At 38.8% G+C, this 72,089-nt stretch overlaps 3 protein-coding genes across 6 annotated transcripts; 1 reads left to right on the forward strand and 2 right to left on the reverse strand.

Moving 5' to 3' along the window:
• Positions 1–5,122: 5,122 nt before the first annotated feature.
• GPR180 (G protein-coupled receptor 180) lies at positions 5,123–35,020 on the reverse strand. The gene is made up of 9 exons (XM_033177426.1): positions 34,554–35,020; positions 30,445–30,603; positions 23,246–23,446; positions 16,018–16,198; positions 15,831–15,880; positions 14,130–14,287; positions 10,879–11,070; positions 8,376–8,453; positions 5,123–7,406 (listed from the first exon to the last, which is right to left on the reverse strand). The coding sequence occupies exons 1-9, from the start codon at positions 34,696–34,698 to the stop codon at positions 7,248–7,250; spliced, it is 1,323 nt and encodes a 440-aa protein (XP_033033317.1). The 5' UTR covers positions 34,699–35,020; the 3' UTR covers positions 5,123–7,247.
• On the reverse strand, positions 23,518–24,242 carry LOC117063629 (NADH dehydrogenase [ubiquinone] 1 alpha subcomplex subunit 3-like). Its single transcript, XM_033177436.1, has 2 exons — positions 23,722–24,242; positions 23,518–23,637 (listed from the first exon to the last, which is right to left on the reverse strand). The coding sequence occupies exons 1-2, from the start codon at positions 24,055–24,057 to the stop codon at positions 23,518–23,520; spliced, it is 456 nt and encodes a 151-aa protein (XP_033033327.1). The 5' UTR covers positions 24,058–24,242.
• A 4,075-nt stretch (positions 35,021–39,095) lies between the features above and the next one.
• On the forward strand, positions 39,096–60,995 carry TGDS (TDP-glucose 4,6-dehydratase). Of its 4 annotated transcripts, none has more exons than XM_033177429.1 (12): positions 39,096–39,315; positions 41,428–41,494; positions 43,035–43,103; positions 44,399–44,489; positions 51,553–51,695; positions 53,573–53,671; positions 54,797–54,856; positions 56,246–56,289; positions 56,872–57,037; positions 57,608–57,666; positions 58,628–58,725; positions 60,169–60,995. In XM_033177429.1, the coding sequence occupies exons 1-12, from the start codon at positions 39,230–39,232 to the stop codon at positions 60,237–60,239; spliced, it is 1,053 nt and encodes a 350-aa protein (XP_033033320.1). In that variant the 5' UTR covers positions 39,096–39,229; the 3' UTR covers positions 60,240–60,995. The 4 variants fall into 4 exon arrangements, with proteins under 4 accessions (XP_033033320.1, XP_033033321.1, XP_033033319.1 ...); XM_033177430.1 differs by having other exon boundaries at positions 60,133–60,247; XM_033177428.1 differs by lacking the exon at positions 60,169–60,995 and having other exon boundaries at positions 58,628–59,350.
• The last annotated feature ends 11,094 nt before the right edge of the window (positions 60,996–72,089 follow it).

The raw sequence follows: 72,089 nt of genomic DNA on the forward strand, positions 1-72,089 counted from the left end.
CACAAGAGAACCAACCAGAAATTTATTATAACTGTTAGAAGAATTCAGTTAGGTGACTGGGAACAAAATTAGAATACAGAAATCAACAGTTTTCATGCATAAAACAAAAGCCATATGCAACATATAATGAAAGAAAACACTAACATATTCATGAGTATCAAGAAATGTACAAGAGCTATATAAAGAAGTCTTTAAAAGGTGATTGAGAAACACATACTTCTGATTACTTAATAAATAAGTATATATAATATGTATTATACATGTATCTAATTATAAGTATTAAAAAATTAAAAAAGGCATTTCATACTAGTTTATTGGATCACTATGGGAAAACCCAGTTTCAGACAGTTGATATTGATAATATGCTTGGCATGCTACCACCTGTGGGTTCCACACTCAACATGTTAAGAAAGTCAAATTTCCCTAAATTGCTATGGAAATTTAATTCATTCCACTAAGAATACTAAACCGGACATTTTTCTTTTAAAAATCAGAAAAATTGATTTCAAAGTTTATATAAAAAATGAGCAAGACTAATTGGAAAATTATAAAAAACAAAAACATTTAACAGAAAATTATCCCTACCAGAGAGTACAGCAATTTTAAGACTACAATAATTGAAACAGTGGGGTACCAGATCAACAGTTCATCAGATAGCCTTAAAAGTCCAGAAATCAATTAGCAACAAATCAGTAAATAAAAGATGGATTATATAACATAAGATATCGCAGTAAGTGAGCAACTATCTGAAAAAACTTAAGTTGGATCTCTAGTTCATATTTTAACAGCAAAATAAATTCCAGGTGGATGAAAAAAACTTAAACATAAAAAATAAATCCATAAAACCACTAGATGAAAATACAAGGCATTTACACATAATCTCAAAGAGCTAAGGCTTTTCTACCTGTGAAACAGGTAGAACACAGAAGAAAAAAAATAAAAGACTGATAATTCCACCTGCATTAAAAAAATCTACAAGAAAAAGATACCATTAAAAAAGGAAAAAGAAAAATGACAAATTGAGAAACAGTTTAAACTCATATCACAAATGACCAATTTCTGTTATAAAGAGTTTTAATAAATCAGTAAGAAAAAGACAACCAAACCAATAGAAAAGTGGGAAAAATATGTTAACAGATCATAGAACTGGAAAGAAAATGGTTTTAAAACATATAAATTAATAACAGAAATGCAAATTAAAACTATAATGAATAAAAGTTATTTATCAGATTGGTATCTAGTACAATCCATGGAAAACAAAAACATTTAACAGAAAATTACGTTGTACTCTCTGGTTAAGGGATAATTTTCTGTTAAGTGTTTTTGTTTTGCATGGATAATCAGGATATTTGCAATGGCTTGTGACACGAACTGCCTAAAGTTAAGCCAAACTTCACAGGTTAAGGGCCCAGTCCTCCATATGACTGCCCTCACTTCAGAAACTAGCAACTTTGGGCATTCTCAGGGCCATCATTACTTCTGACCAACTGGCTGCAGGTTCAGGGGTTCCCACAATACCTTCAGGTTAGATAATTAAATAGAACAACTCACAGAACTCAGCAAAGTGCTATGCATACAATTATAGTTTATTATAGCAAAAGGATACAGATCAGAACAGCCAAAAGAAGACATATATAGAGCAAGGAGTAGGGAATCCCAAATACAGTTTCTGTGTTCTTGGGGACATGTCACCCTCCTAGAACACACCAGAGTATTGCCGACTGGGAAAGTTCACTTGAGTGTCACTGACCAGAGCTTCTCTCGGGGTTTCATTACAGGCATGATTGATTGACTCAATCTCTATACAAAGCTGAACCCAATCTCTGACCCCTCTCTCCACCTCAGATGTTGGGCTAATATCATACAACTCTAAACTCCAACCCTCTAATCCGATGGTTGGTCTTCTGGTGTGGCCAGCCCCTATCTGAGTCATCTTGTTAGAATAACTATCAGAGAGCTTACTATGAATAACAAAGATACTTCTATCACCTAGAAAATCCCAAGGGTCTAGACCTAGAACCTGGAGTGGAGGCATTTTGGGAGCAGGGGAGGAAGCCTTGGCAAATACTTGATTACAGTCTTAATTTCAGCCTTGTCTGTATTAGCAAAAGACTGGAAACCAGCAATGTGCGGTAACAGAACTGGTTCTCTGCAAAAATCAAAGTACATCCATATAATGGAGTTCTATGCAATCGGCGAAAAAAATGGGACAACTGTAGGTAGGACTATAGAATAAATTGCTGAACGTGCAAAATTCTGAATGGTATGCTATAATTTGTGTCTCATATATGTTTATATGTGCATGGGGCCATTTCTAGAAAGATAACTGGTAACAGAGATTGGATCCAGGGAAGGGAAATGAACGAGAGAACTTCTTTTTCCCACCTTTTTCAACTTTCTGATGTTTGTACAATGTGTATATTACCTGTTTAACAAGAAGAAAACATTACAAGGTTTTCGCATACTTTTTAGAGGCTACTGAACATAATTTATAACTTAATATCTTCTTGATTACGATCAGTCACTGTCATGAATATATTGAACAACAAATCTCTTAAGAGTCGACTGAGATACACAACACAGGGCTTGATTTCACCTACACTAAATGACCCCAGGCTGCTGCAGTTTGAGTGTTATTGTCATTTCTAGTTTTCCCATCTTTTCCTAGCTGCTTCTGACTACTGTCAACATTCCCTCCTCTAGCTGACTAGAAATTTCTCTTTTAAATTAGTGCTTCTAGTTGTGGTAGGCCAAGAAACCAGACACATGGTCCTATTACAGGACTACATAAAATAAAGAGAAACTGCCTCTGTGAGAACTTGAGAAATACTCTCATAATTGATGTTTTATAACAACTACTTGACTAGTCAAGATTTTTACACACTACCAAGTTCCATACAATTGAATAAAGAATAGGCAAGGCATTATTGAAGTCACTATGGGCGCTTCTATTATATAATTAATACTACAGTAGTAAGCACAGATTTGGAACTTTTCAGCATTGCCTTCATTCATTCACTCAAAAATATTTTTGAGCATCTAGTATGTACCAGGGAGTGTCCTAGTATTAGGCATACAGCAATGAACAATAGAGACAAACTCACTTAAAATTTATATTCTAATTTGAGAGATGACAAAGATAAACCAGCTAAGTACAAGAAACAAAAAAAGGGATAATATGATAGAAAGAGGATGGGGGAATAGCATTAGATAGGACTGCATGTTAATCAGGGTCTGATCAGAAAAGAATCACTAGGATCTAATACACATACCTATCTTAATATTCAAAATAAGGGACTTATTATAAGGATTATAGGAGGCGGTTTCTTTTGTGTCTGGCAGTTGAAAAGGGAAGACAAGGGAAATGGGGTAAGCAAGGAACTTGCTAGGATGAGTAGAACCTGTGGGAATTGAGTGGAACTTGTGAGGATGGACGGGAAGCCATACAGGTCTCTCACTGCCTCCAATCCTCCAGTGTGAATGATGGAGTTGTCCAGCAGAAGCTGGCACCCTTTGTCAGAGTAAAGGGCACACCTGGCCCAGGAGCCAGAGAAGCTGAAGAAGGCGTTCCAGCAGGAACTGGTGTTCCTGTGGGCCTGGCTGTTGTCCCACAGGCCAAGATGAGCCAACAGATAAGCAAAAATGTGGATAAGCTGCAACAGTGCCTTGTGCCTTGTCTGGTCCTTCCACTTATAAAAAGAATCCAGATCTGGCTGCTACTTTATTTCTGCCTTCTATATCTTCTATCAAACATTTCTCATGGCCTACATTGTCCTGAAATTATGCACGGAAGAGAATTCTGCGGAACCTATCTCTGGGTTGACTAAACTGTACCATATAAATCCACCACAGATGATGTGAGTTCTCTCAAAGACATCTGAGCTGAGAACCTGAAGGATGAGGATTCAGCCATCCAACCATGCCAAGATTTGGAAGAGAATGTCCCCGGCAGAGAAGATGGCTAGTGCCAAGTATCTGAGGCTGTGATATAAGCTAGATCTTTTTTTGATGAAGGACAATGAGGTTGGGATATGTGTGTAAGAGTGGTACAAATTAAGAGATAACCAGATCATATGGGCCTTGCAGAACATAGTAATGAGCGAGGACTTCTTTTCCTAAGTGCAATGAGAGGCACGTGGAGGGTTTTTGTCAGGGAAGTAGTAGTTTGATCTGATTTATACGATTTTTAAACTTTTTGAAATAATTTCAAACTTACAAAACAGTTATAAGATTAGCACAAAGAATTTCTGTATGCTCATCATCCAGATTATTTCCATTTTTAAGAGATTGTTTTGGCTACATTGTGGAGAATGGCCCTAGTGGGCAGGACCACTTCTTTCCTCCCCCTCCAGGCTTCATGGCACTCCTACAGCACAACACATATGATGCCCCTGGAGCTGTGCAGAAGGCTGCCCAAGTGTGGAGGTCATAGTATTACTTAGAGAGCTATTGCAAGAGATCAAGCTACGGTGCTTCTACCACACTACTTTCAGATCACAGAGGAAAACCAATCTCATTAGTTTAGTCTCAATTCACAAATACACATTGGAATAAAAAACGGTATTACCTCTTCAGATCTGGCTACTTCTAACAATCATATCAATTCTCAAAACAAACAAAAAACAACTTCAATGATTTGATACCACAGAAGCTATTTAAGAAAATGTTTCACAGATAATTCCAGATTTCCAAATTCCAAAGAACGTGCAGTCTCCTAGAAGAAACATGCTGAAGGAGCCCATGTTCATGTTGATAGATAGGTTCTAGTCTCATTATTTTAGAGATGATCTCAGATTTGTGTATCTCCTGTGTTCATCAGATGCGACTGACTTTACTGGAGATCATAAATAATTACCCTAAAGCAAGCTCTTCTGCCTAGATTAACTCTCCTGCTAGTAATACTGTCTAGCTAAAAGCCAGGTTCAAATACTGAAGTGTGCTGAGGTCTTACAGATATTCAAGCTCATGTTCTGATTTTAGCACAATTCTAGTTTTAACATTCAAATCAACAGTGAAAATTATGATGGATAGCAATTCATTCTCACTAAAACACAGCTAATACGTGTTCCTTAAATCATGAAACATAAAAACACATAAAAAAGCATTATCTGACAAAGAAAAGTAGAAAAGATTTTTATCTTTAATTAGAGGTTGCAGTATACACTTAACTTCTGTAATCTGCAGTGATGAATCTCTGTGTAAACATTCAGAAAAAGAGGGGACACTGTGTCATGACTTATGAACTATAAATTCTGTCCCTGATTACTAGTCAAGAACAGTTTTATACATTTATTAACAACTACTTTCCTCCGCTTAACAACAGCTCTTGAATAACAAAATAAATTATCAGCAATTCCAACCACAAATTTAAGAATTAAAGTTTAAAAAACTGGTTAGTTTCATAAATGCAAGCAGACTAATAAATTTCATATATGTTAATTGCAGTTACTTATGTTCTTTGAGTGAAATAACACAAAAATTTTTCCCTTCCCCTTTTGGCAAGTTCACAAAATTTATGAAAAAGCTTCACCTTTTTCTTTTTTGCTTACTTTCTTTTTTGCATCTCAGCTGAACACAACAGACAATAGCTGGGGTTATTAGGGAGACATGATAAAAGAAAAGGTTATGACCACTCAGACGATCATGTATACCTAAAACGTAACTCAGACTTTCTAGTCTTAACCTGTAGCTCTAATTTACTAAATGATTTACAAAGAACTAAAAGAGATATGATTTAGTGAGCGGGTTGAATTTTTTAACTTTGTCACTTTGGATCACAAACACATATTCTGCCCTGAAAATGAGGCAGAATACTAGTCATTTCCAATGAGACTAGGTACAAGGGAAAAAACAAAAACAAAGCCATAGATATTTTTCAGTTGCACTACATTATTTTAACTATTTAATTGAAAAATTTAACTACCAGATCAGTGAACTGTTTCTTGCTTAAACATAGAGTAAGTAGATAAAAAGTGTTTTTAAAATAAGCCAGAAGTAAAAAGGAAAAGGCCTGAACAGCTTGACAAACAGCAACAGAATAATTTCCAATCAGTGACCATTCATGGTAATACTCATTTTATACAGCAATTATCGCCAACCATTTAGCAATTCTTTAATCAGGCACTTGGTATTTTTTTAGCTAGCATACTCAATACTGGGGCATCGCACACACACACACACACACACACAAATACGGCTTTATTACAAAGGATTCAAGATGGCAACTACTTACAATCCAGTGCCAACACGGATTATAACAAATCCAGTGAGTGTTTTGTTTTTCAATTATTCATAGAAAATTTAATCCTGATTAAGTATCCTTGGGCAGGAATTCATGGGTAGTTGATGACTGAAACCAACATTTATATGAAATGCTTCTGTTAATTTAATCTGTGTATACGGCTTAATTATGATTGGGGATTCAATGTAAGAGAAATGAATTCTATTGGGATCAAAATTTCAGTACCGTATCACATAGTACCTTTTCCCTTCTTTCTTTTTAACCACATAAACCTGCTTGTCCCTTCACCTAAGTGCTCAGATTTTAAAATCCTTTGTCTTTACAACTCGTGTAATGTATTTAAGTTTTATTTTTTCATAAACTGTTTGTCAAAAACCTTTGCTAATCAAGCTAAAACCTGAACTAGAGCCAAAAATAGCAGAAAAAAATTGGAGAATAACTCCACCCACAAATAAACAAAAGCTTAGATATTTAACTGTGAACATATTTTATATTCATTTCCTGAAGTAATTTCAATTCCTTTAAACTCAAATATGAAATGCATTTCCTTAAAGCATAAACAGCAGCAGTTTTTAAAATCAATGTATTACACTGATTTCATAACTGGACTAGTTTAGATATTTATAAGCAAGTAATCATTTAACTGATTACTTTTTATAAGACTATTAAACCTGAGTTAGCTATTAAGATGAGGCATTATAAGTGGTGAATATTTTACCAAAATAGCATATAGTTATTTTTCACATTTATTTCCATATAGAAATTGCTTCAATCATTTTATAACAACACTTTCTTCAAAGTTTGTTGTTTAAGTATATTTCAAAACATTTCATTTATTACCTTTTTTTCAGTCTTGGTACTGCTTAAATGCAGTTATATAAATAACGTGCTCTGCTTTCACTGTTCAAGTTTTCATACTAAATGTATGAAAAAAAAGTAACTGTATTTGGATCCTTATTGCACTCTTTTAAACCAATTCACTTTTCCTCTCAACAAATATCAAGTATCAGAAATGAGGGCGACTTTTGTGTCCAGATGATATGGTCAGTGGTAGTGTTACTGAAGAAAGTGAAGAAACTTCCCAATATAGACTGTGAGATAGAAAGAGTCTGTAGAGAATAACCATGGAAACAGACTGGCAAAGGATAACACCTATTGTAACAACCTGAAAAGAAAAAGAAAGGAATGCTTTTACTGCATGCAGAAACAGAGAAATAATATTCAATTTCTCATGAATCTATATATGCTTTTTATATAAATATTCTATCTTTCATCTTTACCATAGGTACATTTTATCAAAAAAAATTTCTGACTAATGCTCTAATTGTTTAAGGATAAAAAATCCCTTTAACAGTTATTTTGTAGATGAAAAAGTAAGGCACAAAAGAATAAGTTGCTAAACCATTCTCTCCCAAGGGTATGCACTACAGACAAGAGTTTCAGTAAATAAGAAAAATCAGGTTCCTAGCTAATTTAGTAATAGAAATAAAGCATGCTCCTACCTGAACTTTAAAGAGTCCTCTAAAAGCCCTTTCAAAAATTCTCAAGTTGCTTCTCTATTTTTGTAGACTACTGTCCTATCTATTCACTCTTTGTAAATACCCCAGGCTCAATAAACATTTGTGCATTCAGGCACATACTGCATTGCTTGTAAAGGGCTCTTGGCCTCTATTTTGAAATGATGGAGCCATTCACCTAAGAAGGTAGTTATCAACACAATCAAAATGCATCATACTTCAGCATGGCACTCTGGTTTGTAGTCTGTTAAAGCAACTAGACTGATTTTTACAAATCTTGATTTTTACTATTATGTAACAAAAAATTTTTAAAAAGATGTATTATAAATTATCTAATTTATAAAACAAAATTTCTATTTTAAAATTCTCTATTGTCGTTTCTAAAATAAGCTAAAATAGAATCAAGAAAAGCTATTTCCACCATTTTGCTTATAAATATTTTAAAAATATTTTAAACTTTAAATTTATCTACTTACTGGTTTACTACTTTGTTTCAAAGTTTTAAATAACCCAGAAAATGTCTTAAAAAATAAACAGGCCCCTCCTATTTAAATATTCTCCCAATTAAGACAATATTTTCATTAAAAAAAACTAGTTTCATCATGTATATTTCTTACCTTGTCTCTTTGGTAGTCGCTAAAAATGACAGAAATGCATGCAAGAACCGGATGGCATAAAAACCACAAGATACAGCCCTGAAACAAATGAAAAAGTGAAGTAAGTACAGCTGTGTATTTTTTTTTTTTCAGAATGTACCATATAAAAAATGTTACTAGCATATTTAGGTCCTGATTAACCTCAACAGGCCTTTAGAGTAGAGCTTGCAATAAAATGTAGAAATAAATTTACCGTTGCTGTGACATTCATATTTTGTTTCTAACCAAATGAGTATTTTTGGAGTACTTATAATCTTATGTTTATAAATCTGTTGCATACACATTTTGATATACTACAAATTATTAATATAACAAATTAAGTGACAAAATCAAGGCACAAATGTGTAATATTCCTGTAAAAAGAAAAAAGAATGTACATTCATATTTGCATGCTGATACACAAAGAAATTCTGTAAAAATACACAAAAAACATTAATAGTTGCTACCTGTTTGAGGGGTAGAACAGAGGAGGGGGAGCTGGGCAGGTAAGAATGGGTAACTGTTTATACTTTTCAAATATTTTTCTATTTTTCCTTGAACCATGGCAATGTATTCTCTTTTCCAAAATTAAATTTGAAATAAAAAAAATAAGTTAATAAATAGTAGCTGTTGAAATGTTTGGTACATTGAAGATACAGGGAGAAAAAAACAAGATATAGAAAAACGTTTCCTATGTTACTATTTGTATAAAAATGAAGGGAAATATATATAGGCATATATACTTAAAACTCTCTAGAAGGATAAATTAAGAACTAATAGCAGCAATTGTGTGAGGAGGTGAGAATAACTTTTTGCTACTCCTTACTTTTGGATGTTTGACCCTATTCAGAAAGTTAAATTAAAATATAAAATACTTTAAAATTTGCACTGCTTTAAGCATAAAGCAAAATAAGAGGCCGGGTATGGTGGCTCACGCCTGTAATCCCAGCACTTTGGGAGGCCAAGGAAGAAGGTTCACAACGTCAGGACATCGAGACCATCCTGGCTAACACAGTGAAACCCCGTCTCTACCAAAAACACAAAAACTTAGCCGGGCATGGCGGCACGCACCTATAGTCCCAGCTACTTGGGAGGCTGAGGCAGGAGAACGGCATGAACCTGGGAGGCAGAGCTTGCAGTGAGCCGAGATGGCGCCACTGCACTCCAGCCTGGACGATAGAGCGAGACTCTGTCTCAAAAACAACAGCAACAATGACAAAAAGCAAAATAAAAAAAGTAATGCCTGAACACCTCAAATATATATTAACTTATCAAACAATAAGGACTACTGTCCCTGTGAAAAACTGAAAAGCAGGATGACATCTTCTTGTCTTGTGCTCAGAAGCCTGAAGTTGGTTCCTAGGGCTGCAGCAGCAGCTTTGCAATGCTCAACACTAGCAATAAAGCAGGAATCTGGCTCTCCTTCCATAGCTGCCTTAGAATAACGGTCAGTAACTCTGGACAAGGTGGGCTGACTGAACAGAATCAGTCTGATCAGAATGCTGGTTTGAGGTGCTAAAATGAAGGGGTACGGATTCTCTCAATCTGACAGAAAAATGAAACCTTCTAGGGAGGGAGGGTTCTATAATGTTACTGCTCTAACCTTTCTCCTGTATAGAAAAAAACCGAATTTGCTTTTAGATCTCACTAGCAGAAGAAGGACAAGAAAGGAGGAATAAAGTGACAGGATCTCATGTGGATGGAGTGAGGTTGGCTGAAATATGAACTCAGCCTCCTGGCTCCAGCTGCTTATGCTGAAGGATAGCTCCTAACAGTCTGTTATAAAACATTGTATAACTCTGAGAATAACAGTTTATAGTCAATTAATAACTTGAGAAATCCAAAGCATATTTTATTTTAAAAATTTAAAATTACGATATTACAGAAAAAAATGCAAAATCCCTATTGATGAAAATATGAACCAGGCAAAACTGACCTGCAAAGAGTACAGGGAAAGTACTGTCTCACAGGTCTTGTAAAATGGGGATAATACCTACATCACATAAGTTGCTAAGGTTAAATGAGTTGAACCACATAGAGAACTTATGGTAGTGCTGTCACATAACAGGTTTTTTTTTTTTACAAAAAACAAAAAACAAAAAACAAAAAACAATGTCTTGCCCTGTCACCCAGGCTGGAGTGCAGTGGCCCAATCTTGGCTCACTGAAGCCTTCAACCCACAGGCTCAAGCAATTCTCCCATCTCAGCCTCTCGAGTAGCTGAGACAACAGGTGCTCGCCACAAAGCCTGGCTAATATTAATTTTTTGTAGAGATGGGATCTATGTTGCCCAGGCTGGTTTCCAACTTGGGGGCTCAAGCGATCCGTCTGTCTCAGCCTCCCAAAGCACTGGGATTACAGGAGTGAGCCACCGTGCTCGGCCCAGAAGTTTAATAAAAGTTAGCATGTAGTTGTTTATTAACTTCCCAAAGAAACCAGAATGAAATAGATAATCAGAATAAACCATTTTCTTTCCAAACCCATACTTTGGCAAATGTGAAGTAGAACTCCCTTTTGAGGGTACTTCTCTCCACTGTGATGATCTGATAGAGTCCACAGCCTAATGACAATGCTAGGCAAATTCTTAGAACGATTAGCAGGATCCCTGCTAAGTTGTGGTGTGAATGGTAGCTATGATGACTGGTATCTTCAAACTGTTCCCAAAGTAGCAAAACACTCTGCAAAAGAAAAACGATATTACGTTTAGGAAAAAAAAGATTATACCTAATTAAATATTTTTTTCAACTCTTTAATAAACATCCCTTTAAATCTTATATAAACATTCCTATCAGACCATAGAGGTTGTTAATGAATAAAGTACACTCTTTTCATCACTCTAATACCCTAAGCTAGAAAAAACGAATTTTTATGAAGTGAGACCACAGTTAAGAGATTTTTTAAAAATTCTATTGCTGCTGGGAGCGGTGGCTCACGCCTGTAATCCCAGCACTTTGGGAGGCCAAGGCGGATAGATCACCTGAGGTCAGGAATTTGAGACCAGCCTGGACATTATGAAACCCCATCTCTACTAAAAATACAAAAAATTAGCTGGGCGTGGTGGCGGGCGCCTGTAATCCCAGCTACTCAGGAGGCTGAGGCAGGAGAATCACTTGAACCCAGGAGGTGGAGGTTGCAGTGAGCTGAGATTGTGCCATTGCACTCCAGCCTGGGCAATAAGAGTGAAACTCCATCTCGAAAAAACAGGAAAAAAAAAAATTCTATTGCTGTCATGATTCAAATAAGATCATCTCTAAGGATGAAAACAAACTGAAAAGGTTAAAAGAACAAACTTTCTTCTACATCCATTTCCTTTTTACTTCAACAACATCATTGAATGTAAACCGTTCTGCATTCAAACTGGCTATCTCAGGGTAACTTTCAAACATTTCAGTGTTTTTTGTGCAACTCAGAAATTAAAAAGTCAGAATTGTTGATTTCAGACTTTATTCATTTTCACGGTAACATCCCTTAGTAAAGGACAGCATATTTTTATTATTCACTATAAATCCTCAGGGCACTGTTATTCATCACTGTTTACTGACCCTTTCTCCCATGTTGCTAACAGTAAAAAGCTCAGCTAGTTCCTCATTAAGCTATTCTGTTTATTACTATTCAAAATAAATTAGTGTCCATGTTGCCTCCATCTTTACTAAACATCAATCACTTAACTTACTCTAATATTTTAACCATTGCAACACATGTCTGCAGCTCTCTGCACTTCTTTCCTTTGTCAAGTCAGCCAGCCCTCACTCAGAATTGAGTCTTTGGTGACTTTCAAGAACTTTTAGAATACATCAAAACTCAATATAAAATCCATTTATTAGGTTTTATGGGGTTTATCAGCAACCTCTTGCTTTCCTCCTTCTCACATCCTCTACACTAATTTTACTCCTGCTACCATTCTTGTTAGGTAAACTCCTTTGTCACTATAATATGTGAAATTCCTTCTGGGCTCAATATTTGCTCTGTTACTGAAAGTGTTATTCTTCCAAACCACCAAATTATACCCATCTGATTTCTCTTTTTTTTTTTTTAGACAAAGTCTCACTCTATTGCCCAGGCTGGAGTGCAGTGGCACGATCTCAGCTCACTGCAACCTCCACCTCCCAAGTTCAAGTGATTCTCCTGCCTCAGCCTCTGGAGTAGCTGGGATCACAGGCATACACCGGCTAGTTTTTGTATTTTTAGTAGAGATGGGGTTTCACCATGTTGGCCAGGCTGGTCTCAAATTCCTGACCTCTGGTGCTCTGCCCACCTTGGCCTCCCAAAGTGTTGGGATTACAGGCGTGAAGCCACCGCGCCCAGTCTCCCATCTGATTTCTTAACCTACATTTCTAAACTTCACTTTTGCAACACAGAAGTGCTACCACAGAGCTACCACAGCCCATAGTTCATATTTTTACATATTCAAACTTCCCTGTTTTCATATACATATGCTAATATGTGATCTGTATAAAATATGTACGTATTTGTATAGTCTCTGACTGCCTGTCTGATCTGCCTTGTCTGGGTTGTTGCTGAAGATCAGAGCTATGTTTAATGTATTCTTCATAAATTCTCATATAAACTCTAGTGTAATATCATCTTAGTTCTCAACTTATATTTGTCTATGACAGTAAATTAAAATTACAATGAAATAATAAAAATGTAATTTTTAAAAAGAAATAAAAAGTGAGAATTTAACCTGACATTGACACTACTCTCCATAAGTCCTGGCTCAAAAACATTAAGTTGGTAGAATCTTAACTTTATTTTAATCAATTCTTCTAATTCAATTCTTTCTCATCATCCCCTTTCCTGGCACTATCTCCTTTCTAAATATCACCACCTGTGATATGGTCTCTTTCCCAAATCATTCATGTAAATTCAATACTCCTATTCCACTCAAAACCTACTATATTAAATAAATACTAGGGATAGAAAGATGAATAAAGCACTGGCCCCATCCTTCATTAATACATTTTTCAATTTATTTAATGCATTAAACTTACATTATAATGTCCTTTACAGAGCCTAAGTATATAGTTCATTTTCATCTATAGCTAATGCTCATCAAAAACTTAGTACAAATTTTATTTTTATACCTTTCTTCTTAATTTTTACAAATCCATTGAACACAGGCATATGGATATCTTAGAATGTCAATACTATTAATACAGACGAAAAGAAAAAAAAAAAGGCATGCAGGACCTTTATTTTAAGACCGGTTTTGTTTTTACATTTGCTTTCAAAAACAAGATCCCATTCTTTTTTAGTCTATATTTTGCTTTTTAATTAATCTTAGATAATCACCTGAATTCTTTTATGTACAAAGTAGCCAATCCTAGAGATTCTTGACCATGGATAAATCTCAAATTCACTGAATCACTCATTCAATGTTAAGTACTTACCATGTGCTAGAGAAATATGAAAGAAAGCTATTATTAAGTAGGAAATAAGACTCTAACCTAGTATTAAACATATGGTGCTTAAATAAGCTGATAGGAAGCTCAAATCCAGGTAAGTTATAATTAAATTCTGCAGTCTACATATAGTAGCATCCAGATAATTAAGATTATTTGATCTAACGCTCTTCAAATTCATACTTTAAATGACACAAATTGTAGAAGCTCAGACATTTCAAGAAAAAAAAATGGCACAAATTCCTCATGGGTCCCAGGTTTCAATTCTGAAATGAGGTAGGCTCCAGTTTGCATTTCTGAGGATTACTGAGCAGAAACAGAGTGTCAACACTCACCTGTGTCATGACAATGACCACCGCAATGCCAGTGGATGCAGGCGTAGAATCCCACTGCAGAGGTCTGCTTTGGGACTTCTTCACTCTGACTATCGTCCAACCCATGCATAGACTCAAAAGCAAGTATAACATCTGAATTTGGGAAGCGATGTCAAAAACTAATGAGACATGAAAACCAATGTCAACCAAGTTTTCACAATATAAAAAAATTTAGTGCTTTTTGCGTTATGATGAGAACATCTTTTTTTTTTTTTAACCACAAAAAGACAGCCATTTTCAAAGAGAAGCTAAGGAAATTCATTAAGAGATATTCGTGTGTAATAATTCTAAAGATGTAAACATTGTCATAAATTTTGTATATATTTATAAAAATAGTTAAAACAGCAGCAATACTATTTAAAAATACATATATATGCCCATACCATATGTCCAGTAAGTCCAACCTTAACTCTCTTCATTTCCCATTTTTCTTAGCTTTTCTAACTACATAATCTTGTTCTCTATAACTCACTGCTTGTTAAATTCTAAATATGATTTCTGCAATGTGGAGAATGTACCTTCATTTCTGAGTTATTTTTTTTTTGGATGACTGAACTATAAAGTAAAGAGTATTTTCTAAAACTATTAACAAGAAACAATACAATGAAATGCATAGCTCCCATAGCATCCAAACATTGGCTTTACTTTCAGAATCCTGAAGACAAATGAGAAGCTTCATATATTAGTGTGATGTGCCACCAGGTGGCCATCACCTACACTGCAGGGGAAGCCTGCTACTTCAAATAGAAAAACCACCTGTATCCACGTCAACACTACAAGAAAACAACAAAAATCTATAAATGCTTCAAGTTCCATATATATTTATTTTATGAGGTAGTATTTAATGATATTTTAAGAAAGCTTATTACTTTTCTTCATAGTGTATTTTGATGTGAGTTTTAGGCTTTGGGTCAGAAATAGAAAAGAGTCAGTATAACAGAGAATGGAATTAAAACAGGAAGAAAACCTTCAGCTTTGAGGTAAGAAAATTTAGGTCTGAGTCTAGTCTCTACCACTCAATAGCTGACTGACATTTGGAAATATGTTTCACATCACTAAGCCCAGATCCTTTATCTGCAAAATAAGGATATGCAGACCTACTCTTCTATTGAGGATAAGATGAGAGAATGTATATAAATATGCCTAAAAACAATGAAGAGGCAGAGTGTGGTGACTCATGCCTGTAATTCCAGGACTTTGGGAGGCCAAGGCAGATGGATCCCTTAAGCCCAAGAGTATAAGGCCAGCCTGGGCAACACAGTGAGACCCCATCTACAGAAAAGGAAATTTAAAAATTAGCCAGGCATGATGGTATGTGCCTGTACTCCCAGCTACTGGGGAGGCTGAGGCAGGAGGATCACCTGAGCCTAGGAGTTTGAGGCTGCAGTGAGCCATGACTGCACCACTGCACTCCAGCCTGGGCTACAGAGTAAAACTCTGCCTCAAACAAACAAAAAAAAAATGAGGATCTGTACACATTACCTATTATTAAGAAGAAACTAAGTAGGACATATGGGAACTTAAACCGTAATCCTGTTCTCAGTCAAGCTGATTTCTAAACAATTTTTGACAGAAAATTTATACTATGACAAGAAATAGTTTTTTTAAAAAAGCAGATAGCAAGTCTAAAAGCTTTTTAAAAATGCTCAGAAAGATACTCACATTCTGCCAAACTTCCCATAAATGGTACCCCTATTCCATCTTTGGAGTAACTGAGGAATTGAAGAAGATTAGTGTAAATGACAAATGTGAAAAAAACTGTTCATAATCAAAGCAAGCATAATTTTGGTGGACTAATTAGGATTAATTAGATGTAATGATGAACACAGTTTTAGTGGTTTTGAGTTACCTGGAGAAATGAATGTAATTAGCTAAAGCTGAACCAGCTTGTAACAGCAAGGCAGTTGTCAGAACCTTTAAAATCATGTGCATGGGTCCTCCTTTCTTAATAGCCTGCCACAATGATTGAGCATAAATGCAAGCAATCACAAAGTACACTAGGACTAGGAGGAAAAAGAACTCATGTAACCCTGTGAAGAGAAGAAAGGGAGTTTGCTTCAGTAAAACAAAGCCAGTTATCGTATTGGGTTGCTTTCAAATCTCCCTGTCAGTATATTTCTAGAACTTGTTTTTTAACTGGAGTCATAGCATTCACCTTTGTAAGAGAAAAAAAAACTATTAAAACTTGAACGTTTTTGTGCCTTGGGGCAAAATTTTAACTACAAGAAAGCAGATTAAACCAAACTAGTTAAGGTCAATCTGTAAGAAAGCATAATGGTCAAGGAAACCCAAAGACTCATCATAAAATCACAGTTTTGTTTGAAAACAGTAAATGAAAATAGTGATTTTAGCATTCAGTTAAATATACGTTTTACCCCCAAAGTGAATTTCTTTTGTAAAAAGTTTAGAAATAGATTAGCTCAGTCAAGAATAGTTTAAAATACCCTGACAATGTATCTCAAAGTGTGTTCTCTTGCCCAGCAGCAACACCAGGGAACTTGTTATAAATGCAAATTCTTGAGTTCCATCCAGTTTTTGATCTACTGAATCAGAAACTCTTGACTAGAGCCCAGTAATCTGTGCTTTAGTAAGCCCTAAGCATGATTCTGACATAGCTAACACATGAGAACCACAGCTCGGGAATGTCCCAATACCTTGAATTTCTATTTGGACAAACCTTCAAAATATCTGTCATGTCCAGAGATCTCTTCTGAGATGAACTGTCTGCAGCTCTTGCCAAAAAAAAAAAAAAAAAATCCTGTGGAGATCATACAACTCCATGCCAGGATTGGCTGAAAATTGTAACAGCTAACCAAATGGCTACCAATGCAAGAGGCCAACAACATAACAATTTTAAGTTAGGCTAATCATCTTCTCTTAGTAGATCAAACTATAAAGCAGAAAGAAAAGAGGCCACAGAAATTGAAGTTGAAAGGAGCTGATGTTGGAACAGGCCAGAGGAATCAAACCGGGCCATGATAAAAACCAAAGTTTTGAGGGAGTAGAAATAAGTGAGGAAAGAGAGATGGCTGGCAAAGAACAAAGAATGTGCAGACTTTATAAAAAATGAAACCAGTCATTACAGCAGCCTCTAGTGCCTACTAGCAGCTTTTTAGTACAGTTTTCATGTAACCTTATTATAAATGTCACTTTTTCTGTGTTAACTTGAGATCTTTTGACTGAGTCTCCATTTTTCAGAAATTTCAGAAAATTTTTATAATAAAGCACCAGGCTAGCTTTCAGTTTAACGGCTAACATTTACTTGGTTATGTGTCAAGACAGTCCCTAATACTAAGACTTTTACATTCTATCTAACACCAGACTGCTCTAACCGTGGTGTGAATAGAGCTGTCTTAATTAAGTCTATGGATGAACTTTCATTCGAATGGTGAACTAGTTTCCCATTTGGGTAAACTCCAATTAACAGTCAGAAAAGAAAATATTTCTAATATGTGAAAAATAATTTTGTCAAAGCAATCAGAAGACACAAATCATAAGAATCAATAAGTAGCTCATCATGCTTTTGGCCTGGTTGGGGGGAAAAAGCAGCAAAAAGTATTTCTGCCACTGGGTGTCTCTCCTGCTCTATGAATATAAATGTGGACAGTTAACTTTTCTAGTGCAGGTGAAAAAGCATGTTTAGACTTCAGGAAGGGAAGATCAAGTAAAATAGCATATTTTCTTTTTAAACTCCTTACATAGAAAAGCACTCCAGCCTTAGAAATAATGGCAACATAATCCTGGGGTTATAGTACTGGAACAAGACAGAAAATACAAATGCTAAATATATTATAACAACTGTGGGACAGTAAAGTTCCTTATGCTATCCTGTGTTTTGAATCTTAGTTTTTATCTTTCCTTCTTTGTATTAAAGAAATAAACATGGCATTCAATTTAAAGTTTTATTTATTTATAATATTTTACAGAATATCTTTAAAGTTTCTGACTTACAGGATAACGTTTCCAACTCCACTAAGTTACAACTCTACCATGAAAAGAAAATCCTCAGACTATTTACTGAGGAATCGGAATAATGTAGAAGGAAGGGACTCTGGAAAATAAGATATACGTTACAGTAAAAAATGTTTTAGGATTATTCAGTTAATAATCTTCCAGCAAAAGCTAACATTATAATGAACACAAAAATTATTTCATTGACATAACATATTAAATAAATTGAACTGGGTCATGCCCACACTTTATTCACTGAATTTTAGATGATTCTTACCATGAACCTTTCCATAAAATACTTAAAAGATAAAATGCTAGCTCTGCACTCGATGTTCTTTTAAACAAATCATCTCTTTAAAAAAGTCTGTTTTTTTTGGTCAGGCGCAATGGCTCAGACCTGTAATCCCAGCACTTTGGGAGGCTGAGGTGGGTGGATCACAAGATCAGAAGACTGAGGCCATCCTGGCTAACGCGGTGAAACCCCGTCTCTACTAAAAAAAAAAAAAATACAAAAAATCAGCCAGGCATGGTGGCACATGCCTGTAATCCCAGCTAGGAGAATCGCTTGAACCTGGGAGGCAGAGGTTGCAAGTGAGCCGAGATGGCGCCAATGTACTGGGGGGACAATGTCCAGCCTAGGGGACAGAGCGAGACTCCCTCTTAAAAAGAAAAAAAAAAGTCTGTTTTTTTCCTCTTTTCAGCTACCAATTTTTTGTTTTGCCACAAGCAAAAATTGTTTGTTCACTTTGAAATTAAACTCAATTTGTGTTCACTTTGCTTGTTCAGTTTGAAATTAAAACCTAATTTTAAAACAGGTGGGTACTAATTGTTAAATCTCATTATACTTAAGAGTTAATATACACTAAAAGAGTATACACTAAAGAAGAAAAATACTCTTAATGAGCGTACAACAGGTGGTGAACACTTGTAAGGGAATGTGTAAGGTTTAAGGCAAGCTTAAAGGAAGCAGCACTGGCAAAATAAAGTAGCAAGAAAACTTAGAGGACAGCTTCAATAAATTCGGCCCCAGCTAAATGATGGTAAATCAGAAAGGAGGAGAGCCTAGGGGGAAAGGGTCCTTGGGTTCTGGGGCAGCACCTGGAACAGACATTCCCGCCTACCCATGATCCTTGTCTCAGAGCCCCAGTGGTCTCCCACACTCAAGTGTGTCAAGATATATCCTGGTTAGTCTAAATCAATCAGAAATTCCAATACCATTACCAGTAGGAGGTAAACCTAACCCTTTTGACATATTTGTCTACTTTTATTTTCTTTCTTTCATGTCAACTTACATTTCTCTTATGATGCTATGACCCAGTTCTGAAAAAGGAAATGTGATAGGAAGCTTCTGGGAAAAATTGCCTTCCTCCTAAAAAGCGATACTGAATATTGCAATCATCTAGACATGATGCTCAGAACTGCCACAGCTAACTCTGAACTTGAGGCAGCTAGCTTAAGAACACTGATAGTCTGAGGACAGCAGGGTAGACAGATGCTAAATAAACCACCCTGGAGAAGCCTCAAAACTTCTTGTTGCATAAGATAATTCATTTCATTACTGTCTACACCACTTGCATGAGGGTTTTCTGTTACTTTAAGCCAAAAACATTCCAACATGTTACCAGTAACACATTACTGAAGCTAAATGGAAGATCCAACCCATTGTCTTTTGGGACATGGAGGAAAAAAGGGATAACACTAAAGAATGAACATAGCTGCTAGAATTTTAAAAACAGTGAGATGGCAGATGTAGCAGAGCCTCTAGTATTATTCCAGTGAAAACCAGTCTACATGCCTTTAGGTAATAAGGCTCTCAGGATTCTGGGTACTTCTTGGTCTCTAATTAGATACAAACATAGTTAACAAGGATTCTAATATTTTAAAGAAGCAGTTTTATTTTATTTTACCTTAAAGTATTATAATCCTATTTAGTACTTTGTCAGGTGGCATCACACTTGCCTTACTTTCTTTGTTTAATCTAGACCAACTCTGCAAAATGAGGATTAACCAAAGTCTGGTAGATAGAAAATACATAATTGGTTTGAAAGAGAACAAATTACAAAATTTAACCAGAATAACATGTAACATTAATTGCAACTATTAGCACCAGGTTATTCTAATTCAAACCTCTGAGACATGTGGTAATAATCAATTTTCTGTAAAAAGCATAGCAAATCAATTTTTCCTACTTGGAGCAGATAATTAGACAAACTAGCAGAAGTTTCTAAAATGAATTGAAGATTTTCCCTGTAAACAAATTCCATACCTGAGGCTACAAAGTAGGAAGAATCCCTCTTAAGGCTCTATTTTAAAACACATGACTAAAACAATGTGAAATACGGACTTTTAGATCAGTGGTTCTGTACATCAGGATCAACTTTACAGCTTTAACTGGCTTCCACTCCAAACCAAATCTATCTGAGTCTCTGGGTGTGAATATCTGAATTTTTGTTTTAAACCTCATAACCTTAAACTAGATGCATACAGTGATGGGTTAAAAACCACTCACTGATACTTCAATGTAGAGTTATTCACAAAAGTTTTTAGGTATTTTAATCAATAAAATGATGTGAAGCCACAAAACAAGGCTGGATGCTTTTGGGTACTTCTAGCACTTTTTAATGATTAATTTCCGCAGGTTAGCCTCGCATAGAATGTCATGCTTAATGAAAATACATACAATTATAGTGAGGTTTTGCCCCTTGTTTAAATATTGTTGTTGACATACTCAATGTAACTTACCCATTGTAGTATAAGACAGCTTTTAGACACAAGAGTAAGCATAAAATCAAAATCAGTCACAAAATCAGGAAAAGGTAGGTCAGAAGGAGTCAGAACTAAGAACTGAATCACAATGGTTAGTATGGATCATAAAGAAAAGGTTGCCACAACTCAAGATGTTGAGGAAAACACTGGAAGATATAGGCAAGGTTCAGGACAAGGCAAGGTATGACTGGCATTCAGTGGTCCAAGCATGGCACAGGACACAAATGTGATCACTTTATAGCCTGGGATCAAAGTTTACATGCCCAAATTGGTGATAAAGAAAAAGACCAAAAATGGAGGCCTGGATAAGGAGGCAAGTACAAGCATATTAGGATCCAGAAAAGTCTCATGGATCCACTCAATACATAAAACCACCTTTTGAGCCAAAGGGCTACAGCCTGGAAGGCAGGAGAGGAAGTGCTAATTCATCTGGACTCCACTAGAGGCAGCAGGGTTTGCACATGCAGCAACTGCAGCAGAACATTACTTCCTAGTGAGCCTTGACCAGTCCTAAAAACAAGTGTCACGTGAAATAACGAAGTCTTACAGTTAAAAAGGACCGGAAGGCTGCGTGCGGTGGCTCATGCCTGTAATTCCAGCACTTTGGGAGGCCAAGGCAAGCCTGCCTTGGCCTGAGGTCAGGAGTTCTGGTCAACATGGCGAAACCTCGTCTCTACTAAAAATACAAAAATTAGACAGGTGTAGTGGTGGGCGCCTGTAATCCCAGCTACTCAGGAGGCTGAGGCAGGAGAATCGCTTGAACCCGGGAGGCAGAGGTTGCAGTAGGCCGAGACTGCACCATTGCGCTCCAGCCTGGGTGACAGAGCAAGGCTCCGTTTCAAAAAATTAAATTAAAAAAAAAAAAAAAAAAAAAAGGACCTGAAGAGCAATTCAGTCCAACCATCCATTCAATGCTCTTAGTAGACCTGGGTTCCATCAATGCCCTTCCAAAATACAGAAAAATGTTGGCATCTTTTACAAAGATTAAGGAAATGGAAGGACTAAATTAACTTCCAATAATGATCTATACTAGTCAAAGGTATCATTACTGAAATTTAACTTTTACATTCATTTGCATTCAGAAACAACTTGAGTAGTTTACACTATATCATTTCTTTCACAGAAAGAACTTTAAAATTAACCACTTTAAAACATTTAGGGCCAGGTGCAGCGGCTCACACCTGCAATCCCAACACCTTGGGAGGCCAAGGTGGGAGGATCACTTGAACCCAGTAGTTTGAGACAATCTGGGCAACATGGTGAGACCCCATCTCTAAAAAATAGAAATAAAAAAAAATTAGCACGCTATTCTGTCACTAGATATACATTTTTCCCAAACAAAGGATATTTTTAAAAAGTTTATCCCTTAAAACATTATTTGTGATCTACTGTCACAAATCTCAAGTTGCTTTTTTAGCTGTGACGAATTTTCACTTTGAACTAAACAATCGGTTTAAGCTAATGTGGCCTCACTCCTGCCTCACCTCCACCCACCCCACTCTATGGTCAACAGGATACAATGGAATTAAATTTTTCTCTTAAGCAGATTGACTTTTTCAAACAGCCAACAAACTCATGAAGAGGTAAACCATTAACGCTTTTCTTTGACAGATGGCGTACAAATCCTTACTCCTACATGTTAATTTACAAATCAGTTATACTTCATAGTATGTTTATCATGATCATAAGAAGTCATTCACTTCTGCTGGGGCTAGGAATCTTACCTCAGTAGGCCAGGACATAGTTACCTAACATTTTGATGAAATATTTTATATGAGTAAATCTGATTCTGGTAAGTATTATAGACTCTGATCATCCCTAAATTGTTGTAAGCTTCAAATGAAGGCAATCCCTAAATCTGTTCAAACAACCTAGTAAAGCGTTAACCATACAAAGCAGTTCAGTTTCTAATCTCATTTAATCATTGAGTTAACAACTGAAATTGTTCAATTTATTACCATTTTTCTGTTTATAAAAATAATGCAAAGTTATCATAAAAACAAAAATATTTAGAATTATAGAGGAAACTAAAAACTGCACAAATAATTTCCTGTCAGGAGCCCAAACAAGCAAACAAACAAAACTACACAACTCTACCAACTCAGAGTATCAAAATAATCTGTTAATAGTTTTGTACTTCTGCTTTATTCTCTGCAGGTTTTAATACACTCAAATAATACTCTGCTTTTAAAAATTAGTATTATGGCTATCAAAATGCTATAAGAAGATTCATTTAACCATTTCTCTACTTTTGGACATATAGGTTGCTTTCATTTTTTTTATTTTAAAAATACAACATGAATATATTTGTGCATAAATCTTTTCCAGAATTTAGGATATATTCAAATACATATTCTTACCAGATTCTCCAGCACTAAAATGATCAAATGGATTCCCTTCGGCATCTGGGTTTAGTAACACCATTTCAAATGGGATATCTTCCACCTGAGAATTCTCCTTGTCATCTTGGCACGTATACTTGTCTGCATAAAACACATGCCACGTTTGTGGAGATGGAATCTGGGACACTGTCAGATTATGTTCGGTCTGGTTCATGGTCACTTTAAAGAGAAAGAAAACAACACCTTTCGTAACAAAACTCTCAAATGTGTTCCATTATTTTATCATATAATCAATTTGAGGTTAGGACACTCTTTTGTTTAATTTTTATTGCCTCAGAAATCCAAGACCTTGTGAAGTATTTGGAATAAGTCTTGTAAACCAGATATTTACAGAATAAATCAGAATTTATCTGCAAAGGAGATAAAAATGTTTTTAACCAAGGAATCACTATAAAAAGTATGACTATAAAACACCACGAGTAGAATGGCTTCACTGAAACTCTGAATTTTTTTTTTTTCTGGTTCTCACATTCGTATTGGGAGCCATGGGAGGGGCCTCCTCTGTGAGTGGAGGTGCTCAGTTTCTTCAGCCACTCCAAGCTGGGGCTCTGGGGATCCTGGGGGTGGCTGGGCACATCAGGCATGTTCCCATCATTGCGGATGGGCATTGGGTAGTGGTAGGGCGTGACCTCGTTGATCATGATGAAGTACTTGGTGTAGGGGCTGAGTGGGGGCAGAATTACAGCTAGGCTCCTGATGATGAAGGACACGACCAGCACCAGCTTCTTGGCCCAGGCATTCCTGAGGAAGGCGCTGAGTCTCGCCACCATCTTGGTCTCGACAGCTGAAACTTTGAATTTTAATTTTCGATATTTTCACAGTTTCCAGGTGGGTTAATGACATTCAAAAAAATTATTGTGGTAAAATATACACAATGCTAAATGTATCATTTTAATCATTTTTAAGTGTATAGTCTATGGCATTAAGCACATCCACAACGCTGTGCAACCATCACAGTGACATTTTTGAAGACGACTCGAGTTAAATTTAAAATGGAGCATTCAACTTACGAAATCATTATATCTAAAAACTCTGTATTTTCAAAAGATTTTCCAAAATCTTTTTCTGATTGGTTGTTCTTTAAAAGGGTACAAAAAGCAGAAAAAACAGAAATTAGAGAAATGTAGAAGTTATTATACTGGATCAGGTCGCTATGAAGTAGTATGATATAGTCAGGGGTGGGGGTGTGTGGCATCATTCAGATGTATGTTTCAATCCTGGCTTCGATACTTACCTGTTGTGTGACCTTGGGTACGTTACATAAGCAATGACACTCCTTTTCTTCATCTGTAAAATGAAGATACTACCTACAGCGAGGAGCTGATGTGAGCACTAAATTACATGAGTCACCTAGCATGGTATGTCACAGAGCAGCTGCTAAATGTCCATTCTGCTTTTCCTTTCTTTAAAACAAGGTGGTTATATTAGTAAGTGGTTCTCTTTTTTTTTTTTTTTTTTTTTGAGGCAGAGTCTCGCTCTGTCGCCCAGACTGGAGTGCAGTGGCGGATCTCAGCTCACTGCAAGCTCCGTCTCCCAGGTTTACGCCATTCTCCTGCCTCAGCCTCCCGAGTAGCTGGGACTACAGGCGCCTGCCACCTCGCCCGGCTAGTTTTTGTATTTTTAGTAGAGACGGGGTTTCACCGTGTTTGCCAGGATGGTCTCGATCTCCTGACCTCGTGATCCGCCCGTCTCGGCCTCCCAAAGTGCTGGGATTACAGGCTTGAGCCACCGCGCCCGGCCAGTAAGTGGTTCTCAATCCAGGGTAATCTCCTTTCATCCAGGGCCTCTGAAAATATGAGGGGATCGTTTTTTGTCACAATAGCTGGTTAGATACTTGGAGGGGGGCTGTGTTGAACCTCCTGCGAAGAATTTTTCCCCTAAAATGCCAATGGCACTCCCTTCTGAGAAACACAAAATGATGTCTAAGATTCTTTCTGGATCTAAAACTATTAGGTTGGTGCCAAAGTAACTGCAGTTTCTGAATATGACCTGACCTAAGAGGCACTGACTAACACTAACAGGAAGCTGCCTAGGAGCAGAGTGTCTCAAGTTCTGAGTGTAACGAAAAGAGTAGAGTTAGAAGAGTGAGTCTTGGCCTTGTGACTCAGCAAATAAATTTACAACCTCTCTAAATTTGTTTCTTCAATAGTAAAATAAAGATACCTTCCCTGTTAGCTCAGAGTTCTTGTGAGGGGCAAAGGAAAAGCATATGGAATGTCATGTAAAGAGCATGATTCTACACAAAGTATTTTTAAAACAGTATTAACGATGGGCCCAATTCCCAACCTAGTTTGCCTCCATAACATGTCAATATTTAAGGACAAATTAGTCTTAATCTCTTTCTGAATTGTAGATTTTTTTTAAATAAATAAAAGACATTTCTTGAGGTAACTCGAAATTTGTGTATGGAATAGATTTCAGAGGACATTATAAAATTATTAATTTTCTTTGGTGTATGACAGTTAAACAGATGAATTTCTTTACTCTTAGAAGCTGTATGCTTAGGTATGGAGGGGCAAACTGTGATACCTGCTGCTTATTTTCACAAGGTTCAATTAAAACAAAATATCACATACATATAGACATAAAGCAAATTTAATAAAATATTAACAATTATTGAGTCTAAGCAGAGGATATACAGATGCTGGTTGTATTATAATTTCATCTTTTCTGTATGTTGGGAAATTTTTCTAGTGGAAAGTTGGAAAAATGTTATTTATAGGTTGTCTTTATGAATGAGATACAGATGTAGTCAGGATTTGAATTTTGAGGACTTGGACTGTACAACTGGGAATTTCATTCATTGGTAGTTAAATTGAACAAGAGGATTTGATTAACACCATTATGACATTGCTTTTTTGGCTACTATAAGTTAGCTGACATTTAAACTACCTTTTTTAAAAACAAACAAACAAACAAAAACCATAGAGCTTCCGGAAAAATGTAGCAAAGACTCTAGTTTCTGTTAAATATTGGAAGACTTTTAGTAAGAATTTAATAAATGCTCAATAAATGATTCAGAAATAAGACTGTTTAAATGTGCAATTTGCAATTATATAATCCGGACCTCATTATATAAAGGCTCTGCTGTGTTGCTGTTTTTATCCTTTGCACTTTTTCTCTTAGATAAAATATTTAAAAACCACACTTTTACCAATATACTTTTGATGTTTCATTTTAAATTATGTGGATTTACTTCAAGCAGAAATAAAAGTGTGCTTCATAAAGTGATACTGGACTTTAGTTTTTGTCTTGCTGTCTTTTCAGCAAGCCTGGGAAACAAGCCTCTTGACAAAACCGTGTGTTCATTGTTTCCGAGACAAAAGACTACAGCACAGCATGCATATTCTATGCTGGTGTAATTAGTACCTCAAATATTAACAAAACTTGAACTGCTGAGAATGGTGCTGAATGGCTAATTGCCCAATCACATTATAAAAGGAAATGAATACTGTTAGCCAAAACACACAATAAAATACTAACACCTTTAAATGATTTACAAAATATACCAAACTACAAAAGGAATCATACGCATAACATGTAAAAAGACAACACTGAAATGTTTTCTATACAATATTGTATTCAGCTCCTATAATTTGATAGAAAATTCCTCCGAATCTCCTTGTTTAGATAGAAATATATAAACTCATCATTTTCAGTGCTTTTAAATGTCTTGTTTGATTGCTTTAAAAATCTACAAAGTAGTTTTTAGTATTTTTTAAATCAGATTTTTATGACAGAACAAAGAGATGATTGAAAAATAATTTTTCAAACATTAATTTGGGAGAGTCAAGCAACATTCAACGTTGAGATTTTTCAAATCTGCTAGTCCTTTCATAGCACACAGCAGTGGCAGGGTTTTACGTAGGAGCTGGGCAGAGTTACTGAGTTCATTACCAAATAGGTGAAAGGCTGTTAACTCTTAAGTCTCATTAATAGCTAAGAAAAGCACTTGCTATAAGGAATTATTCTTAAATATGTGTTACTATTACATCATGAATTTAAGGATATGCTTTTTTGTTTAAATGTATCTAAGCTCCTAAATAACATACCATAAATATGACAACTAACATATAAAAGAGACTTCAGATTTGGATTTTGTTATTGGAAAAAAAACTGGTGAAGTATATATACGTAGAAATCAGTATTAAATTTATTTTAGGCCCCAAAATTTGACAAAACAACCTTCACTCCTCTAAAATTCCTGTTTCCTGATATCTTCCATTCCACAATTCCAAAGAATACCTCTGCACTCAACAGAACAGGGAAAAGAAAGAGAAAATATAAAAAGAAACAACAGCAGAAGGTTTTATTAAGTTGTAGTCCTATACATAAGTAACTCCATCCTTAACAGTTACAATGAGAATGGCAGCATTTTGGAACTATCATGAACCTTAGGGAAACCTAGTCCAACTTGCTTATTGTACAGATAAGTAAAATGAGGTTCAAAGATAATGAGTTCTTGTTCTAAATCACTAGCAGTGATTCTCAGTTTTGTGGTCTTCCCATTGCACCACACTGTCTCCCTGCATACAGAAGTTCTGGGAATACAGGAATATGACTCATACAGAAATGATGTTTTTAAGTGTATAAAGTATATAGTATAATACTGACTATGTGACACAAGAGAACAAATCAATATTTCTATAGCTGAAAGCTTTAAACTGCCTAATAAGTTTTTGTTGGAGACAGAAAAAGTCTTTGAGATGTCAAACGCAAAAAGCAAAAAACCTATCTAACAAAAAGCCCTTAAGCACTAAGGTCTACGACTATTCATTCTACAAATACTTAGTAAAAACTTAAGGAAGCACCAGGGTATGATAAATTCTCATTCTCATAGTGCCATATAATTGGTATTCATAGTACTTATCAAAATAGCAATTTTACATTTATTCACATTGATCTGATTCATTCTGGTAACCTCCACCAGCCTTAAAAACATTTTGGTCACTAATCTATCACCAGTACCTAGCATAGTACATGAAACAATGGAAGCACTCAGTGAATGAACACACCAAAAGAGCCCTACTGCTCTCATTGACTGATTTTATAACAAATAAATATAATGGAAAGTGGTAACTATAGTAAGTGCTACGTAGGAAAACAAGAGGCTATAAAAACTTAGGTGTTAACTTAATCGAGGGAGGAGCCAGCCAGCGGGGAGGCTGAAGAGGAAAAAGCTTATGCAAAGGCTCAGGGTAGCACTGAAATAAAATGCAGTGAGTGGGGCAATGCCCTGAGATAAAATGGAGAGGTAAGCAGCAGCCCGTCTACAAAGGCTTTGCTGGTCAGGTTAAGGAGACCTGGTCAGGTTCAGGGAAACGGCTTTGCTGGTCAGGTTAAGGGAAACCATTTATTTTAAGTGTGTGCTGAGGAAGTGACTGGAACATAACCATATCTGCTATTTAGAAAGATCTAGTTACAGAAGGGGGACCAGCATGGCTATAGAATAGCCAGGTAGGAGACTGCTGAAATAGCAAAGGCAAGATGAATTCAAGAGATATTTAAAAGTAAAACCTCAAGACTTAACTGATGGATGGGGAGGTAGAAAGGTCAAAGAGGGGAGTATTAGAAGACACCTTGGTTTCTCAAATGTTTACTGGATGGCGGGTGGTGCCAGTTCTTAAAATAGGGAACACCAGAAGAGGACCAGGTCTGGATGGGGAAGATGGTGAGTTCAGTTTAGACACCAGAGGAATTGGGAACTGAAGGACATGACCTTTCATACATACGTGGAACACTTAGATGAGCAAATTGGCAGAGAAAGGAAGAGATAACTAATCATGAGAATCTGCATATATTTCCCAGGTAAGTTTTGAATTCAGGGTCAAAGTAAATAATTGTATGTAATTGTCTCTTTTATAGTTGAATCCAATCATTCATCTCCAGGATACTATCTTCTCACAATGTCGTCTCACAAATCTACATTAAAGATCCCCACAATGGGTGGCAAGGATTGGGGACCTCTGCTTTGTTCACTGTTCTAACTAGTTGCCTTATGAGGGAATCAGACAGCTGATAAGATAAAGACTGGATGTTTAGAAATGAATCTTCCGCTAGACTAGGCTAAGAGGAGACTACCATGTTCCATATATGGATGAGTCCCTGAATAATAATGGGAAAGAGGGAAGAATAATTCCCATTTTTCCTCATGGATGCTTCAAATGTCTCCTACACCTAATTAACTTGCAAGGTGCAAAATGGAAACAATGGCACATGTTCTTCATTTCCATATTAAAAAAACTTTCACTCACTCTGGATGGCTAGCACCCTAATGCACAGGACAATGCTGATGAGAATGAATGGGATCACGGATTTAAGTCACTAGATTAGGATTTAAAAAGTACAGCCTCTCTAGAGGCAAACCCAGAAGTATACAAATGATGTGGTGCTGGTACATCTCAAAGAGACTTTTTTTTTTTTTTGAGGCAAAGTCTCACTCTGTCACCCAGGCTGGAGTGCAGTGGTGCGATCTCGGCTCACTGCAACCTCTACCTCCCAGGTTCAAGCAATTCTCATGCCTCAGCCTGCCAAGTAGCTGGGATTACAGGCGTGTGCCATCACACTTGTCTAATTTTGTTTTGTATTTTCAGTAGAGACGGGGTTTCACCATGTTGGCCAGGCTGGTCTCAAGCTCCCAACCTCAGGTGACCCGCCCACCTTGGCCTCCCCAAGTGCTGAGATTACAGGCGTGAGCCACCGTGCTTAGCTGTCAAAGTGACATATTTTATCACCATGTAACTAAGTCTCATGTTCAAATGACATGTCGGGAAACAGCATCACTCGAGCTAAATTATCCAATTAACTAAGATAATACATGTTTGGTATTTAGCTCAGTGCTGGCAGATAATGAGCATTCAACAAATGTTATCATTCATTCCATGCTGCCACTGGGTCAAAATATATTTTCCATATTGGCATAAATTATGCAAACTGTAAAGAGTCTGAATGAAAGAAAGGACTCCTATATAAATTATCTGGATTTTCATTTTTCAAAAATGATAAAGAAGGGAAAGGCATTGTTAAAACTCAGCTTAAAATGTACTAGACAAAGTGTCATCACCGTGGGATGTAACATATGTACATATGGTACTGTATTTCAACATTAGGAGGAAAAAAACTATATCTAATGATCAAAGAAAAAAGGATATACTCACTTGTCAACTGAGCTTTGGATAATTTTTCACTGCAGCTATAACCATGACTGCTTTGCTGTAGCTTTAGCCATTCCTGGGCTTGGAACAGGTAGAGTTTAGCTTCTTTTCCAACAGCTACTGCTATGTTGTTGATTCTGACACACAGAAGAGCATGGTCACCTTGACATTAAAACAAAAATTATCAACTAGTTTGGTCTTATATGAAACTGAGACATGAGGACAACTCAACACTTCTACTTACCAAAATGGAAATTTAAAAAGCACAATTCTTCTTAAATCTCACTTAACTAGGTAAATCACATCAGAATGAACACCACATTTAGAAGCAAGAGATTATTCAAATGAACGTGTGGTATTTCCTTGAAATTCAGCTGATAACTGATAATATTTCACTCAATAAACAGCAAATATCTAGGGTATTTGGACAATTCACTGTATTACAATTTTTGCCTCACTTTACAACCACTTGTTTTACATTTTATTCATTATCTATAGAAATGTCCCACCAGGACTATAAACTAGTTCAACCATTGTGGAAGACAGTGTGGCAATTCCTCAAGGATCTAGAACTAGAAATACCATTTGACCCAGCCATCCCATTACTGAGTATATACCCAAAGGATTATAAATCATGCTGCTATAAAGACACAAGCACACATATTTATTGCAGCACTGTTCACAATAGCAACGACTTGGAACCAACCCATATGTCTATCAATGATAGACTGGATTAAGAAAATGTGGCACATATACACCATGGAATTCTATGCAGCCATAAAAAAAGGATAAGTTCATGTCCTTTGTAGGGACATAGATGAAGCTGGAAACCATCATTCTGAGCAAACTATCGCAAGGACAGAAAACCAAACACCACATGTTCTCACTCATAGGTGGGAATTGAACAACGAGAACACTTGGACACAGGGTGGGGAACATCACACACCGGGGCCTGTCGTGGGGTGAGGGGAGAGGGGAGGCATAGCATTAGGAGATATACTCAATGTAAATGACAAGTTAATGGGTGCAGCACACCAACATGGCACATGTATACATATGTAACAAATCTGCAGGTTGTGCACATGTACCCTAGAACTTAAAGTATAATAATAAAAGAAGAAAAAAAATTAAAAAAAATTTTAAAAAGTACCACCAAAGTTTCTGTTTTTCAATATGACATAGGTGTTAATGTTTAATTATACTCTTAATATAAAAAATAAACATAGCTAATAGCAGGAAAGTTTAAATGTATGTGTTCTGGAGTAGACACATTATATCTAAAACAAAATTTGGTATCTATGACTTTTACAAAAGAACTTTCAAGGGCTGGGCACAGTGGCCACACCCATAATCCCAGCACTTTAGGAGGCCAAGGTGGGAGGATCACCAGTCCAAGAGTTTGAGACCAGCCTGGAAAACAAAGTGAGATCCTGTTGCTATTAAAAAAAAAAAAATTATCTGGGCTTGGTGGCTGAGCCTGTAGTCTCAGCTACTCGGAAGGCTGAGATGGGAGGATCGTTTTAGCCTGGGAATCTGAGACTGCAGTAAGCTTTGATTACACCACTACGCTCCAGTCTGGGTGACAGAATAACACTCTTTTTTGAGCCAGTGTTGCTCTGTCACTCAGGCTGGAGTGCAGTGGTGCAATCTCCGCTCACTGCAATCTCTACCTCCCAGGTTCAAGCGATTCTCCTGCCTCAGCTTCCTGAGTAGGAGTAGCTGGGATTACAGGCATGTGCCACCACACCCGGCATCACCACATCCAGCTAATTTTTGTATTTTTAGTAGAGACAGGGTTTCACCATGTTGGCCAGGTTGGTCTTTTTTTTTAAAATTTTTTGAGACAAAGTCTCGCTCTATTGCCCAGGATGGAGTGCAATGGCACGATCTCAGCTCACTGCAACCTCCATCTCCTCGGTTCAAGCGATTCTCCTACCTCAGCCTCCCAAGTAGCTGGGATTACAGACACCTGCCATCATGCCGGACTAATTTTTCTATTTTTGTAGAGAGGGGGTTTCACCACGATGACCAGGCTGGTCTTTAACTCCTGACCTCAGGTGATGCGCCCGCCTCAGCCTCCCAAAGTGCTGGGATTACAGGCATGAGCCACCGTGCCTGGCTGCCAAGTTGGAAGTGAACTCCTGATCTCAAGTGATCTGCCCGCCTCTGCCTCCCAAAGTGCTGGGATTACAGGCATGAGCTACCCACCGAGTCTGGATTCTTTTTTAAAAAAAAGAACTTTCAGAATAATATATGTTGTAAGATGAATACAGAATGAAACTGGTTGCACACACCAATTACATTTAAGGCCCAGAATAGAAATGGCAGTAAGTTAGTGCCTCTAGGGAAAGGGATTCTGGGTGAAAAGAGCTAAGACAGGAGACCATTTTTCATTTTAAGATCTTCTGTTCTCCTGGAAATTTTTTTTTCTATGCTTTTGTTACTCTAATTACCACTTTTATCAAACATTTTAAATATATTTAAATATACAGTGTATATATCAAATAATGTGCAAATCTCTTACATAAATTGATTACATATTTTGAACAGTTTTAAAAGTGACTCTGAGGCCCAATTAACACTGTAAATTGCATTCTGAGTTACAGTTCATTATTTCAGTATAGTTTTTGCATTATTATTTGACTGAATTGGGATTCATGAAAATTGGTAGTAACTATATATGATTTTATACATATGAAAGAGAATGAATGTACTTGAAACACCTTATCCCCAATCTGTCTTGAGAAATCCGAATTTAGTACATTTTTCTCCTCCACTTTTACCAGATGATCATCATGAACTATGAGGTCGTCCAAGTCTCTCTGCTGGTCCTAAGTAATAACCCATGTCTTCTATACATCCCAGATTTTCCAACACTGTCCACATTGTGCCATTTAAGACAGTGGCTGTCAATACTCAAAAGTATGGTTACAGTCCATTGATTGAGAAACTCAAAATGTGACCAAAAAATAATAAAATTGTTTCTAGTGTTTCTTCTTCATTCACCCAAAATATATTCCACATTGGATTATGTAAAACCGGGTTGCTGAAACTCCTTTTCTTAGGTATCTTAAAAACTTCAACAACAACAACAAAAAAATCAGGATCCCTTCCCTTTATTCCGTCAATTCTGTAATTTCCCAATACTTTGAATTCCTTTTCTCACCAAAGTAGTTCCTAGTTTCTATTATCTTCTCTTAAGAACATTTTCTAGGTCAATATTCTGATGTTCAACGTTGCATCTTTTAATGCTTAAGACTGTACATATCAAAGTTCCTAATGTCGTCCAGGCAAATAATTATTTGAAATACAGCACTAGTCAAATTAACAGTACCAAGAAAAACACTTAAATTGTGAGGGTGCAAATGAGACCAAAATTAGAATTGCAAATTCATTTATTGAAGGAATAATTACTGACAACTGAGGAAGATCAAAAGGTAATAATCAAATGCAGCTCTGATTTCAGAAGAGCCACACAGAACACAAAGTAGGGAGCTTCCAGGGCGCTACTTACATGCATTTTCATCAGCTTAGTTCTAGGCCTTACTGCCCACAGTAAATCTATTGCACTAGTAGCCAATTAACCAAACTGTTCAATATGACAACTACATTATCAAGTGTTTTACTTGGTTTCCAAAACCACTCTGCTGCAAGCAGGTCTCAGCAAATTGGTCTTAAAAAAAAAAAAAAAAAAAAAGGAAATTTAAGTTCCTAGGCTTAAATTCTCCCATACGTCAGTGTATAGAGTGCGGCCGAGACAGGAAGGAGCAAACGTTGGGGGAAGGATCTGGAAAGATGCGGCCGACCAGTCATTTGCACATTCGCTTGCAAGGGGAGGGTGGGGGAAATGGAAACCGGCTTTCAGGTGCGGAACACGATCACTAGTGGCGAGAGGCCGCTGCCTTGGGCTGGGAAGCCGCACCAGCGGGGTTGGCAAGGAATGCATCCCACTATTACCTGCAGCTGCGGCGACGCAGGAGGTCCAGGTGAGGCTGGGGAAGTCGCCAGCCTCGCCCAACGTGGCGGGGAGGGGCCGGGGAGGAGCGGCCCGCGGACCCCGCCGGCGGGATGGGCCAGGGCGCCTTCATCCCTCTCCCCGCCCCCAGACCTACCATGGAACTCGAAGTGGCCGATGCGCTGGCCCTGGGCGTCCTGGGCCGCGGTACTGCTGAAGCTGCCCCGCAGGGTCTTACCCTGGCTACCCTGCGGCCACCAGCAGCACGTGAGGGCCACCGCCAGCAGCCGCAGCCCCCCCATGCCAGTCTCCCGCTCCGCACCGACGCCTCGGCACCCAAATACCCGCGGCTGCCCGCCCCACGTAGGCAGCTGGGGGAGGCGGGGTCGGCGCCGGAGACCTGCGGCTCTGGAGCCTGAGAACCAATGAGGCGGGCTCCTCTGCCACGAGCCAAAGACATTCACCAATCAGAGGCCGAAATGGGCGGGACGCGCAGATTCGAGCGTCCCATCACTCCCCGGCTTTTGACTAGTTCCCGCCTTTTTCTTTAATGAGGAATCAGGAGGATGTTGCTTCAGGTTACGGAAAACTCATCTCCCTCATCGCCTAGCACGTCTTGCTACTGAGCATGCGCGGGCGCGCTGGCACGAGTCCGCGTGGCCTTCGAGGGGCGTGTGAGATTCGGAAAAAACTTAAGATAACATACAGGACAGGACTGTCTCTGATCGATAGAGGAAAACTCTCCCGCAAAGAAAAAATCGTGTTTTTTTTTTTTTTGAGACGGAGTCTCGCTCTGTCGCCCAGGCTGGAGTGCAGTGGCCGGATCTCGGCTCACTGCAAGCTCCGCCTCCCGGGTTCACGCCATTCTCCTGCCTCAGCCTCCCGAGCAGCTGGGACTACAGGCGCCCACCACCTCGCCCGGCTAGTTTTTTGTATTTTTTAGTAGAGACGGGGTTTCACCGTGTTAGCCAGGATGGTCTCGATCTCCTGACCTCGTGATCCACCCGACTCGGCCTCCCAAAGTGCTGGGATTACAGGCTTGAGCCACCGCGCCCGGCCAAAAAATCGTGTTCTTACGCAGCTTTTCTTCCTCGGCGCCTGTATAACCGACAGGACGTGTCCGATTTAATGCCTCAAAGACACTGAGGTCCGCAAGACCACAGTTTAACGCATGACTTCTCTTGGCATCTCCAGTCGATTTTTCCCTCCTAGGTTCTCTGGCTTCTTGGCTTTCATTATTCCCCCCCATCCCCCCCACCGCAAGGAATCAGACCTATTGGGGGCCACCACTTCATTTACATGAGGTGAGCTCCAAGCGGCCAGTGGGAAACCTCTAGAGGGTATTTGGATCCAAGATAATTATGTATTCAGGTCCTTCTGCGCTGCTCAGGAGGCTCCCATACTGTGGAGTGTACTTTCATTTTCTTTTTTTGAGACAGAGTCTCGTTCTGTCGCCCAGGCTGGAGTGCAGTGGCACAATCTCGGCTCACTGCAACCTCCGCCTCCCAGGTTCAAGTGATTCTCCTGCCTCAGCCTCCAGCTGGGATTACAGGTGCTCACCACCACACCCGGCTAATTTTGGATTTTTAGTAGAGACCGGGTTTCACTATGTCGACCAGGCTGATCTCCAACTCCTGACCTCAAGAGATCCTCCCGTCTCGGCCTCCCAAAGTGCTGGGATTACACGTGTGAGCCACGGCGCTCGGCCATGTACTTTCATTTTCAATAAATTTCTGCTTTCGTTCTTTTGTTGCGTCATTCTTTCCTTGCTTTGCTGTGCCTTTTGTCCAATTCTTTGTTCAAAATGCCAAGAACCTGGACAACTTGCAGTCAAGACCCTCCACAGGTAACAAAAGCAGGAACTCAAAATTATTTCATGAATAAATGTATATAAATGATTTTCATTTAACAACAAGCTTCTATAACATATAAACAAGTTCTCATAACAGACTTCACCATTTAGAAAAAAAAAAATATTGAGGGACCACCTCCTACCATATACCCAGCATTTTCAGTATTTCTGGCTGAATATGCTGGAACTATTAATATTTTGGGATTAAAAAAACTGCAAGGGTTCTTTATTATAAAAGTAATCCATGTGTCTCAGAAAAAAATTCACAGTCAAAAATATATAAAGTGGGCTGGATGCGGTGGCTCACGCCTGTAATCCCAACACTTTGGGAAGTGAGGTGGGTGGATCACCTGAGGTCAGGAGTTCAAGACCAGCCTGGCCAACATGGTGAAAACTCATCTCTACTAAAAATACAAAAACTAGCCAGGTGTGGTAGCATGCGCCTGTAATCCCAGCTACTTGGAGGCTGAGATGGGAGAATCGCTTGAACCTGGGAGGCAGAGGGTGCAGTGAGCCAAGATCGTGGCACTGCACTCCAGGCTGGGCAACAGAGCGAGACTCTGTCTCAAGAAAACAAAAGTATATAAAGTAAAAATTAAACTCCCCATTTCCTCCTTTCCCTGCCCATATCTCATCCCCAAAGTTAACTTATTTTAAGAGTTTAGGGTGAATCTTTTCAAGTAAGTCACAAATACCACAAAAATATGTGGTATTTGTAAACCAAGGAAAGGAATAAAATTGGTCCTGAAGAAAAATCATAACATAGGCCTTGAATGCTGTTAGGCCTCAAACCAAGGAAAGGAATAAAATTGGTCCTGAAGAAAAATCATAACATAGGCCTTGAATGCTGTTAGGCCTCTCCTATCTTTTCTTTCTTCTCAATCAACTTGGTTTTTCTCACTGTGAAGACAGGCTTATTTGGCTCCTCAGTTACTTTGAAAGAACATGGCCACCAAAAAGTTCCAGCTTTGTAGGACCTCAGAGTTCAAGTAGAGTAACCAGACTATACTAGCACCTTAGTCGAATTCTAAATCCCAAGAAGAGGCTTCAGTTGGCCTAGAGTCAGCCAGATTCCATTCTGTGGCCTGCCTGGGTCAACTTGGGGAGATCATAAAGGATGGTGGCGGGGAGGAGTCTGGTCAGAAAAAAACTGTACCTATCGACTGCAGTATATTTTGGTCTTCATTCCACGTTGGTGCCTTCTTTTTAAAGACTATAAAACAGTCTACTGCGTTTTAAAAGTTAGAAGACATTATACACATTTAGATTATTTCCAGTGTTTCATTATTGCAAGCAATACAACAATGAACAATTATCTACATTATACATCATGGAATTCGGGGAGGGTCATAGAATATGAACATTTGACATTTTCGTATATATTACCACTTTGCCCTATAAAAAGGTTGTGACGTGATACTTCCACATATATGCCTGTACTGGACGTTTCCATTCGTTTTCAGCTTTGCCAAACATTATGTTGGGGGGAAAAAAGATATTTATTTATCTATTCGACAATATTTAATGGTCATTTATTCTGTACCAAGTCTCTAAGGACATGCGATTACAGCAGAAAATAAAACAAACCCCCTGACCCCATGGAACACTAAACAGAGGGCAGTTACATCAATGTAAATGTTGAGTGCTAGGAAGAAAAATAAAGAAGGGTAAGATGATTCGGCAGGTTTGGGCAGAGCTCGCTATTTTAATTGTGGTGGTCATTCAAGCTGAAAACGGAAGTAAGGGTAAAAACTAGGCAGACATCTGGGGAAAGGCCATCCAGGTCCCGGGGAAGTAGCATGCCTGGCACATTCAATGAAGAGCAAGGAGGGTGGGGAGGCTGGGGCAGAGTGAGGAAAGGGGAGAATAGGATAATATATCAGGGTAGGACCTAGGGAATATCGTTATCATGATTGCAAGCCTTCTGCACTGTCTGTAATAATAATATTATTATTTTTTGAGACGGAGTTTGGCTCTTGTTGCCTAGGCTGGAGCGTAATGGTGAAGTCTTGGCTCACTGCAACCCCTGCCTTCCAGGTTCAAGCGATTCTCCTGCCTCAGCCTCCCGATCCGCCATCACGCCCGGCTAATTTTTGTATTTTTAGTAGAGACAGGGTTTCACCATGTTGGCCAAGCTGGTCTCGAACTCCTGACCTCAGGTGATCCGCCCACCTCGGCCTCCCAAAGTGCTGGGATTACAGGTGTAAGCCACCGCGCCCGGTCTGTAATAATATTAACAACAGCAAAAGATCATTTTGCAGGCCAGACACGTTGGCTCACGCCTGTAATCCCAGGACCTTGGGAGGCTGAGGAGGGAGATTGTCTGGATCCCAGGAGCTGGAGACCAGCCTGGGCAACTGGGCAAAACCCATCTCTACCAAAAATTAGGCGGGCGTGGTGGCGCACGACTGTATTCCTAGCTACTCAGGAGGCTGAGGTGGGAGGATTGCTTGAGCCCCATTGGTCGACGCTGCAGTGAGCCGTGATCGCGCCACTGCACTCCAGCCTGGGTAACATAGGGAGACCCTGTCCCCGACCGGCTGAAAAAAAAAATCATTTTGATATTGCAACCTCCCATCTCCATCTGCAACAACTCCCCTTTCTCAGCTCAACTGATAGGTAACCTCTAGATATGGCTGTAGTACAAGAACGAAAGGAGGTACTCATTCATAAATCTGATCCATAGTGGCGGCATTTCCGGGAAAAATGTTCCATACCCCCACCATACCGGCGACCCTATTTGCACCTGGCTGACCAGGCAATGGGGGAAAGGAGCTCCGCCTGCGCGGTGGTGAGCGCGGCCCCGCCCAGCCCGCTAGTGGGCGGGGAGAAATTGGCCACAGAGCAGTCTCCGGAAGCTGCCGCTGGCCACCCTGTTAACGTGTCCCGCGAGTGAGGCGCGTCGCAAAAGGTCGCGGCGGAACTTCCCTGCGCTTTTCAGACCATACGCTTTACGGTACTAGGCATTGCTGAGCTGGGAGATGTCGGCAGCGGGTTGGGAGGAACCGTGGGGTCCTCCCGGCGGCTTTGCGAAGCGGGTCCTGGTGACCGGCGGTGCTGGTTTCATGTAGGTAATGGCCAAGCAGTGGCTCCCCAGAAACCCCTACCTTTTCCCGCAGCTCTGCTTGCCCTAGGCAATTTGGGTTCAGCTTTGAGGGGTCCTTATTCTGATGGGAGGGTCCTAATGCACGACCTGGACCAGCTTTTCTCTCCCTGGCCTACAAGAAACTGTGACTTCTTTAAAACGCCTCTTCCAAACCTGTGTTACTCTCGCCCTTCTGTGGCCCTAGGTGCTCACCACGTCACTCCTTGAGTGCGTACAAGTTATCCTAAGTTGCTCACCGACTGCTTCCCACCCCCAGCCTAGAGCACCCCCACCCCACGATGGGCCCTGTACACATAGGCACCCCAAAAACGATCTGAGGTTTATAATAGGACATCCAAACATTTACAAATCCACTGTTGACACCCTTTTCTTCCTCAGACCCACATTCGATCAGCAAGCCCTCTCTACTTCCAAAGTAGATCCTTACGGCTACCACTTCCCACCACTTTCCCCTTTCCACCCTGGCCCATGTTTACCGTCATCTTTTGCCTAGACTGCTGCTGTAGCCTCCTGGTTGGCCATAACTGTGTCCACGCATGTTCCTTTAAAGCCTGTTGCTCACATACAAGTCAGTGTTTCTTAATCAGGTCATGTTAGGAGCAGGATTACTTCAGTGGTTCCTGCCACACTTAGAATAAAGCCCAAACTCTACCATATCTAGAAAACTCAAGAGCCCAAGCCCTACTTTTGCAACGTGCTCTGCTTTTCTGTACCTGCCGTGCTTCCCCTCTTACAGTTCTTGGAACACACCAAGACACACGCTTCTATCTTGAGGCCTTTGCACTTGCTTCCCCTTTCGTTAGGCTGTTTGCATCACTCAATTCCGGTTTTTATCCAGATACCACCTCCTCAGAGAGTTCTTACCTGACCACCATATCTAAAATAGCCTCTTTCCCAACTAGCACACTTACCTCTACCTGCAATTATATTGCGGATTTGTGTCTGCTTGTTTATTGTTTGTATCCCTACTCTAAAATGCAAACATGATAAGGACAGAGACTACTGTTCACTCAGCACCTGGAAGAATGCGTGGCCCATTCTATATAAGTCTTTAGTAATTGTGGAATGGATGAATGCAAGAGTAATAAACAAGAAACTCTCCCATCCTCCCTTCAAGGAACTCTGTGTCTAGTGGAAGAAAAGGGAATGTAAGGATTCCTGTTTATGGCCATTTGCACATTAAATCACCCCTTCTAATCTGACAAGTCACTTGGGGGACAGCATCAGGCTGGCAGGTTTCACTTAATGAGAAAGAGGACTATGGGCATGAAAGGGTAATACTTGTGTGAGAGTGCAGGTCCAGGAAGGGGGCGATGTAGAAAGCGCTGTGAAAGGAATGCCGACTACAAACTCCAAGTTCATAATTTGGTCAAGGGCTGCCCTTTCCTGGAAGCCCAACATTTTAAGTATATATGGTAAATCTGGTAGATCATTTCACTGAGATATGCCTCTGATTCCCCTTTAGGGTCCTCTGAAGCTCAGGACCCACAGTGGATATCCAACTCAGGATGGTTTCAGCTGTTATTAACCTGGGAATCCTGGGTTCAGTCTAGAACCCTCCTGAGGATTCTAGTTTAACATTACCAAAATCTTATACCAAGAAATAGCAATTGCAGAAGTTACTATTAAATATAGACAACTGACTATGCTCATAGTAATTTAATTTTTACATACTTATATCTGCAGTTCCTGAAAAGGCATGCTATGCTATAGGCATGTACAGTTGTGCTGACTGGCTCCCGTTTATCGTTCCACTTTACTCCACACTTGTGCATATATGGATGGCATCATTTGGTTAAACTGACTTTTTTCCCTATACCCAGAACCAGTGCATTCTCTCTTCTACATAGTCTAAATGGAATATAAAACTTTTGTTTATAGATACTGTTGAGAAGTTTGGTAAAAAGTTTGCGTGTGTGTATATTTAGTGTAGTTATATTGTTTTCTGTTATCTTAGAAAAAATTAAAGTTATCTTTGAGTATTTTCCTAATACTCAACATCTTAGGAAAATATTGAAGAATTTAGGGAAGTTAAGATTTTTCACTAACAAGGTATACTTTTTTTTTAAATAGTGCATCACATATGATTGTCTCTTTAGTGGAAGATTATCCAAACTATATGATCATAAATCTAGACAAGGTGAGTTTTATAAAAATGAGCTTCATGCACTGAAATTACATTTCAATTTATGTTTTTTAAAAGTACTAGAATCCTGTCATGCTGATATTTTAATTTTTTATTTAGTCATTTTAGCAATTTAGAGGCTCTATATTGTAATGTGCTTATGCTGTATTTAATCTTATTTGTCAGTTTTTGAAACTTGCATTTCTTATGGTGGTCCACAAAGTAAAGTTTTGGTTTGTTTTTTCAGTTGCGACTTTGCAAATGGACTTTTTGGATTTTCATTCAAAAAAACTATAAGAAAAATTTATAAGGCAGGTTGGTGATTATAAGCCTTAATCGGATTTTTTGTCTATTTTTTAATTGACATATCTTAGCTGTACTTGCTAGGGGGCATATGGTGATGTTTTGATACATATATATAATGTGTAATGATCAAATCAGGGTAATTGGGACATCCATCATAAGAATAACCCTTAACTCTTATGAAGCTTTGCCTGACTTGCTATTATGGACAGGAATTTTTTTCTATATCACCAATATACCAACAGTTTGAGGAACAGGTATAACGAATTCTAATATGTATAACACAGGTGTAATTATTTTCAATCACTAATTCCTTTTCTGTAAGAAGTGGTAAACTTTTCTAGCCACCAGTGGCTACAGGCAAATTTTGGCAGGAACATTTTTTTGTGTGTTTGTTTGAGATGGAGTCTTGCTCTGTCGCCAGGCTGGGTTGCAGTGACGCCATCTCAGCTCACTGCAACCTCCACCTCCCGGGTTCAAGCGATTCTCCTGCCTCAGCCTCCTGAGTAGCTGGGATTACAGGCGCGCCACCAAGCCCAGCTAAATTTTGTATTTTTAGTAGAGATGGGGTTTCACCATGTTGGCCAGGATGGTCTCGATCTCTTGACCTTGTGATATGCCTACCTCAGTCCCCCAAAGTGCTGGGATTGCAGGCATGAGCCACCACCCCCAGCCAGGAACGTTTTTTAAAGTAGAGATTTATGAAAAGGTTTTTGTTTTGTTTTGTTTTTTGGTACTTTGAAAAGGTAACAAAATTACTTGTTTTTTACTTTTAAGATATCAGAAACTTAAAATGTGTAAAAACAGCCCAGTGTGGTGGCTCACACCTGTAATCCCAGCACTTTGGGAGGCTGGGGCAGGCGGATTACGAGGTCAGGAGATCGAGACCATCCTGGCTAACACGGTAAAACCCTGCTTTTACTACAAAATACAAAAAATTAGCTGGGCCATGGTGGCTGGTGCCTGTAGTCCCAGCTACTCCGGAGGCTGAGGCAGAAGAATGGCATGAACCTGGGAGGCGGAGTTTGCGGTGAGCAGAGATCACGCCACTGCACTCCAGCCTGGGCAACAGAGCGAGACTCAGTCTCAAAAAAAAAAAAAAAGAGTATAAAACCAGGGAGCAAACACACTTTAAGAGGACATGTTCTTGTATTATAACCATTAACATCTATAGTCTAAAATAAATTGGTATTTGATTGGAAAAGCTAATGTCACTTTTTGTATTGCCCCTTCTGTGCTCTCTTCTTACAAGTTGGATTACTGTGCAAGCTTGAAGAATCTTGAAACCATTTCTAACAAACAGAACTACAAATTTATACAGGTATGAACATTTTCATGTAATTGTACTGTGACTCTTTAGTCATGCAGGGATTATAGTATCTTTGTACTTTACAAACCTGTGTAATATGAGCTTGAAAGGAACACTAATTAAAGGCCTTTTAAAAGGTCAGATAGTTAATTTCCAAAAGTACCATGTGCTCTAGAGGATACTACTTTTGATTGACAACACATACAAAGCTACATGTGATTTTTGGTACCTTAGCAGATAGATCTACCAGTAGCTGACTGAATTTACATGGTTTGTGTTTTAGTTCCTCCCTAGTCTTTCCCTATGAAGGTTGATTAACTCTGGAAGTCTCATTTTTAGACAAATCCAAAGTATAAACCATAGGACCAGTTCATTAATTTGCAAAGGGAAATGTTATTGTCAAATGAAACGATTTAACTTATGATATATGTTTTTTTAAAGTTATGCTATAAACTGTCTTTTTAACTACAAAGCTTAAAGAATATACTAACAACCATTTCATAATTCTGTATGAAAGCATTTTCTTCAGCTATTGACGAATTGTCCAGAATACATATTTTTAGAAGAATTAAATGTACATATAAACGTTAGAAGTACCATAATTTTACTTAATTGTGATAAAATGTGTTTCAAAATATCATTCCAGTTGTTACACTGTATTTTTTTGAGACAGAGTCTTGCTCTCTCGCCCAGGCTGGAGTGCAGTGGCATGATCTCGGCTCACTGTGACTCCTGCCTCCTCGGTTCAAGCAATTCTCCTGCTTCAGCCTCCCTACTAGCTGGAATTACAGGCACCCGCTACCATGCCTAGCTAATTTTCATATTTTTAGTAGAGACGGAGTTTCACCGTGTTGGCCAGGCTGGTCTCAAACTCTGGACCTCAAGTGATCCGCCCGTCTCAACTTCCCAAAGTGCTGGGATTACAGGCGTGAGCCACCGCACCCTGCCTAAGATATATTTTAATAATGGTTATCTCAAAGAGTTTTTAAAAAATACTAAAAAAAGTTTTCTCTTAATATAGTGGCCTTGGGTTGACAAAAATGTTGTGGACAACACTAGCATGGTACTTAGTAGTTGTTGGTGCTCATTAAAATATTATTTGGAAAAATAATTTGAATTAAATATCTAATATCCTAAGATGCTGGGGAAATACATCATTGGTATACTTGTTTGAGCACTTAGTTGAATTTTCAAAACATTCTCTATTAAACAGGGAGGTGGGAGGTAGGGGGATGTTATAGTAAAAATGGTTATGAATGAGAGTGCTCAATGAAACCTGACCCTTTCATGTTTGCTTTTTCATATAGGGTGACATATGTGATTCTCACTTTGTGAAACTGCTTTTTGAAACAGAGAAAATAGATATAGTACTACATTTTGCTGCACAAACACATGTAGGTAAGCATTGTTTTATGTTACAGTTATGATTGGCAGTTCTCTCCCGGCCTGCGCCCCCCTGCCCCCACCCACGTACTTAGTAATACTTATATTTGAAAGAGGAAATATCATACTGTACTAGAAAAACAGCCACTGTGTCATCAATAAACTCAGTACTTTTTAGATACTTTTATTAGCATTGCAAGGCTGTATTAGTGAAATATAACCTTGAATGCTGTCTGAAAACTGGAGTTGAACCAATTCAGGATAGTAAAGGGGAGCAATGGGGAGATGGGCCGTCAACTGTATTTTTTACGTTGTTTTTCTTAAATTTTGTTGTGGGTATGCAGATGAACATTATTTATATCATTTTGTGAATTTTAGATATTTTCTAATACTTTGATAGTTTTATTATGAAATATATTTGAAAGCATTTAGAAATACAGTCAAATAATGATAATGTGAGCACCCATGTACCTATCACCTGAACAAAAGGCAGAATGTTACTGAATCCTCTTCAATAGTAAGTACTACTGCTACCTATTACCAGATTTAAAGTTACAATTTCCTTTGCTTTTCTCTACACTTTTGCTGTTGTGTATATATATACGTATATATATAATGACGTAGAGTTTTTTTGTTTTCTCAGAATCCGTGTAGATTCATCCATGGAGTCGGATATAGATATAGTTTGTTTTCAGTGTCATTCCAGTCTAAAAAATATATATGTATACATCGTAGTTTACTTAATATACTTTATTCCTAATGGCCATTTGGGTTCTTTACACTTTGGAGCAACTTTGAACACTACTACCTTGAACATGTATCATGATACATAAATATACATTACATTTGGCTATATAACTGAGATCATAAGATCTGCATACTTCATGTTGAGATAATGTCAAACCATGTTCCAAAGTAATTATACCAACTTCCACTCCTCCAGAAGTGTGTGACTTACTGTTGCTCCAGATCTCATCAAAGCTTAGTTTTGTCAGTCTTTCCATTTTTGCCAATTTCAGTGCTGTGTAGTGGTGTCTCATGTTTCTAATTTGTATTTTCCCTGATTACTAATAAGATTAAGTACTTTTCATATGGTTTTTTGTAATTTGGATTTCTCCTTTGTGAAATGCTGTTGCGATCTTTTGTCCATTTTAAAATGGGATTGTTTACCTTTTTCTTATTGAAAGAGAAGTTTCAATGAGAAAAAATGGCAAGTAGAGTTTTTATATATTCAGGACACTAGTTCTTTGTCATTCTGTATGTTACAGATGCCTTCTGCTCTGTATGGCCTATCTTCTCACTTTTTTGATAGTGTGTTTTGATGAACAGATGTTTTCAATGTCAGTGTAGTGAATGTGTGTTTTTTCCTTTAGGCTTACTGCTTTTTCAGTTCTTAAATTCTCTCCTACCCTGAGGTCATGAAGATATATTTTTCTATATTATCTTTTCAAAGCTTTATAGTTTTGTCTTTTACAATTAGATTTGTAATCCATCTGAAATTAATTCTTATATAACACCAATTTCATGTTTTTCCATGTGAATACCAATTATTCCTGTACCATTTATTGAAAAGTTTACCAGTTTCTACCCTCTGTCATATCAAGTTTATTTTTGTATCTCTGTCTCTCTTCATTTGTTTGTCTCTGCCTGTCTGATACGCCCTATATTGACGAATACAATGATTTCATGTCTGTTAAAGCAAATCCTTCTACTTGGTTAATGATAAAAGCAGTTGTGCACTTCTACCAGCAATTTATGAGATATTTGCCAACACTTGCTGTGTCAGTTTTGTGGTTTTAGTTTCCCTGATGAAGTTAAAAACCTTTTCATTTGTTTATTGGACTATTCTCCCTCTCTTTCTTATTAGGATATCCTCTTTGGAAATTTTCTATTTAAGTTTCGTGACCATTTTGTATTAAGTTGTCAGTTTTTTCCTTACAGATTTTATATATTTTGGATTCAAGCCTTTTGCAGCTACATTCTGTGTGTGTGTGTTTTTTTTTTGAGACCGAGTCTCGCTCATTGCCCAGGCTGGAGTGCAATGGGCACGATCTCGGCTTACTGCAACCTCTGCCTCCCGGATTCAAGTGATTCTCTTGCCTCAGCCACCCGAGTAGCTGGGATTACAGGCATGCACCACCACACCTGGCTAATTTTGTATTTTTGGTAGAAATGGGGTTTCACCACATTGGCCAGGCTGGTCTCGAACTCCCAACCTCAGATGATCCACCCTACTCAGGTGATCCACCCACCTCAGCCTCCCAAAGTGCTGGGATTACAGGCGTGAGCCACCACGCCCGGCCTTTTCCCATTTTTAATGGTGTCTTATTATTAGGGAAAGTTCTTAATTTTAAATGTGGGTTAAATTATCTGTACCTTTTTCTTTAGGGTTAGTGCTCTTTCTGTCTTGATTAAGAACTTGTTTCCCACTTCCAAGGTCATGGACATGTTGTCTTATAATTCTTTTCTTAAAAGTTACTGTTTTTCCTTTTACATTTAGATTTCTTCCCCATATCCATATCAATTTGACTCAAAATCATTTATTGAAAAGACTTGACTCTTCCTCATTGTCTCTTTTGTCATGGGTCAAATGTTTTTATATGTATGCTTCTATTTCTTGGCTCTGTTCAATTCTGTAGGTCTTTGTCTATGCTTATACTATTATCACACCATCTTAATTACTGTAGCTTTATAATAATTCTTTATACCAGCAAAGCAAACCTCCCACCCTGTTGTTCCAAAAAACAACATTTGACATTTGACATTGCTGTTCCAAAAAAACAATCTTTGACATTGTTGATCTTTTCTTATGCATGGTTTGTTTTCTATATAATGAATTTCTGGTCTCACCTTTATTATTTCATTATTTATGCTTTGTTTAGGCTTACTTTCTATTCTTTTTTCTAATCTTGGTGATATATTTAGCTTATTAATTTTCACCTTTTCTCTAATGTATACATTTTAGACTATGAATTTACTTCTAAATACTGCTTTATCTGAATCCCACAGATTTTCATATGTATTTTTTCCTGATGTTTTATTCTTAAGAGTTTGATTTCTTGCTGGCTGCGGTGGCTAACACCTGTAATCCTAGTACTTTGAGAGCCCAAGGCAGGCGAATCACTTGAGCCCGGGAGTTCCAGACCAGCCTGGGCAACATGGTGAGACCCTGTCTCTACAAAAAATAATAATAAAAAATAAAACCCGGCATGATGGTGTGTGCCTGTAGTCCCAGCTACTTGGGAGGCTGAGGTGAGATCACTTGAACCCAAGAGGTGAGGTTGCAGTGAGCTGAGATTGCACCCCTGCATTCCAGCCTGGGCAATAGAATGAGACCTTGTCTCAAAAAAGAAAAAAAGAATTTGATTTCTTCTTTAATCCATGGGTTACTTAGACATGTATGTCTTAATTTCCAAACATGTATGGGTTTTCTTTTTCTTATTGAATTCTAGCTTAATTGTATATGATTAGATAACATACTCTATGATTGCAGTCCTTTATGCTACAACTTGCTTTTTGGCTCAGTATATGGTCACTTTCTGTAACTTGTGTATGTATTGAAAAGAATGTTAATTTGCAAACATTGGGTTCATTGTTCTTTACACATCCATTAGGTTAAGTTGGTTAATGATATTCTTTAAATCTCTTGTGTATTTCTGGTGAATTGAACCTTTTATCCTTATGAAGTGATCTCTTTCCTCTGGTGATGTGTACTGCTTTAAAATCTATTTTGTTTGACATTAATATAGCTGTATTACTTCCTTTTTGTTTAGTATTTTCATGATACTTTTTCCATCTTTTTATTTCTCTAGCTTTATGGGTTAGCTGCATGTCTTGTAAACAACATGTATTTGTATTTTGATTTTTTTTAAACCCATTCTGACCATCCTTGATATTTACCCTCAGTGTTTAGTTTGTTGCTATATTTGGATTTATTCCTACCATCTTACTGTTTGCTTTCTTTTCTCACCTGTTCTGTTTCCTTGGTTGCTGCTTACTTTTTTTTAAAAAAAAATGAATTCTTCCTTTGTAAAAAATTGTTTATTTAAAAAAAATTCTTGCTTGCTTTTTTTAAGGACTTGACTGAGGAATTTTTCTTATTCTCTTTTTCTCCCTCTACTAGTTTGGAAATTATATGTTCTGTTGGTACTCTTGGAGTGGTTACCCTACAAATTACAGATGTGTAATTAGCTTATCAAAGTGTAAAGTTCATCAAAACCTTTGTCCTCTTCCCATTTAATTTCCAACTCCATTTTTAGCTATTTTTAACTCTGTTTTTATCTGTGTTTGTTTTGTTTTGTTTTTTTAGGCAGAGTCTCGTTCTGTCACCCAGGCTGGAGCGCAGTGTTGTGATCTCAGCTCACTGCAACCTCTGCCTCCCAGGTTCAAGCAGTTCTCCTGCCTCAGCCTCCCAGGTAGCTGGGATTACAGGCATGTGCCACCACGCCCGGATTATTTTTTGTATTTTTAGTAGAGATGGGGTTTTGCCATATTGGCCAGACTGGTCTCAAACTCCTGACCTCAGGTGATCCGCCCACCTGGGCCTCCCAAAGTGCTGGGATTACAGGCATTAGCCACCATGTCCAGCCTGGAATTTTAAATTGATCTTATTTTATTTTGTTTTTTTATTCCCACTAGATGTCATTATTACTATTTTATATAGTCAGTAGTCATTATATTAGGGGTTTACAAAATAATATTCTAATTATGTCATTTTTCATTTATACCTGGAATATCTACATAAAAACAAGTTTTCCAGCCAGGCACAGTGGCTCACGCCTGTAATCCCAACACTTTGGGAGGCTGAGATGGGTGGATTACTTGAGGTCAGGAGTTCAAGACCAGCCTAGCCAACATGGTGAAACCCCATCTCTAAAATACAAAAACATTAGCTGGGCGTGGTAGCGGGCACCTGTTACCCCAGCTACTCGGGAGGCTGAGGCACAAGAATCACTTGAACGTGGGAGGCAGAGTTTGCAGTGAACTGAGATTGCGCCACTACACTCCAGCCTGTGCTTTGTTTAGGCTTACTTTCTATTCTTTTTTCTGATCTTGGTGATATATTTAGCTTATTAATTTTCACCTTTTCTCTAATGTATACATTTTAGACTATGAATTACTTCTAAATACTGCTTTATCTGAATCCCAGAGATTTTCATATGTATTTTTTCCTTATCTTTTATTCTTAAGAGTTTGATTTCTTGCTGGCTGCAAAGAGAGAGAGAGAGAGAAAAAAAAGTTTTCCTTATAAATTATGTGCTTACCTTGATATTTAATTGTTATAGAAAAGCCAGGTTAAATACCTGATTATTTTTATTTATTTAGTAGATTTTACTATAATGAGTTGGTTTCCAAGTATCCTCCTTTTTCTTTTTTCTTTCTTTTAGTATTGTTATGAATTTGTAGATTTTAACACATTTGATTTTTTTTTTTTTGTTTTAATCACTTGCAGTTATTTTTCTTATTTATGTACAAAATGACTCACCATTAGCCATTGAGAGGCTCTTCTAGTTGCTTCCTGAGTCCTTTTTGACATGACCTTAGCAGTCTTTGACAGCCATCTAACTTTCTGGTTTGATAGGATGTTTCAGTTTTATCTTCAATGTTTTTCCCCCAAGATCTAGAATCAGCTCTTTGTCTCAGGAGCCATTGTTCCTTTTGGTGGGAAATGGTGTTTAGAGGCCACAATCTGGGCCCTGGGAGTGCTTATTAACTGATTGGACATTGTTTCAAGGCTTTTTCAGTTAACAAAACTAGGGAATATTATTCGCCTATTTACTTAAGATTAAAGGTGACATGGGTTTATACTGAAATGTCCAATTTAGATTCAGAGTTTTTGTTTAAGTTCATCAGTCTTTCATTTATATCATCTTTTCCTTACCTTGAACGCCTTGGTTCTCAACAGCACCACCCTAATTACTCATTTACTTTATTCCAGAACACACACAGAGTCCACATTTCTTCTTTTAAGGACACCAGGTAGATTGGATTAGGACCCATCCTAAAGACCTGATTTTCACTTAATCACCTCCTTAAGAGCCCTATCTCCAAATATAGTCACATTCTGAGGTTCTGGGGGAAGGGGTTGGGCCTTAAGATGAATTATGGGGAGAACACAGTTTAGCCTATAACTCTGGATTAGAGGGAAATGCCTATGTAATTTGACTGGATATTTCCAAGTTTCCTTCCTTAGGGATTGGAAACATTTTACATCATCATTGTCAGTGTACAAAGTGTCTTTTGCCTAACAGCCTCAACAACTAAGTGATTTGTCAAATTTTTGAATTTTTGCCAGTCTGATAAGAAGTGGTATCTCTGAGTTTTTAATTTGTGTTTTTTTTTTATTGTACATGAGGTTGATCATCATAATCTTAAGGACCCATTTGTATTTCTTCATCTAAACTGTTTATGTCTCCTACCTGTTTTACTGTAGGATTGTTCTTATTTATTTAAAGTTCTTTATAAGTTGACGATACTTAACCCTTTATCTCTGTAATTTCACATGGTTTTTCCCAGTTTGTCATTTTTGTCTTTTTAATTTGTTTTTAGTTTTTTAACCATGCAAAATTTTTATATGATCAAATTTATCCGTCTCTTCCATTATTGCTTCTGGAATGTGATTCATCATTAAGGAAGTTCCTTCCATTTCCTGGTTATAGAGGTTCAGTTCTTTTAAGGTGAATTTATTTTTAAATAACTCATTCAACATTAATTGCTTTCAGCAGTAACAGACTGATCTTAAAAAGCCTAGCCCTCTAATTCATAATTTTTTAAATTTAAGAACACTTTACATTTCAGTGTATTATTTTTAAATTTTCTTCCTTATAGAATAAAAACCTTTCCTGCAAATTTAACACTGATAGTTTTCTGGGTTCTAAGAATTTGCATGTACTATGTAATTTAGGTTTAAAGCAATCATAAATATCACTGCCTGTGTATGTTATTACTATAACTGTTGCAGCTGTGGTAAATGAAGAGCCATGAATAGTACCCTCCTTAAACCTGAGTCCATCATTTGGCATTTGTTCTATCCGTTGGGTAGACTTGTTTTAGCTTTTCACTCTTTTTTTTTTTTTAGATCTTTCATTCGTACGTGCCTTTGAGTTTACCTATGTTAATGTTTATGGCACTCACGTTTTGGTAAGTGCTGCTCATGAAGCCAGAGTGGAGAAGTTTATTTACGTCAGCACAGATGAAGTATATGGTGGCAGTGTTGATAAGGTGAGCTTAGAAAATGTATATTTTATCTACTTAACCATGTACCATGATACAGTTTTATTAAACCTACACTGGGCTTTTTTCATCCTCAAATTATATACACTTGTAGCACTCTTCAAAGTGTTTTAGGATTCTGTAGAGGGACAGAACTGATAGACAGATATATAAAGGGATATTTATTAAGTATTAACTCACACGATCACAAGGTCCCACAACAGGCCATCTGCAAGCTGAGGAGCAAGGAGAGCTAGTCTGAGTCCCACAATTGAAGAACTTGGAGTCAAATGTTCAAGGGCAGGAAGCATCCAGCATGGGAGAAAGATGTAGGCTGGGAGGCTAGGCCAGTGTAGTCTATTCATGTTTTTCTATCTGCTTTATATTCTAGCCACACTGGCAGCTGCTTAGATGGTGCCCACTCAGATTGAGGGTGGCTCTGCCTTTCCCAGCCCACTAACTCAAATGTTAATCTCCCTTGACAACACCCTCACAGACACACCTAGGATCAATACTTTGTATCCTTCAATCCAATCAAGTTGACCGTGTTAACCATCACAGAATGTTATTGCATTGTCTCCTCTGTTCACATCAAGTGATACCACCCCAAATGGGGAACAACAGCCTAGTCTTGGTAGAGACTTGTTTATTTATTTTTTCATGCCCCAGAAATCTCTTTAGGTAGATTTATTTGTAATTTTGCAAGAGAATTGCAGATCTCACCTTTTTGTCCCACTCTTACACATATGATGAATGTCATTCCATGGACCAAAGCATAAGTTACACTGCAGCATACTACCTGTTCATCTTTCCCTTTCAGTCATATTGGAATGTCAAGGAGACTGTAAAATTCTTGTAAAAACCAAAATCTTTTTTTTTTTCTTTTTGAGATGGAAGTTGTGCTCTTGTTGCCCAGGCTGGAGTGCAGTGGTGCAATCTTGGCTCACCGCAACCTCCACCTCCTGGGTTCAAGTGATTCTCCTGCCTCAGCCTCCCAAGTAGCTGGGATTACAGGCATGCACCACCATGCTCGGCTAATTTTGTATTTTTAGTAGAGATGGGGTTTCTCCATGTTGGTCAGGCTGGTCTCGAACTCCCGACTTCAGGTGCTCCGCCTGCCTCGGCCTCCCAAAGTGTTGGGATTATAGATGTGAGCCACTGTGTCCAGCCTTAGAATCTATTTTTTAAAATAAATCATGCATAAATATTGTACTTTTTATGCAAAGGAAACTCCATTGTCCAATCTGTAATTTTTATAGTTGGTGTCTGCAGTGACCTCATTTTATTATTTATGAATTTACTTATTTTACCAAGACACATACACAGTGAAAATCAAATAGTCCGAAAAGACTGACAGTGAGAAAAAGTAGACCTTGACCACTACTCAATTCTTAATTCTGCTTCCAAGAAGTAACTGTTTTTCAATTCTCTGCAGTTGTTATCAGGTAAACTTCTTTGTTCATGCACCTTGCCACCCTACATCAGATCTGACACAGTAACCAGAGTGATTTTTAAAATGTGAGTCAGACCTGGCATTACTCTGCTCAAAAATCAGTCATTGTTTTACAGTGGCCTTCAAGGTTTTGGCCTTCCTCTAGCTCTCTGACCTCGTCTCCCGTGGTCTCTCCCCTCATATCAGCCTTCCTGCAATTCCTTTGGACACGCTTCTGTCTCAGGGCCCTTAACTTGCCGTTCTCTCTCTCTGCTGTATAGGATTGTTGTGCACATTAAAGAAGTTACTACATGTCCTTGGGAAAACACCAGGCACATAGGATTTAAGAAGTGGCTTTTAAAATTTGGTGATTGACATTTCAAGTTTTAACATATGCTCTGATTTTTATACTTAAAATATGCATAATTTTTTAAATATGTATTTTTAAAATTAGGAATTCGATGAATCTTCACCCAAACAACCTACAAATCCTTACGCATCATCTAAAGCAGCTGCTGAATGTTTTGTACAGTCTTACTGGGAACGATATAAGGTAAGACCTGATTGCAGAAACTCTTGAAACATTTTCCTTTGGACTTAAGTGTTAAAACTCCAAGTGGGCTTTTTTTTTTTTTTCCTAAAGATTTTTAAGTTTTCTATTTATTCTTCGGGGACAGTCTCGATCTGGCACTCAGGCTGGTCTGGAACTCCTGACCTCAAGTGATCCGCCCACCTCAACCTCCCAGAGTGCTAGGATTACAGGCATGAGCCACGCCCAGCCCAAGTCAGCTTTTAGCAGCATGCTTAGAGTAGAAGGCATAGATAGAGAAAATTTACATATTACGGAATTTTAAAACCTAATTTCCTCTATTGTCTGGACAAAATAGGACCGACCTCTTCTTATTCAGTTCATCATTAAAGGAATAACTTGAATATACATTGTTTTTCTATTTCGGTAATAGGTAGAGTGTTATAGCTAGAGTCAGAATGAGGTTGGAGTCCTGTGAGTGGAGGAAGACAGAGGGAGGACAGATCCCCTTTCTGCCGTGTGCTTCTCTCTCCATGATTTGGCTTTCGTGGCTCCTCATGAATGGGAAGTAGACTTGCCCCTGGTGGCTCTGACAGTGTCAGTAAGGGAGCCTTACCCCATATGAATTCTCACCTTGAATCTCCTACATTTGGCTTCCCACTGCTCTTGGTGAGTTTTTAGGGTGTGGATCAGAGAGGCAAGCCTTGGAATTCCTAAAGATTCTCTCACCATTTGGGTTCTGGTGGCATCGGTCCTTTTCACTTTCATAGTAGCTCTTTTTATTTGTAGGGATTGGTACAATGAAGAGAGCCAATTTAGAGTCCTTGAGGTGGTCTTTAAAATAATCAGCTGGAAAGTTCTTCAGTGTTTTGCTATCAATCAGACTTATAAACCTGTGCCATCTGTGCTCATCTTCTTGTACTAATAAAAGAATGTTCCTCTTCATTTTTTTGGAACCTCTGCCTTTAACTGAATCCTGTTCTCTCCTTTCTAGAAACCTTACGTTAGAAAAAAATCTCTTCCCTTTGACCTTAAGGTGTGTAGAATTATTTAGGCAACGGTGCCCATATTTTGAAATTCTGCTCGTCTTTAAAATAGTCATCATTATTAGACCTTTTCAAAAGCCTTAATGTTGAATATTCTTTTAAGTTTCCAGTTGTTATCACAAGAAGCAGTAATGTTTATGGACCACATCAATATCCAGAAAAGGTAAACTTTACTTCTTAATTCATGGTGTTGTTCAGTGATTGTAACTTCTCATTATTTGAAATAACCTCTTTTCAGTTATTTGTCAAAATAATATGTTGTAAATTTTACATAATTTTATATGCTGTATAACACCTCTTGCAGATTCCTTCAGACTTAGAGATTGAAGATGAGTTTTAAGTCTCAAGCTGGCTGACACTCACCAGCTGGCTTCACCACTTGGCAGAGATTTTGAAGGATCCAATGAGAATGATATATGTGAAAATACCTTGTACTTTTAAAGACTTTAAAGCATTGTAGTATACTTCTACCACTAGTGACATGCTGTAGTTGACTCCCTGTTTGCAGTCAGACCAGTATGTCAGGGTATACAGAAAGTCAAAAGCTAGCTAGCTAGTGATGCAAGAAGCTTGTATACATTAACTGTCTTAGTGTCAGCTGGCTAACTGTGCCTCAACTTATCTTTATGGTGTAGGCATGAATATCTTCCAGAAAGTACTACAAGTAATGAATAAAAACATTTAGTTTAGAGGCTGAAAATGCCTGTGCGATTGGTTCTGTACCATCAAGTCTGATTTCACATAACTTTGGCCACTTGGCCTAAATTTGGAGACTGAGTTTTTCCTCTGTCACCCAGACTGGAGTGCAGTGGCGTGATCTCGGTTCACTGCAAGCTCCGCCTCCCGGGTTCATGCCATTCTCCTACCTCAGCCTCCCAAGTAGCTGGGACTACAGGCGCCCGCCACCATGCCCAGCTAAGTTTTTGTATTTTTAGTAGAGATGGGGTTTCACTGTGGTAGCCAGGATAGTCTCAATCTCCTGACCTCGTGATCTGCATGCCTCGGCCCCCCAAAGTGCTGGGATTACAGGCGTGAGCCACGGTGCCTGGCTGGGTTTTCTTGCTTCCCAACTGGTTGCATTGATCTGTTTGCCCAAAGGAAAGGGCCATGTCATGACCTGCAGGTATTAATATTTACTTTGCTTAATTTTTCTTTGAATCCAAGAGCACTGGAATTTACTTTCTATAAATTCCTCAAGCACTTAATGCATAGGTGCTATATGTAATCCAATAAGTAAGATACAAATGTCTGCCTTTATGAAGTCAGCACAAAGGTGAGCCTTATGATGAGACCAACTGTCTGATGAAGACTTTTTCTGCATTTTTCCACTATTTAGATCATTTTATCTTCAAGTAACCTGTCTTCATGAAATAGCAAACTAAGAGTTCTTTTACTTATCAAATATTATAGTAGGTTTTAAAATGAACTGATAAAAAGAATTAGAAGCAATCCATATGTATATTTCTTAATAATCTTTTAATCTTGGTATGAGTTCAGATTCTTACTAATGAGTAAATTTCCAGTCTGAAATGATATTTAAATATTCTTTTAGGTTATTCCAAAATTTATATCTTTGCTACAGCACAACAGGAAATGGTATGTTATTATTACCTTTTTACCCATATGCTTTTCTGGTGTGTTAGAGTGTTTGGTGACACTTTCTTGAATATCATAAAGTCTTAAAGGCCACAAAATTTAATGTCCCACCCAATTTAAGAATCATTTCTCCAGTGTAATAGTTTTTTAAATAATCTGTATCTTATTTTTGTAATTTACTTGAGATAATTTCAAATCTTAATAACCTATCATAGAACTTTGAATTATAGCATTAACATTTGAAATCTATTTTTATATAATTTTACTTTCTCAAAGAACTTATTTAATTCATAGAACTGTAGATATTTCTTTAAAATGAACTGATGGTATAAAATTGAACACACGTTTCACAGGGGTCACTAATATGTTTGCCACTTTCCTACTAAGTACCCTCAGAAGGTTTGGAAATTGTTTAAGAAATATGAACAAAATTTAGAAAAGCTAGGAGAATGTGTATTTTCAGTAAAAGATTCTGGGATTCCCCATGGGAAGTGGCTTCTCTGGAGTTGTAGTACCCAGTCAATGCTTTAGGAAACTTTACCTTTTTACCCTTCATGATTTCACTTCATTTAATCTCTTTAGTTGCATTCATGGGTCAGGGCTTCAAACAAGAAACTTCCTTTATGCTACTGATGTTGTAGAAGCATTTCTCACTGTCCTCAAAAAAGGGAAACCAGGTGAAATTTATAACATCGGAACCAATTTTGAAATGTCAGTTGTCCAGCTTGCCAAAGAACTAATACAACTGGTATGTATCTATTTTAAAAGAGTGATATTTTCAAAATTGTTAGTGGCAGTAACCATTAATTTAGTCAAAATCAGTAGCATACAGTTTACTTAATTTAAAAGTAAGCAAGTAGAAAATGAAATGGATTATGTGTACCATATGTGTCTTAATTTAAGTTTTATCACCTATTTAGTAACAGCTTTTCAGGAAAAAATAATTCATTAAATGTACAGTCCCTAATTGTAAGACATAACTCATTTTTAGAAATAGAAAATTGTGTCTTAAAATAAATAACAGTGACATATAAAAAATTACATCAGTAGTTATGAATATCCGTATATATTAGGGGACATCAATTATAAATTCGTTTAATAGAAAGAGGGACTGAATAATAACCAAAATCCAATGTGTATATCTGAGCTTCAGATGGAATTTGTATAAAGTATAGAAAGTGTTACTAAATTGATGTTCATTTTAGCTGTCTTCCCCGCTATGAAGCAGTTGTTTTCTTTTTAATCAGCCATTAAATACCATTGTTATTCTCTGATCTCATTTTATAACTTGACTCAAAAGCCTTCTCCATTTTGACAGATCAAAGAAACCAATTCAGAGTCCGAAATGGAAGATTGGGTTGATTATGTTAATGATAGGTGAGTAACAAGTGAAAACACTGGGGAAAGGTTGTAAAATCTTAGGTACCTTTAAAATTATAAAATATGTGGACTTGACCAATAACTAGTTTATCTCTTTTGAATTTTCTGGTAAAACATTTTTTTCATAATCATAAGTACTATACAGATTAAGTATAGCATTATTACTTACTAGCTATGTGACGTAAAAAATTATTGACCCTTTCCAAGTCTGAGGTTTCAAACCTCCAGTGTGAAATAGGGATAATAACATCTCTCTCTTTTTTTTTTTTTTTGAGACGGAGTCTCACTGTGTCGCCAGGCTGTACTGCAGTGGTGCAATCTTGGCTCACTGCAACCTCCACCTTCCCAGGTTCACACTGTTCTCCTGCCTCAGCCTCCCGAGTAGCTGGGACTACAGACTCATGACACCATGCCCAGCTAATTTTTGTATTTTCAGTAGAGACGGGGTTGCACCATGTTGGCCAGGATTGTCTTGATCTCAACCTCGTGGTCCACCCACCTCGGCCTCCCAAAGTGCTAGGGTTACAGGCATGAGCCACTACGCCCAGCTGATAATAACATCTTTCTTATGAAAGTATTTTAACATTTATTTATAATGTATATTAAATACCTGACCCACAGCCTGGCATATAAGTCCTAATAAGGTTTTGTGTATTTGTTTATTCATTCATTGAACATTTGTTGAGTTTTTTTTATGTGTCAGGTATTTCACTTATATTTAGATCGTGGCTGAAAGAAAAAGATAAGACACAGAGAAGGTTAGGCACCTGGCATTATGGATGACTTTTTTTTTTTTTTTTAATATATACTTGATTTTACAAACTTTCTGCAGAAAACCTATTGGGAATTTTTTGTCAAGAGAAAAATTGGGTTGTGGTGCATAAACACATATCTCCTAGTATCTACATTTGTAAATATATATCTACAATATCATTTTAAATTTGTTTTGTTTTCCAAGACCTACCAATGACATGAGATATCCAATGAAGTCAGAAAAAATACATGGCTTGGGATGGAGACCTAAAGTGCCTTGGAAAGAAGGAATAAAGAAAACAAGTAAGTTATCAATTAATCATTTTGGGGTCAAGTCAGGAAAATGTAAAGGAAAAATAACTTATTTCCAGAACATTATACAAACCAGTGGAATACTATGTTGAATCATTTGTACTTTTCAGATTGCCACATTTTATATATTTCTGGTGATAGTCCTGTGTTTCCTAAGCATCTTGAATTTTATAAACCAACTTCTGATCAATCTTGCCATATCTTGTTAGCATTAATCAAACACCTATATTGTTTATTCTGAGGTACATATTTTTTCACTTTCTTCACACTCCTAAAAGGTATGTCTTTTTGTAATCACTAGTGTCTTGTATTTATTATTGTAGCTTTTTTCTTTTTTACATGTATGTAAAATAATGACCCGTCAGTGGCATCTTAGAGTTGGTGAAATAGAGCTGCAGTCTTTTTCGTATCTTGAGGCTTTTTATATTGAAACCAACAAAGGTAATACATTTAGTATGTGCAGAAAAATCTATTAAAATAAGTGCTTATAAAGTCTGTGTATATATATTAAAGCTCTATTTAGAAATGTATTCATGAGAAAAGATCTACCCAGATGTAAAAAAAAAGTTTTGATTCATAGCTTGAAATACAAAATACTTAAGTCAAATACGAAAAATAAAAAATAAATTAAAACTATCAGGTTTCTTTAAACTAAAAAAGCTTTTACTGATAGTATAGCAATATAAAATAATTTAACATATTACTGGAAGAAAGGTGCTGGGCACAGTGGCTCACATCCGTAATCCTAGCACTTTGGAGACCAAAGTGGGAGGATCACTTGAGGCCAGGAGTTCAAGACCAGCCTGGGAAATATGGCATGACCCTGTCTCTACAAAAAGTAAAAGAAAATCAGCAGGACATGGTGGCACATGCCTATAGTCCTGGCAATTTAGGAGGGTGAGGTAGGTAGATCTCTTGAGCCCAAGAGTTTGGGCCTATAGTGAGCTACGATCACACCACTATACTCTAGCCTGGGTGACGAGACCCCATTCTCTATAAAAAAAAAATGCAAGAAAGTTCACATCAACTCATTGTGACTCTGATGCAGTGTTATCATATTTATATGACCAAACACTGTATTACACTTTTTTATATAAAATAATCTTAAAATCAGAGCAGATGACTTATTTCCCACACCCCAAATTCCTTAATATCAGAATGTCTTAAATATTTATACCAACAAGTTCAGTATTGAATGACTTTTGAAGTTAAAAAGAAAAAAAATCATTGATTTTTAATTATAAATTTTTTAGGTGATTTAAATGTCTTCTGATTGACTTCATTGTTAAGTTCAAAATCAAATTGTTTACATCATTAGGCAGCCCTTGTCTGCTGCTTAGCTGATGGGCAAGACTTAGCTAGCAGGAACTCAGTAAATGTTGGTTAACTGATGTTTAGTTTTTTCTTTTTTTGTCTTTTGTTTTTTCCTATGAGTTGAATGGTACAGAGAGAATTTTCACAACTGGAAGAATGCGGAAAAGGCATTAGAACCCTTTCCGGTATAATCACCATTTATATAGTCAAGACAGTTGTCAAAGAAGAAAATTATCCTACCTCTACAAGTGGTATGAAATTAAGTGACCAAATGAAGTGCTCTCTTTTCATTTGAAATTAGATTCATGACTTTTTGTATAATATTCAAATGCAGAATGCCTCAATCTTTGGGAGAGTTTCAGTACTGGCATAGAATTTAAATGTCAAAATTCTTTCTGAAACCCTTTCTCCTGGAAACTAGGAAATAATAGGTGTAGAAGACTCTCCCTACGGGTGGCCAGGAAGAAGTCTCCTGGTTCCGATAACCATGAGGGGTAATGGTGCTGGGCAGATGGCAACCGTCACTGGTTTTGAGCTCAGTCAGCTTCCCAGCCTTTCCCAGTGTCTAAGAAAGTCTCTGAAATGTTCGTTTTTATGCAATATAGGATGAGTCTTATATCCTAATTCACCTTTTCTTTTTTTAAGATCTGATATGCTATCATTGCCTTAGTAATGGAACAAAATAAAAGCATATCTAGCACTTTTTAACTTTTGATAATTTTGTAAAATTGATGACGTTGAATGCTTTTTAAGAGAAGGATGTAAAGTTTTTATATTTTCACAATTAACCTATGTAAAACCTTGTATCAGAAATTTATCATGTATTTACTGTTTAAAATGATTTTATTTATAAAATTGTCAATATCTTAATGTATTTAATGTAGAATATTGCTTTTTAAAATAATGTTTTTATTTTGCTGTAGAAAAATTTTTAAAAAATTGATTATGTATTTTTAATCCTTCTTTGCCCTAAAGACTTTAAGATGACTTGAAAAAGTGACTGATTGGCTATTGGGTTGAGAAAGGGAAAATAAGCTGGGTGACCCCCTCTATTAAGAGTGCAGATTTTGGTATGGAGGCATCATAATTCCTCATTAGAAAGTCTTACACTTTAAAAATACCCTTAAATACCAGCTTCTCACTGTGCTTAGGGATCCCCAAGTCCATCCCTCTTCTCTTCAGTTTCTCCAATTCCACCTTTCAGGAGAGAAAGAGAGGGAAGACAAGTGTGTCAGTTGAGTTTTGCAGGAAGCAAATGCTGAGAGAAAGTAATGACTATAATGGTAAAAGAGGGAGGAAGCAAAATTGGGCAGGCTGTGCAGGCAGAAAGGCAAACCCATGTGGAGAAAATGTCTATTGTGAGAATCAGCTCTTGGCCCTTTCACAGTGGAAAGGGCCCAGTGGAGCTCATGTCCCACCAGGTAGCTGATAGGTTTCCTTGAAGAATAGTGCCACACTGGGGGCTCAGTATTTGTCTGTATTGCCAGCAGGTTGGATATTCACAGGTGGCAATAGCTGCATTGGCCGTGGTAAGTGAGAATTCATGCTGTGGGTCCCAAGAGTAGGGACCATCTGTACAGTGAGGCCTGTTCCATTCAGGTGCCCATCATGGCAGTTCTGGGGTGGCTGATGATGAAAGCTGGCTAAAGTTAACTGACCAAGTCATTTTATCTACTGGGTGGTTCAGTGCCTCTTGCTATGGTGGTTGCTTTCTAGTGAGTGTTAACATGGAATACACAGATCTTCACACTCGCCGCCCTCTCCCATAGATAGGCCTATCCATGTTTCTCCAGCCTTTACTTCCTTGTTTCCTGCTCCTCTAGACCTTTTTCTTCTAAGTCCCAAAGTAGCTAGCCAGGCTACTGCTCATGACTAAATGTATATTCTCACCACAGGTCACTACCATACATAGTGCATGAACAGGTATACTACTCAAAGCTTTTTTCTTGGAAAGGTTTTCTTTTTTCCACATTCTTTTTAAGGCCACCCCTGCATGGCTTTCAGGCAACCACCCTCCATTTTTGGCTCGCACCCACATAACAGGCCAATCCATCTGTAAACTAAGATCAACTTTTCTTCTCCTTTCAGTTGGTTGTATGGGACCCTCTGTATGGCCACAGGTATAAAGAACTAAGGTGGTGATATGAGAGTCTGGCCTACCTGCTCTTACAACTTACTTGTGCTCTCCCATTCTGCTCATGCTTGATCCCAGATGTGCCATTTCCATCTTCCAATGGACTGCTGCTGGCTCCACCTGACTCTGAGTGGGTGGGCACATTACTCTGCTAGAACTGCCGTAACAGAATGTCAGAGACTGGGTAGCTTCTACAACGGAAATTAATTTTCTCACAGATCTGGAAGCTAGAAGACCAAGGTCAGGATCAAGGTGTTGGCAGGGTTGGTTTCTTCTGAGGCCTCTCTTGGCTTACAGATGGCCATCATCTGTCCTCACATGATCTTTACTCTGTGACTAAATTTTTTCTTATAAGGACACCAGTCATATTGGATTAGGGTGTGTTTTAAAGATCTCATTTTAACATACCTCTTTAAATACTGTGTTTCCACGTATAGTCACTTTCTGAGGTACCAGGGGTTAGTACTTCAACATAAGAATTTGGAGGAGACACATTTCAGCCCTTAACAGTGGGTCCAAGTGCACTTAGCACATATGGGCAGTTCTAGATGCATGGTCATTTGGTGTCCTGTGGTCAAGCATTCTGGGTCTGCCATGGCACAGTCATTTATTTTACAAAGGAATGATTCTCCACTGAGCCTGAAATGGTGTTTCCCAGGTGTAACCATGGGACCTGCATAGTTATTCTCCACTGGGGCTCACCATAAAACCCACACTACATCTGTCTCTACCACTGACACCACCAGCACCATAGGGTTTACCACATCATATAGCCCAAGTGGCAGGAATGCTTGCACCCCAGCTTGGACCTGCTGCAAGACCTCTTTCCCGCCCCAGGCCCCTCAAAGCTGGCAGCCTTTTCTGTCATTCAGTACATAAGTTGGAGCAGTATCCCTAAGTGTGGAATGCCTTCCCTCCAGAACCCAAAGCCAGGCTCTGTGTTTCCTTCTTTGAGAAAGGGGATATAAGATAAAGCAGTTTGACTTCAACTTGGAGGGCATGTCCTGACACACCTTGATTGTTTGACTCCTAAAAATGTTACTGAAATCACAAGTCCTTGAATCTTCATCAGGTTTTATCTCCCACCTTCTGGGGTGAATGTGAATTACCAAAGCCATCAGGGTGCCAGCCACCTTTGCTCATTCTGCCTGATCAGCATGACGCCATCAATGTGATAGATCACTGTGACATTCTACAGGATGTTCAGGAGACCTGAGTCTCTTAGGAGAGCAGAACTTACTTACGTAGCCCTAAGGTGATACTGCAAATGCTCCCGGTTTCTGATTGTTCATGGTTGAGATAGAAAAGAACACATTCAGCAAATCAGTGGCTGGATACTATGTTCCAGAGGCCTTCTAATCCACTTCAGCCAAGACGATGCCACTTGAGCACAGCAGCTGGTATGTAAGTTTGCCATCGGAACCTGCTATATAAGTTTGGATATTTGTCCCCGCCCAAATCTCATGTTGAATTGTAATCCCTAGTGCTGCAGGTGGGGCCTGGTGGGAGGTGTTTGGGTCATGGAGGAGAACCCCTCATGCTTGACATTGTCTTCGAGATAGTAAGTCCTTGTGAGATCTGGTTGTTTAAAAGTGTGTGACACCTACTCCCGCCCCCCACCCCCCACCCCTCACCCCCCACCCCCCGCCACTGCCTCTCTCTCTTTTTTTTTTTTTTTTTTTTTTTTTTGAGACGGAGTCTCGCTCTGTCACCCAGGCTGGAGTGCAGTGGCTGGATCTCAGCTCACTGCAAGCTCCGCCTCCCGGGTTCACGCCATTCTCCTGCCTCAGCCTCCCAGGTAGCTGGGACTACAGGCGCCCGCCACCTCGCCCGGCTAGATTTTTGTAGTTTTTAGTAGAGACGGGGTTTCACCGTGTTAGCCAGGATGGTCTCGATCTCCTGACCTCGCGATCCGCCCGTCTCGGCCTCCCAAAGTGCTAGGATTACAGGCTTGAGCCACCGCGCCCGGCCACTGCCTCTCTCTCTTGCTCCTGCTTTTACTGTGTAATGTGCCTGCTCCCAATTTGCCTTCCGCCATGGGTAAAAGCGCCCTGAGGCCTCCCCAGAAGCCAAGGGATGTCAGCACCATGATTGTACAGCCTGCAGAACTGTGAGCCAATTAAACCTCTTTTCTTGTAAATTACCCAATCACAGGTATTTCTTTACAGCAGAGCCACTCCTTAATTGAGCTGGCCTTGATTGCAGTAATTCACCAGGATCTACCCAGTTCCAGCAGTGGCCACATTGGTGAATTAAATGGAGCTTTGGTGGGGGCCTCTCTGCATCCTTGAGATCTTCCAGGGTGGCATCATCTTCACCTCCTCCAAGATGTGATTTTGTGTTTTAAACTGAGACGGGGGGTTGGTGGGGAGTCTCACTGTGTTGCCCAGGCTGGTCTTGAACTCAGGGACCCAAGTGGTCCTCCTGCCTCAGCCTTGATTCTATCTAAAGTGTTGGGTCATGGGGGTGAATCCCTCATGGCTTCTTGACACTGTCTTCGTGATAGTTCTCATGTGATCACTGCTCCCAGCTATGGTTTTGGTTTTGATTTACTATCTCAGCCAGGGCAGTGGCCCAGCTGAGGCAGGTTTGTTACGTTTGCTTCAGCCAAGGTTAGGGCACTGGCTGGGAAAATCTAGGACTCTGACACAAGGATGAGATTGTCCGAGTGGATTCCTTTAAAGACGTCTGCAGCTTTTAAACTATTAAATCCTGAGTTTGGTCTTGGGCTTCTTCTGTTCTCCCACCTCATGATAAGGCCCTCACACTTAGTTGTCACTTATTTCTTGTTCTTAGCTTTTTGTTACCCATCTGGAGGGCATCAGTACAACTTATTAAAGACCAACAATTCCACTGCCCTTGTAAGACTTGTTCTCCTGAGCTTTTCAAGTGCCTGGATTGTTGCAGTAAGCAGGGCAGGGTGGTCCCCTTCCCAGGAACATTCCCCCGAGTCACCACTATGAAAGTTTTAGCAACTACGTCGCTACCTTATGCTAGGGACTATTTATGTCCCTGTCTCACCCAGGATGGTATTCTTATGACCAGCCAGGCAGAAAGTGATCCAGTCTAAACCCATCTTATCAACTGTTTTGTTAGACCACTCTTAGAAGTGACTGTGTCGTCTGGGTCCTCTGGGAAGTAGGGCTGAGGCCAAAGTAGAGGTGCTAGCAGTTTATTGATAGGATGGGGAGTTAATGCTTCTGAAAAATACAAAAGAAGAAGAAATCTTCAGGCTGCAGCATAAATCAGACAGCTGGGTTTTAAAGGATATCAGATAGCTGTGAAAAGGAAGGGGTGAGGAAGAGGGTTGGCAGAGTGAGCCTCAGAATCTCATCCAGCTCAGTAGGGATCTGCAGAGCAAAATCTCCTGAAAAAAGTCCCACCTGGGCAGAAATGGCTGGGTTCCCTGTTGTGCTCAGCCATTGGCCAGGGACTACTTAGAAACGGCCAGGTGGATCCTGAAGGCATTGCAAGTGGAAGCTGCTGGCTAACTGCACTCTTGTCAGCTGAATGGCAAGCTTTTTCTTAAAGGGAAATCCAGATGGTAGACCTTGATAATTGCCATTTGTAGGGGAGGACGAGGTCTTGGAGTTTAATTGCTCTCTACACAGACTTTCAGCCAAACCACTTGGTTTTGTTTGTTTGTTTGTGAGACAGTCTCACTTATCACCCAGGCTGGAGTGCAGTGGTGCAATCTTGGCTCACCGTAACCTCCGCCTCCCGGGTTCTCTTGCCTCAGCCTCCCAAGTAGCTGGGACTACAGGCATGTGCCACCACACCCAGCTAATTTTTTGTATTTTTAGTAGAGATGGGGGTTTCACTGTGTTAGCCAGGATGCTCTCGATCTCTTGACCTCGTGATCCGCCCACCTCCCAAAGTGCTGAGATTACAGGCATGAGTCATCGCGCCTGGCCACACCACTTGCTTTTTATCCAATGCCTTACCTTCCCCTACCTCCCTTACCTCCACCTTCCATTGCCCCAGTTGCTGCCGGGTTCTGTGAGGTCAGCTCACCCAATCTGGAGGTTCCTAGAAGGCTCACTGGAGATGACATTTGAACTGTGACTTATTGAATGGGAGTTAGTGAGGAAACTGAGGATGATTCCAGGCAGAGAGATCATCAGAGTGAAAGCATGAAGTTTTAAATAGTGCTGTGTGTTCAGGAAACAACAGGCCATCAGTTTTACTCTAGCATAGTCATTCTCAAAATGTGTCTTCATTTCATTAAGGAAATCAAAACTATAATGAGATATCACCTGACACCCATCAGGATGGCTATTATTTTTTAAAAACACAGTGTCAGTGAAGATGTAGAGAAATTGGGACCCTGGTGCATTGCTGGTGGCAAAGTGAAATGATGCAGCCTCTGGAAAACAATATGGTGGTTCCTCAAAAAGTTAAACATAGAATTGTAATATGATCCAGCAATTCCATTTCTAGGGATATATCCAAATAATTGAAGGCAGAGACTAAGATGCCTGCACACCAATGCTCATGGCAGTAGTATTCACAATAGCCGGAAGGCGGAAACAACACAAATGTCCATCAGCAGATAAATGGATAAAACAAAATGGCTTATACAATGGAATATTATTTGGCCTGAAAAAGGAGTGGAATTCTGACACATGCTGCAACATGGATAACCCTTGAAGGCACAAAAGGACAAAAGTGGTATGATTCCACTTAAATGAGGTCCCTGGAGTAGGCAAATTGATACAGTATCAGAGATTTACCAGTGGCTTGAGGGAGAAGGGAAGGAACAGATATTTTTTAATGTGTACAGAGTTTCTGTTTGGATGATGAAAAAAGTCCTGAAACCAGATAATGGTGATGGCTGTACAACATTGAGTCTACCTAATGCCCCTGAACTCTACACTTAAAAGTGGTTGAACATGACTTTTACATTATGTATATTTTCCCATAATAATAATTTTTTAAAATGTGGCCCTGGACAGCCAGGATTCACATCACCTGGGAACTTGTTAGAAATACAAATTCCCAGACTTACAGAATCAGAAACCCTGAGAGTGGGGCCCAGTAGTTCAGAAGCCCCCTAATGTTTGAAAGCCACTCTTCCATAATGTGAGATGGGGAGGTGAGGCTGGAGAGGAATGTGGTAGCCAGTTCACGGAGGGCCTTGTCTGCCATGGTAAGATGCTTGGACTTTATCCTACCAGCCAAGAGCTAATTCTGGATTTTAAGGAAGAAATTGACATGGTTAGATTTGTAGGATTTATCTTTCTCCTAGTTTCAAAAATAATGTGCTTATTACAGAAAACTTGGAAAACTAATCAATAAAAGAAAATCACCCATAATCTAACACTGGAAGATAATTCCTGTTAATATTTTGATGTATGTCATTTAATTTTTTGTGCATATATACATACATTTTAAAAACCAAGTAGAGGATCATAATGGACATACTGTTGTGCAGCCTGTTTTTTTTTCATGCAGCAGTATATCATGAACGTTTTTACATATTATGAGATCTTTTGCCATTTTTATTGACTGCAGAATTACGTTTTGGATAGCTTTTTCTGGCAATAGCATGAAAGATGAATTTAAGGAAGACAGGAATGAGTTCCTGCAGGGATTGAAGTTATGAAGCCGTTGCCGTAAATCAGGCTGGCGATGATAAGGCCTAAAGCACAGCACCATAAACAGGGCAAGTCTGGGACAGACGTGAGAGCGTTTTAGATTTAAAAACTCACTGATTGATGACACATTGGAGGTGCTGTTTTTTGACGTGAGTGGTATTTTAAGGTTTTCAGTGTTGAACTGGAGAGAGTGGAGAATGGTGGATTACAGTTAGGAGACATCGAGCTTGGGGAGATGTTGAGCTTCAAGGGCCTGTGGAACATGTTAAGTGGAGATACCTGGTGAACAGTCAAGTATGAGAATCCGAAGCTCAGATTGGTAGTCAGGGCTCAAGATCTAGAGACACATGTTTGGGAGTTAAGTGACTATTAACACCTGAAAGCGGATTAAATTCCCCCAAGGAAAGTATACAGAATGACAGGGTTGATGGTGGGTGGAATGATTTACACACAAGCCATAAGAAACAATAATATGTAAGTTGCAGGCAAGCAGCCCAAGGAAATTAGGAAGGAATTGTTAAAAAACAAAATTACAAGCCGGGTGCGGTGGCTCACGCCCGTAATTCCAGCACTTTGGAAGGCTGAAGCGGGCGGATCACCTGAGGTAGGGAGTTCGAGAGCAGCCTGACCAACATGGAGAAACCCTGTCTCTAGTAAAAAAAAAAAAAAAAATACAAAAATTAGCTGGGGCCGGGCGCGGTGGCTCAAGCCTGTAATCCCAGCACTTTGGGAGGCCAAGACGGGCGGATCACGAGGTCAGGAGATCGAGACCATCCTGGCTAACACGGTGAAACCCTGTCTCTACTAAAAAATACAGAAAACTAGCCAGGTGAGGTGGCGGGCGCCTGTAGTCCCAGCTACTCGGGAGGCTGAGGCAGGAGAATGGCGTAAACCCGGGAGGCGGAGCTTGCAGTGAGCTGAGATCTGGCCACTGCACTCCAGCCTGGGCGACAGAGCGAAACTCCGTCTCAAAAAAAAAAAAAATCAATCCATCAATCAATCAAATTTGAAATAAAAAAGAAGGAATGGGTGGGGCATGATGGCTCACACCTGTAATCCCAGCACTTTGGGAGGTCAAGGTGGGTGGATCATGAGGTCAGCAGTTTGAGACCAGCCTGGCCAACATGGCGAAACCCTGTCTGCTAAAAATACAAAAAGTAGCTGGGCATAGTGGTGGGCACCTGTAATCCCAGCTACTCAGGAGGCTGAGGCAGGAGAATTGTGTGAACCTGGGAGGCAGAGGTTGCAATGAGCCAAGATTGCGCCATTGCACTCCAGCCTGGGCGACAAGGCAAGACTCTGTCTTAAAAAGAAAAAAAAGGCCGGGCGCGGTGGCTCAAGCCTGTAATCCCAGCACTTTGGGAGGCCGAGGCGGGCGGATCACAAGGTCAGGAGATCGAGACCATCCTGGCTAACACAGTGAAACCCCGTCTCTACTAAAAAATACAAAAAAAAAACTAGCCGGGCGAGGTGGCGGGCGCCTATAGTCCCAGCTACTCGGGAGGCTGAGGCAGGAGAATGGCGTGAACCCGGGAGGTGGAGCTTGCAGTGAGCTGAGATCTGGCCAGTGCACTCCAGCTTGGGTGACAGAGCGAGACTCCGTCTCAAAAAAAAAAAAAAAAGAAAAAGAAAAAAAAAGGGAATAGTCAGAGAGTGGAAGAAAGGAAGAAATAACGCCACCAAAGCAAAAGGGAGAGACATTCAATAACCAACAGATGGCCAGCTGAAGTTCAGTGAGGCGAAGACCAAGAAGTGTCCGCTGGTTTTTGGCAATATGCAGGCAAATTTTCTAGTGTGGGGAGAGGCAGATAGCCTCTGGATTATGAAGATTGAGTAGTAATTATAGCCTCTGGATTATGAAGATTGAGTAGTAATTAAGAATCAAGGGATGGAAAAATGGAGTTTAGCCTTTCAAGGAGCTGAGAAGAGTCAAGATAGGGCCAGCCCTAAGGAAGGCACAGGCTTAAGGAAAGGTCTTCAGAAGCTGCTTTATTTTGTTTTTAGCACAGAATGGACTTCTGTATGATTATAAGCCATTTGTAGTCAGCATTTCACCATTTGTAGTCAGACACCTTTTGACTACATAAAGCTCACTTTCTTGCTCAAATCTCACACTTTAAGAGATGAGCAATAGACAAAGAAAGAGCAATCATATTCAGGAGTGCATAATTAATGGAGTACAGTGTCCATGGAGATGGACTCCCTAGGGAAAGACTCGCTTTGGGATAGGGTTGATCTCATCTTTCTGGATCCGTAATGACGGGAGTTGAGATGAGATTGGATACAGTGACTTTTGGGGAGGGAGGTGAGGGAATTCACCATGGCCTCAATTTTCTTCCTGAAATTAGGGGAGGCAACAGGAGAGAAGTGAGTTTTGTAGTATCTCAGAGGAAAATGAGAACAGCAGCTCTACCACAGCCCAGTGAAGGTACAGCCACGTTTGAAGGTCATGAATTTATACTCTTACAACTGCTGAAAAAATGCTGCATTGACCATCTCAATATATACCTGTGTGTACACAAGAGAGTGTATTTCTGAAGGATTAATGCCTAGATTTGGTATATCTGGGTCCAAAGAGCACATGCACTTAAAATTTGAAAGATATAGATGAAATTCCTGCCCTCTAGGAAGCCATGGGTATTAATAGATCTTTAATTTTTGCCAGTACGAAAGATGCAAAAATTGTTTTATTGCACTTCTAGAATCTTTAGCTAGCTTGAGCCTCTCTTTGACCTCACCTGCAGATGTTGAAGTTCTGCCCTCTATATTATCATCACACTGTACTCATACAATTTGTTTATAGGTGTGTGTGTTGTTTATAGGTGTGTATGTTCCACTAAATGTGGAGCTCCTGGGGGTGTAATCACCTCCCTGGATACTCAGCATCTCTATTCATTTGCAGGTTTTTTAAAGAGCAGACCTGGACACTCAGCATCTCTATTCATTTTCAGGTCTTTTAAAGAGCTGAGTCCTTGCCACTGTCTGTCTGTCTCTCAATTTCTCTCTGCCTCTCTTTCCTTCTTCCTCCTCACATGCACATTTCCCCCTCCCTCCTCATCCCAGGCAGAATCTCTTGCATTTTCACCATTTGTAGTCAAACACCATTTGACTACATAAAGCTTACTTTCTTGCTCAAATCTCACACTTTAAGAAAGAGGTGAACCAGTTTTGCAAGTCTTATATCTGATTTCATTTATATTTTGTTATTGTTTAGGAAGGTTGATCTTTAATTCTCACTTTGGTGCTTCTTTATAGGAACTTCTATCCTTGAATAATTGTTCTAGGATCCTTCCTTCGCTTTAATAGTATTTTTTTTTTTTTTTGAGACAGAGTCTTGCTCTGTCGCCCAGGCTGGAGTGCAGTGGCCAGATCTCAGCTCACTGCAAGCTCCGCCTCCCGGGTTCACGCCATTCTCCTGCCTCAGCCTCCTGAGTAGCTGGGACTACAGGCGCCCGCCACCTCGCCCGGCTAGTTTTTTTGTATTTTTTTTAGTAGAGACGGGGTTTCACTGTGTTAGCCAGGATGGTCTCGATCTCCTGACCTCGTGATCCGCCCGTCTTGGCCTCCCAAAGTGCTGGGATTACAGGCTTGAGCCACCGCGCCCGGCCTTTAATGGTATTTTTAATACTGTTGTGTTTTATAGCTAAACTTACTATGTTTTAATTGGCATACTCTTAAAAATAGTGTTACTCAGTGATGAAAAATGTTATATTTTACCAATGTAACCTTTCTATCCCAAATTTAGGAAGTGGAAGCCCCTTTGTATTATCTCTACTTAAGTCAATTTTGAAGAGCAAAAGAAGCAATTCTAGTTCTTCATCTTTTTCCCTTGGCTCCAAACGACAGGCATATCTCATTTTATTGTGCTTCACGTTATTGTGCTTCACAGATAATTATGTTTTGTATAAATTCAAGATCTGCGGCAACTCTGAGTCTAGCAAGTCTATCAGTGCCATTTTTCCAACTGCATGTGCTTACTTCTTTGTCACATTTTGGCAATTCTTACAACATTTCAAACTTTTTCATTATTTTTATATATATTATGGTGGTCTGTGATCAGTGATCTTTGATGTTACTAGTATAATTGTTTGGGGACACCACATATCATGCCCATATAAGATGGCCAACTTAATTGATAAATGTTATGTGTTAGTCTGCTCCACTGATGGGCCTTTCTCCCATCTCTCTCCCTCTTTTTGGGTCTTCCTATCCCCTGAGACAATACTGAAATTAGTCCAGTTAATAACCCTACAATGAGCTGGGCACAGTGGCACACACCTGTAATCCCAGCACTTGGGAGGCCAAGGCAG

The sequence above is a fragment of the Trachypithecus francoisi genome, unplaced genomic scaffold (assembly GCF_009764315.1).
Source record: "Trachypithecus francoisi isolate TF-2019V2 unplaced genomic scaffold, Tfra_2.0 Lachesis_group18, whole genome shotgun sequence".
Classification (NCBI taxonomy): domain Eukaryota; kingdom Metazoa; phylum Chordata; class Mammalia; order Primates; family Cercopithecidae; genus Trachypithecus; species Trachypithecus francoisi.

What these genes read in the sequence shown, in the direction of transcription:
- LOC117063629 (XM_033177436.1), bottom strand. Translation starts at nt 24,057, where the DNA reads ATGGTGGCGAGACTCAGCGCCTTCCTCAGGAATGCCTGGGCCAAGAAG. An exon ending in AAAAAAAATTCAGAGTTTCA is followed by an intron (nt 23,638 to 23,721) that starts GTGAAGCCATTC and finishes TCTCCTTTGCAG; the next exon opens with ATAAATTCTGATTTATTCTG.
- GPR180 (XM_033177426.1), bottom strand. Translation starts at nt 34,698, where the DNA reads ATGGGGGGGCTGCGGCTGCTGGCGGTGGCCCTCACGTGCTGCTGGTGG. An exon ending in ATCCAAAGCTCAGTTGACAA is followed by an intron (nt 23,447 to 30,444) that starts GTGAGTATATCC and finishes TTCTCTTTAAAG; the next exon opens with TGACCATGAACCAGACCGAA. An exon ending in TTTTAGTGCTGGAGAATCTG is followed by an intron (nt 16,199 to 23,245) that starts GTAAGAATATGT and finishes TTCTCTTCACAG; the next exon opens with GGTTACATGAGTTCTTTTTC.
- TGDS (XM_033177428.1), top strand. Translation starts at nt 39,230, where the DNA reads ATGTCGGCAGCGGGTTGGGAGGAACCGTGGGGTCCTCCCGGCGGCTTT. An exon ending in ACCGGCGGTGCTGGTTTCAT is followed by an intron (nt 39,316 to 41,427) that starts GTAGGTAATGGC and finishes TTTTTTAAATAG; the next exon opens with TGCATCACATATGATTGTCT. An exon ending in TGCTGCACAAACACATGTAG is followed by an intron (nt 44,490 to 51,552) that starts GTAAGCATTGTT and finishes TTTTTTTTTTAG; the next exon opens with ATCTTTCATTCGTACGTGCC.